At 47.1% G+C, this 72,089-nt stretch overlaps 1 protein-coding gene and 1 pseudogene across 2 annotated transcripts; both read right to left on the reverse strand.

The window, feature by feature from the left end:
• Positions 1-16,892: 16,892 nt before the first annotated feature.
• Positions 16,893-21,046, reverse strand: RPL11 (ribosomal protein L11). 2 transcript variants are annotated; one of them, XM_007459177.1, is made up of 6 exons: positions 21,002-21,046; positions 20,125-20,275; positions 19,018-19,124; positions 18,580-18,711; positions 17,405-17,515; positions 16,893-16,971 (listed from the first exon to the last, which is right to left on the reverse strand). In XM_007459177.1, exons 1-6 carry the CDS (start codon positions 21,005-21,007, stop codon positions 16,942-16,944), a joined length of 537 nt encoding a protein of 178 aa, XP_007459239.1. In that variant the 5' UTR covers positions 21,008-21,046; the 3' UTR covers positions 16,893-16,941. The 2 variants fall into 2 exon arrangements, with proteins under 2 accessions (XP_007459239.1, XP_007459240.1); XM_007459178.1 differs by having other exon boundaries at positions 16,894-16,971; positions 20,125-20,272.
• A 2,729-nt stretch (positions 21,047-23,775) lies between these two features.
• On the reverse strand, positions 23,776-34,835 carry LOC103070297 (elongation factor 1-alpha, somatic form-like; annotated as a pseudogene).
• Between the last annotated feature and the right edge of the window lie 37,254 nt (positions 34,836-72,089).

A 72,089-nucleotide genomic window follows, 5' to 3' on the forward strand; every position in this document is an offset into this window, starting at 1 on the left:
AAGAGTAGTCCCTGCTCACCACAACCAGAGAAAGCCCGCGTGCAGCAACGAAGACCCAACACAGCCAAAAATAAAATAAATAAATTTATTTAAAAATGTATATATATATATATATATATATATATATATTGCTTTTCTCCATTCTTTAATACTCTCCCTGCCTCCTTCCTTCAACACAGTCTTTAGCGCCATGAAGATAGGAACCATGTCTGTCTTACTCCTAGGACCAGCATAAGCTGGTGTTTCAATCAATGTTTGTTAAATGAATGAACGAATGGCAATTTAGCTGACTTGAGTGAAGGGTGGAAACCTGAAGGAGATAGAAACAGAAGAAAAGTGGCAGCAGTTCCTGACAGGGATTTTTACTCCCAGAAGTCCCAAGGAGGGTGCCCACACGTTTGTCTTGTTTTCCCGTTTTTTTTTTTTTTTAAGGTTTCATGCCTTTCTATGGGGCTCATCCTGTCTACGGCCTTACACTTGAAGCTCTTAGGTAGAAGTATATAAAACTACATTCAAGTATCTATGGTTCACTCTCATGAGGCAACAGGAGCACACTGTGAATTGCTGCTTTGAGTCAGAAGGAAAAGGGTTAGAAATCAAGCTCCACCACCTCCTGGTAGTGACTCTGAGCCTCTCTCTCTCCTTATCTGTAAAATGGGAATATTATATAATTCACAGGGCAACTACAAAGATTATCTCAAATATGTAAAGAGCCTGGAACCAAGGGGATGTTGTCAGTAAATGTTCCCCTCTTCACCTCCTCTAATCCCCTCCCCCCGCCCCCTCCCACACACAGATTATGTGTGCTCAACTGATAGGCATGATCATCTGTTTTGGAAAGCCTTAATGGTTTTGATTACCATGGGGGCAATTTGTAAAACAAAGACCAAAGGAACGTATTCTGGGGCACAGAGGAATTCATTATACACCACACATTCTCTCCACAGAGGCTCAATCCACAATTAGAGGCTCAATCCACAATTAGAGCTGAGAGAGTCCTTACTACTCCCAGATCAGAAATGTTAGGCACATTGACAAACACTTGACCACATCTGAAATGATGATGATGGAAATGCCTCACAAGGAGAGACAAACTATGTTGGACTTTGCATGACACTTTCACATATATTATCTTTTTTGAGCCAGGCAGGAAACAGATGGAGAGCTGAAAGACTGGTCTAAGGTTACACAGCATGCATACCGCAGCAGTAGGGCATAATGCAAACCATTCAGGAGATTTGGGTTCAAATTCTGACTCTGCCATTCACTCATGCTGTGATTTTAGGCATGATAAACTGAATGAGACTCAGGCAATCTGTTTAAATAAATAATAATGATTACTTGAGGCATATGACTTTTAGACACTTGTCCTCCAGAGTATGATATTTTGCCTTCTTAGAGAGAGGAAGGAAAAAATCAAATACATAGGGGAAAGGCCAGCATCAAGTTCTACTCAAAGTGTGCTTGGAAGACCGGCAGCCTCAGCATCACCTGCTACACTGTTAGAAATGCGAATTCTCAACTTTACCGCAGATCTACTAAATCTGCATGCCTGGGAGGCCCAGGAATACGTATTTTATTTAATAAACTATCTAGGAGATTTGTAAACCCGCTAAAGTTTGAGAAGCACCTTGCTACACACAATGCATAAACTGATTCATCCTGTATCCTGCTAACTCGCAAGTTTATATCAATTTCCCCCACTTATCCAACTGCTTCTGTGACTTCTCCATTTAGATGACTAAAAGGCATTGCAGATGTAATGTGTTTAAAAACAAATTTTGGGCTTCCCTGGTGGCGCAGTGGTTGAGGGTCTGCCTGCCGATGCAGGGGACACGGGTTTGTGCCCCAGTCCGGGAAGATCCCACATGCCGCGGAGCGGCTGGGCCCGTGAGCCATGACTGCTGAGCCTGCGCGTCCGGAGCCTGTGCTCCGCAACGGGAGAGGCCACAACAGTGAGAGGCCCGCGTACCGCCAAAAAAAACAAAAACCAAACTCTTGATTTTCTCTCTCTGAACCTGCTCCATTTGCAGTCTTTGCCCACTGGGAACTAGCACAGCCATTGACCCAGCTCTTCAAGCCAAGAACCTAGGTGGCAATCTTGAATGCCATTCTCTCTCAGTCCCCGTATCCAATGCAAATCCATCAACAGATCCTGTCAAACCCATCTTCAAACATCCAGAATCGCACCCTGCTCACCATGTCTTCACCACTACCAACCTAGTCCAAGCCCTCTCATTGCAAGTGCCTCGACATCCACTCCTTGACCCTACAGCCTTCTCTCTTCACAAATAATCTTTTAAAACATACATCACGATGTCAGTACGTCTTACTACTGGTGATGTTAATCTTGATTGCTTGGTTAAGGTGGTGTTACTGAGGTGTCACTTTTTGTAGACCTTCTCAGCAGAAAGAGCTAGAAAATATGTGTTTATACTAACTCATGTACCTACACACATTTATCTCTTTCGAGTTCCAACCAATACCAGCAACTTCAATCCAGCACCACAGGGTTCATTCTAGCATTTCCCCTTTGCTTACTGGTAATTCTTCTCCTCACTTCTTTTTCAACACTGAGAAACCTGATTCTCATTATCTACAATATATTTACTTATTGTTCAATCCTAGAATAAGCATCAAGTAATTTCAGAATTGCTAACTCACATTCCTCCTCCTCTCTCTTCCCCTCCCCAGCGTGATGAACAAATTTACCAACTAGAATACAGTGTTTGCGTACAGGTCTTTTTGTCTTTAGCCTTACAGTTTCCAATCAAACACTACTTTCCAAAGTTACTTAGCTCAGATCCTTTCTTCTACCTCTTTAGTGAAATATCAATATCATATACCCGCTAAGAGCAATGCACTGAGCACGGCACATCATCTCTGCAGTATTCCTCCCCAAAATGCACCAACCTCAATCTAATCATGAGAAAACAGCAGACAGACCCAAAGTGAGGGACATTCTACAAAGTAACTGACCGGTACTCTTCAAAAGTATCAGTGTCATGAAAGACAAGGAAAGACTAAGAACTGCCACGGACTAGATGAGACTAAGGGTAGATAACAATGCAATGTGGCATCTAGATTGGATCCTGGAATAGAAAAACTGGTGAAATCCAAATAAAGTTTGTAGTATTCTCTCAATATTAACCTCTTCATTCTTTTTTTTGGCCGCACCACATGGGATCTTAGTTCCACGACCAGGGATCAAACCTGTGACCCCTGCCTTGGAAGCGCTGAGTCTTAACCACTGGACTGCCAGGGAAGTCCTTTAAGTTCCTAGTTTTGATATCATTGTGCTATGGTTATATAAGATGTCAATATCATTTTTTTAATTGAAAATTTTATTGAGATAATTGTAGATTCACATGCAGTTGTAAAAAATAATGGAGATCCTTTGTACACTTCAGCCAGTTTCTCCCAATGGTAATATTTTGCAAAATTATAGTATAATATCACAACCAGGATACTAATATTGATATAATCTACCTATCTTCTCCATTTCACTTGTACTCATTTGTGTGTATGTGACATCGATTTTTTGTAACTCTTAAATCATTCCAAAACAAAAAGATTTTTTAAAAAGGTTGATGAATTGGCACAATTGAGATTCCCCATCCCCACCTCCTCTGAGAAAGGGGAAGGGTCCACCACCATGCCAGCTTCAACCATCTCTGTTACTCCCAGCCCCTATAGGTATATAAATATGTGAAGCCTGGAGCATGTAATTTCTAGGGGCCATTCCAGCAATAAAATGCTATGAATCTCTGAAAAAAAAAAGGTTGATGAAATGTCACAGGCATGAGGGGAGGAACCTGCATCAGACCACCTCAATTTCCTTTCCAACCCCCCTCAACACCTTCCCATCACATAATAAACCCAAACTCTTTATTACCATGGACTTTGAGGCCTAAAGTGGTCTGCTCTGCACCTCTCCGGCCTCTTTTCTTTCCATTCTCCCACCCCCTTGCTGTGTTCCAGTCACACTGGCCTCCTTGCAGTTTCTCAAAGTGGCCAGGTCCTTTCTCATGTCAAGGTTCCCTCTGTCTAGAATTAGCGCCTTCCTAGATACTCACAACAGGGCTGCCTCCCTCACTTCAGGTCTGTTCAAATGTAGCCTGCCCAGAGGTCTCCCCTAACCACTCTTTTTATTTACATCCTCCATCATCTTCTACCCAGTTAACTTTCATACCACTTAATCAATTCCTGATGTTATATATATGTTTGTTTACTAAATGTAATCCCCATGAGAGTAAGTATACCCAGAGCTTAAACAGTACCTGAAATACACTAGCTTTTGATATTAGATGAGAAACTAGATAGATGTTACCTATTCTATTCTATTCTTCTAAACAAAGGCTTTTTAGAAGTTTCCTGTAAGAATGTGGAAGCCAGTGCTTGTCATGGACCTACTACTACATGGTATGCTCTCATCTATTTTTTTTTTAATTTTTAAAAAATTTTTAATTTTTTTATTATTTATTTTGGTTGTGCCAGGTCTTAGTTGCGGCAGGTGGGCTCCTTAGTTGCAACACGTGTGCTCCTTAGTTGCAGCTCGCCAGCTCTTTAGTTGCGGCCAACGGGCTTCTTAGTTGTGGCATGTGCTCCTTAGTTGTGGCTTGAGGGCTCCTTAGTTGTGGCATGCGAACTCTTAGTTGTGGCATGCATGTGGGATCTAGTTGCCTGACCAGGGATTGAACCTGCATCCCCTGCATTGGAAGGCGGATTCTTAACCACTACACTGCCAGGGAAGTCCCTGGTATGATCTCACTTCATTCTCAATAATCCTGTGTAATAGCATTATCTCTATTTTGCAAATAAGAAAACGGAAGCTCAGAGAGGTTAATGTACAAGCTCAAGTTCAACAGTACAAGGCCGGTCTGAATTTAAAGCCCTTTTGTCATCTCTAATAGCTGTTATGGCTCAATGGGAGTCAGTCTAGGCTGAACCCACCAGTCCAGACAATTATATGCTTCTAGCTTGGATGAAGGAGATGAATTTGTGCAAGAGATCTCAAACAGTCTAGACATCTTTTATACTTAACTCCTGGAGGCCCTCCTTGGACCTTACTTTGATATGTCAAAACCTCCAAACTGACCACAGCCCTCCAGATATGCTCTGGTCAGTGGCATATACTTTGAAAGACTGGACCAGGATACTGGATTAACATATCTCAAACTAAGCTCCGTGGCCTGTAATCGCTTTTCAGAACTTGCACTCACTGACTTCATTTGTTGTTGCCATCTTTGAAAACATGAGAAAAGTATAGCCTTGAAAATTATAGACCAAAGCCTATCAGTTCTACAGAGAACACTTGATATTCTGGAAGGATAGGAGACTTTTGAGACTTCCCCGAATTTATACTTCCATATAATTGCCCCAAAAATATGATATAAGGTATAACTGGGGGGGAAAAAAGACCCTTAGATACCCACTGATCACATAAATCTAGGACTATGGTGCTTTATAGAGCTATTAAATAATCTTGTCAACTTTTGCCTGACCTTTTCCTTCTCCTTGGATGATTAATTTTTACTGTGGATGACAATGATGGAAACAAATGGCATTTCCTCTTTGCTGCGGAGTATACAATATTCTGCCTATACAGGGGCCACCTACCTCACATCATGGATTCAAGGCTGCCGAATCTGACTTCCACTCTTTATACCCCATGGGTTTGTGTCTCTGAAACCATTTTCTTTAGAGCACATCATTTTCTCTTCACCTCCATCACCCTCACTAGCAAATGATTTTTTCATAACAGATACCTCTTAGGATGTCCCAGCAAAATTACAAATTAAAATTTGCTACAGACTTCCAGGTTTGCTTGCAAACAGCTGTAATTCTGACTAAAATTCACAAACACCAGATGCCACTCAGCTATCTCTACTTGCCATCCCCTCTCCAATTGCCTCATTTCAGGTCACATCATCTTACATCAGGAGTATGGCAAAATGTTCCTGGTGCTTCTGCCTCTGGCCAGTCTTGATGCCCCTGGTACCCTGCTGCTAGGAGGAGCTTTCTAAACACAAAGGAAACTGATAATCATTTGACCATTTGTGTCATAATAACTTCACTTACATTATTTTCACTCTTCATAATAACCAAGTCGCATAGGAATATCTATCCCTACTTATCAAAGAAACCGAATTCAGAGAAATTAAGAAACTCACCAAGATCGGAAGGTTATTAAGAGCCAGGACTGGGATTCCATCCCTGGTCTCTGTGGCTCCAGAGCTCGTGGCTTCCCAAAGCCTTCCTGTCCTGCCCCCAACACTGCTCTGGGCTCCAGACACAACTTAACCTCCTTCTTCCTGCTTCCATACCTTAGTGATCACTATTGCCTTGTCTGAAATGACTTTCCTCAACCCTTTTCTTGCCTGGTTCACTCACACCGATATTTAAATCAAGTGAGTTTTTTGTCATTAACTGCCACCGCCCCTGCCCCCCGCCCCCGCAACACACACACACACACACAGTAATCACAGAACAGCCTGAGCAAACCTCTGGCACACCATCCATCAGTTTTCTAACCTGCTGTATCCTAAAGTATGGGGTGGGTACATGGACACATATTAAATAATATTGAATTGCAAAGTGAGAAAGGTATCGCCTTTCCATTGCTCTTTTAATCTCTGACTACAAGGAGGAAGTTTCAGCACAGTGGTGGTGATCGGGTGGTGGTGAAGAGCACGGCCCCTGGAGCCAGACTGCCTGGGTTCACTCCCTGCTATGCTACATAATAGCCATTGACTTCTCCGTGCCCCAACTTCTACATCTGTACTACACAGATAAGAGTATAAATGGGGTCGTTCCAAGGATCAAGAGAGTTAATAACATTAACTCATTACCTGCTCAGGGTAGGTGCTCAGGAGCAGATAATTACTATAGTTCTCTTTAGCTCCTCTCTGACTACTGCTACTTATTCTTTTTTTTTTTTTGCGGTACGCAGGCCTCTCACTGTTGTGGCCTCTCCTGTTGCGGAGCACAGGCTCCGGACGCGCAGGCTCAGCAGTCATGGCTCACGGGCCCAGCTGCTCCGCGGCATGTGGGATCTTCCCGGACCGGGGCGCGAACCTCTGTCCCCTGCATCGGCAGGCGGACTCTCAACCATGGCGCCACCAGGGAAGCCCTGCTACTTATTCTTGAATAGAGCAAGCCTCAGGCCCAGAGCCTTCAGCAGGCAACAGAATCTAACCAGCTACTGATACTGATGTTCCATTTATAGTAGGATATAAGGAGATATAAATTTAACAATCGAGTCCCTTTAAAATAAACATTAGGCAATAATACAGGTGGTACCTGGATATGGCAAAAAAATAATAATAAAAGCAGTATTGGAACGAATAAAGTTAGAGAAGTATACTCAAGTGTTCTCACACACACACACACACACACACACACACAGATAACTATGTGAGGTGATAGGTGTGTTAGTTAACTTGATTGTAGTAATAATTTCACATGTATACATATATCAAATCATCACATTGTATACTTTAAATATATATAATTTTATTTGTCAATTATACCTCAATAAAGCTGAGGAAAGAAAAGCTGTGGAAGCATATTGTTGATTTATTCACTTGTCTCCCCCACTAAACTGGGAGTTCCTCGGGGACACAGACTAACTTTCATTGCTGTATCCCCCAGATCCCGATACACTGCAGGCCCACAATATGAATTTGCTGAATGAATGAGTTACAGAGAAGTATACAGCCTAGTTCAGTAGTTCTCAAAGAATGGTTCTTGAATCAGTAGCCTCAGTATCAACTGGGAACTTGTTAGAAATGCATATTCTCAGACACCACCCCAGATCTACTGAATCAGAAACTCTGAGGGTGGGGTCCCAGCAAGCTGGTTTTTACAAGTCTTACAGGAGATCCTAATGCACTCAGGTTTGATCATCACTGATCTGTAAGACAAAGATACAGAGCAGGGCTGGAAGACAGCCAAGACAGAAGCCAGAAAGCAAGAGCAGAGGTGAGAGGAAGCTGCTCACATGACAGCACTCTGTATCAGGACAGACCCGCAGGTTGAGACGCTACCAGGAAGAGCAAAGATTCTATCATGGAAAAGATTAGTTCCTTGTGGATCTACCAAGTTCCAGGCCAGGAAACCAGGCCATCTGGGTTGGGCTTGGCTCTGCCTTTAACCAGCTGTGTGATCCTGAACATGGCCCATTAGCTCTCAACCTGTTTCTTCACCCACCGATGCTCCACTGAGAGGGTCCTGCCCTTCAGGAGTGTTCCTCCATATTTGGTACGGGACTCTCCCAGATGACTCTTTCACTCCTTCTCTAAGGCCTAACACCTCTCCCCGCATCCTTACTCTCCTGCTTCACTGAGAAAATGGAAGCTCAATCAGAAGAGAATGTCCACGGATCTCCATCCCACATCCACCACCTACCAACATCTACACCCACATACTCAGCCTCTTGACTTACCAGCCACAGTTCTACCCAAACTGAACCCCTTCACTTGTGTGCTAAAAGTAACCCCTCTCGCTTATTCAAAGGTATTGCTACAGCACATCTCCCCTCTCCCACATCAATTTTTTTTTTCCTACTGGACTTTTCCAATCACCAGAAAAAGCTATTTCACCCATCTTTGCTCCCCTTGACAGCAAAACTCCTCCTAAGAGCTGTCTATACCAGCTGTCTCCAGTCACTCTGCTCAGGCTGTCACCTCTACCACCCTGCCAGCACCTCTCCAGTCAAGGTCCCTAGTGCCTCCACGGTGAGAAATCTAATGGTCAATTCTCAGTGCTCGCTTTACTTGACTCACCGGCAGCACTTCCCTGAGCTCATCACACCCTCCTCCCGCACGCGTTCTCACTTGGCTTCCAGGACACCAAACTCTTCTGTTTTTCCTTCTACTTTACTAGTCCCTCCTTCTGAGTCTCCTTTGTCAATTGCTCTTCTTTTCCCAGACCTCTTAATGCTGAAGTACCCCAAGGTTCAGTCCTGGGTCGTCTTTTCACCACATCCACTCCTTTATGATTTCATCCAGTCTCAAGACTTTAAATATGGATATCCTGATGCTGAAGGCCCCCAAACACATGTGCAGCCCAAACTCCAGACTCTGGGCTGCCTATTCCACATCTCCCCTTGGATGATTAATAGACATCTTAATCATGTTCAGAATGGAATTCCTAGTTTCCTGTCGAATCTGCTCCAAACACAGCCTTCCCTATCGAAATTAATGGCAACTGTATTTTCTGTTGCTTAGGCCAGAAATTTTAATCATTCTCGATTTCTCTTTCTCTCACATCGCTCAGCCATTCATTCAAAGAAATCCTGCTGGTTTACCTTCTAAACCTATTATCTGACCATTTCTCACCACCTCCAATACTGCCACCATGTCAGACCCAACATGATTGGATTATTGCAATACTTTCTAACAGGCCTTCCTGCTTCTACCCATTCCCCCATATTCCAGTCTCAAACAGCAGAGATAGCTTTAAAATGGAAGTCGGATCACGTGATACCTCTGCTCTAACTCTCCAGAGTGATCCGTTTTACTCACAGTGAAGGCCAGAGTCTTTATAATGGCTCATGAAGCCCTACACAAGCAACTTCCTCACCCGCTTACCTCTCTGACCTCATACCCTCCTACTCTGCCTGGCTCTGCTGGTCCCTGTGCTACATACCCCTCTGGTGGGGGGCCTTTGCTCTAGCTGCTCCCTCTCTGGAAAGCTCTACCTCACAGATCCATTTGGCCAACTCTTACCTCCTTCAAGTCCTCTCAAACCTCACTTTTTCAATGAGGTCTACCCTGACCACCTTCCCCATCCCCCTTTCCCCACCCTACTTTTTCTTTTCTCCACAGCGCACAACATTTTATGACATACTTTATAATTTACTTGTGTCTTGTTTATTATCCATCTCCTTCCACTAGAATTTAAGCTCTACGAAGGCAGAAATCTTTTGGTTTTTTTGGCCACGCCATGCGGCATGAGGGATCTTAGTTCCCCGACCAGGGATCGAACCCATGCCCCCTGCAGTGGAAACACGGAGTCCTAACCACTGGAACGCCAGGGAATTCCCAGAAATATTTGTTTGTGTTTGCTGATATAGCCTAAGAACTTTAAACAGTGCCGGGCATATAGTAGGCACTCAAAAACTTTACAGAATAAATGACTTAAGTAGGACACATGTTTTTAGATAGTTACATATCTATTTAGTATATTTACTGGAGAACAATATACTAAAAGTAGGGGAATTCCCTGGTGGTCCAGTGGTTAGGACTCAGCGCTTTCACTGCCGTGGCCCTGGGTTCAATCCCTGGTCGGGGAACTAAGATCCTGCAAGCTACATGGCATGGCCAACTAAAAATATATAAAGTAATATAATAAACATGTCAAACCTGTAAATTCAGTGACAGGTTCTTTTATGACTTTTAAAGAAAATATCTGGTAAATAACAATACTTCAGAAATAAACTAGAGGTGGTTTAGAAATTGAGAAACTCTGCCCGTTATATACAGACAGGCAAATTCAAATCCTCTGCCATTCTAGAGGGCCTTCACAGCGTAAGGGTTGCATCCTAGAACTTTCAAACCTGGCTGTGCACACAAATCATCCAGGAAGGTTGTTACCAAAAGGATTCCTACTTCTCCTCAAAGCTCCTTGGGGTTGGGGCTGGAATCTGTATTTTAAACATATGTCTCAGGTGATTCTCCTGCAACCAGTCCGGTGCTGGGCAAGGATTAGGACTTAGGGACTGCTGGGCCAGATCACCTCTGAGGGCTCTTCTAGCTCAGAAGTTCTGACTTTGTGAATGAAACACAACTGACTACCCTGGAAAGCAGGATTTTTCAAACTGCAGATTTAATGGGTTAGAACCAGCATCAGGAAAAAAAAAAATTAACGGAACAGACTATAAAATGAGAATGCATTGCCTGTGGTAAGGGTATTGTTTCATGAAATATTTTTCAGAGGCGAGTATATATGTATTTAATAAAGTGGTGATATAAAATTTGTGTGTGTGGCAGGGTGCTATTGTCAAAAAACTCTGAAAGCTATTGTTGTTGAGAGAACAACGAATCTCAACTTTCAGTGCTGTAAAATGCAAACTGCTAAGCCCCACAAAGTTCAAGTCTCTGAGTGGAGTTCAGGAATCTGCATTTTTAACAGCTGACTGAAGCAGGTGGCCCTAGACCACACTTAACTGAGCTCTGTGAACTCAAACCCGTCCCCAGGACCCAACTCATACAGTGCTTTTCAACACTGGGGGAGGGGGAAGAAGGGGGTTGGAATGCCCTGGGAAGGAGCAAATCCCAACCCTCCATTTTTTGGGTGGTGCTAAGGGATGATCTGGAAAAGCATAGTTAATATCACTGTACTGTAATATTGGGGACGAGCCCTATTTTGTTCTTTATAACATTAAAAAGGACAATGGATTTTTTTTCCTACCTGAGAAGTGGGGGAAGGAGGAATATGTACTTTTTGTCCACTTTAGCAGCAAGGACTATATCTGTCTGGTTCAATGCCATGCTTCAGGGAGGTAAGCACTCAAGTATTTGCTGAATGAGTAAGGAGAGAAATGCTGAACTGAGAGAACAGGAAGCTGTGCCTGGTTCCTCTCCAAGTTACTGGTCATTCTCAAGGCCCAGTTTTCTGAAAACAACCCCCTGAATCTGAGCTTACTCAGCACCTTTACAGTGAATAATCCTCATCCTCATCTTTCCTTTCCCAGGACAGAGAAGCACTCAAATCTCAGAATAAAACCTCTTACGTTTAAGCCTACCACAGACCACAAAGAATATATATTCAATAAATATGTAATATTTACATACTGATAACAGCTCCTACTACATGATTTACATACACTACCTTTAATTCTTGAAAATAACCCTGAAAGGTAGGTGTTGACCTATTTTACACAAGACCTTAGGCCCAGAGAGGTTGGCTGACTTGCCTGAAGTCTCACCCAGGTAGTAAGTGGCAGTGTTGCTGGCCGTGCCCTATCTGAGCAACAAGCTGGTCTTGGAGGTCAGACACTGGGAGCGCATAGTGAGACACAGCCTTGTGCCTGAGGTTACAGAACATGAGTTACAAAATGCACACATCTCCCATTCTCAAGAACTTACTTCCTATAACTCAGTAGTTACTTGGGTGTTTGTCCCTGTAGACCCAGTCTTTGAAAAGTAAACACCAACTCCATTTCTATGACTGTCAGCCCTCTTGGGGACTTGGAGAATGTAGGCTAGCATTTTGTGGGCCTGTCAACCTAATTTCAAGGAAAATTTAATGGAAGTATATTTCAAGGGGCAGATGTGTGGTTTAACCTTATTACAACAGAAGCTATAAAAAGGTTTAACCTTATTACAACAAGAGCTATATAAAACTGTACAAAAAGACAGCCGGTCTCTATGTCCTCATCATCCTAACACCTCATAGTTATGAAAACTAAATGAGATAATATGCATGTCAGGAAAGAATCCCAACCAACATCTGGGAAAGCATACCCCTCTCCCCCAGGTGACTGCCTGGACTACCACCCTCAGAGTAACAACTATTGCACAGCTATTTCCTAAAATTAGAGATAGAAAAGGGGTAAACTGGCAGCTAGTGGGACCTTTCATAGAAAGCAAGCCTACACTATCTGCCAGGGACCTGCAAGGGATTTGAGATGCTTAAATTCCAAATTCTGTGCTCTTACCCACTGTGATATACCGTGTATTGATTAAGCAGAAGCAGAAGCAGGTTTTTTTCTTTTAATAGGTGCTTTTTAATTAACTGATTGTTTTCAGTTATTTTGGAGTACAATAAGAAATTTGGAATTTTGAAAATAGAGATGTATAAACCATATTTCATTTCCTCATAGAATTATACCCCGTTTTTTACATATAGATCCATAAGAAATTGCACACATAGAAAACAATACAGGAAGCAGAACCAATCTTTAAAAGCCAAAAACAGAAATACACTACAGGAAAACATTTCCAGAGGCAGTCACCACAATATTAAAAGGATTAGAAGTCACGTTATCAAAGCAATGTGTTTAGCAGGGTAACCGGAGGAGTCTAGAACATCACTTCTGCTTAGGTTGTCGAATGCCTTTGCCTTTCAAGCTACTTTCAGATTCCAGGTAACTGTTGATATATTTATTACATAACAAATTAAACCAATAGTGATAAATATAATCCTAAATAATGTTATACAAGGTCCTTAATTGGTACAATCACACATTATTTTTGTTCAGATATGTAAAAACACAAACCATCTGCCTTTGTTTCCTAAGCTTTCCTGCACCTGCACCCTGAACAGTCAAGTTCAGTCTTCCTGGTGCCCCCAGGTACCTCAGGCTGGATTCCCCTATGACAACCACAACCTTGGTTGTCAATAACAAGCTGCTCTTAAAGTGGTACTGTACCCCCAGGCACCAGCTAGGTCCCCAGTGGCAGGCAGTTTACACTATTTGTGGGTGGTTTCTGGGCCCTGGCCTCACCACTCACCTAGGCGGCCTGGGCCTTAAGACTTTAAGACTCAGGCCCCTCTGGCAGCCTACTCATTGTAGTCTTTACTCACCAGTCGGCTAGAGCACCTCTGTGTACACATGGAGTTTAACAGGCTGGGACTAGCGGGTGGTTAAGCTGGAGGAAAAGGCAAAAGCACAAAACCCACTAGGCTTTGCTATAGAGGGCAAGAGAGGCTGAAATTTGCTGTTACTTGCCTATGGTCACGACGCTGGCAGAAGCAGAGCAGAAATTATATAACACCATCCAACAGCTTTAAGATACAAGAACCTTACACATACTCACTGGACAGAGGGCCAAGAAAACAGGACAACAGTGGTTCTACTGGGGCAGTTCTATGGAACTGACATTCCTGACATTTGGTGCTGGCTGCATAGATTAAGGTAGTACGGCCTATACATCTAAAGGATGGCATGTTATGAAGCCACTGTAATGACATGAGAACACTTTATGTTAAGAGGAGAAAAAAGCACACAGATTATAGCTATAATTTCCTCTCAATTTGTTTTTTTTTTTTTTTAAAAAAAGGCCAGAAGGCAACATTAGCCATGTTTGTGAATTAGCATTTCCAATGGAGAACCTGTCTTTAGTCTTGTGATTCTCATGCAATAATTTCTGATTGAAGTTATCTGGCACATTTTCTACCTAACAGCTCAAAACAGTAACATATGCACATATATGATTTCCTGTGACTACACTTCCCTGGCTGGATTTTGATCTCTCCCGTCCATTTGGCTATCCGATGTGGATGACGTGCCAGCACCCTGGAACAACAGCCCACGTGGTCCCTCCCTTTCTGCCCTAGTTCCCCTTCCTAAAGTCTGTCTTGCCAAAACAGCTGGAGCCTCCGATGGCAGGCTCTGCGATCTGGCTCTGCACAGGCCTAACCTGACTATTCCCTCGCTCCCTCTGGCTGTGGTCTCCCTGCTGCTTCTCAACCAGACTGGGACCTGCTAGCGTTTGCACAGCTGGCTAGCTAGCCCATCATGTAGCTAAAGTCATCAGTAACCACCCTGTACCTACCCCCATAGCACTTCACAAATTTGTGATCATCCCGAATGGCGGAATATTTGACACCCTTGACCTCCAGTAGCCAATAGCAGCCCTAGTTACTGTGATCACCAAAAGCCCACCCCCACAAATATCCAAATACCCCAGGACAGAGAGGGGCAACACTGCCCGTTTGAGAACTCTGCCCCAAAGGGTAGTTGCAGGACTACAACATTCATTCAGCCAAGCAGCATCTAGTGTTCCCGGGCCTGAAACTGGGATATAGACAGATGCCCGCCAGGGACACTACCTTATTCTGGACAACCACATGTAGCATGGGTCCAGAGTCACCTAACATCTACCTAAGTTTTCATGGGTGGTAGCTGAGGAAATAAGAAAAACCACACAGCAGGAACTTCATAAAACTAAAATTAAAGAAGTCTCCCTCTTAAGCCTTCCCTCTCTGTTTTGACCTTAGGATGCGGTCAGCGCTTCTGCTGTTTAGTATGCATACATATCACCTACAGATCTTGTTAAAGGAATTCGGGTCTGAGGTGGGGCCTATAGGAGTTCTAACAACCCCCCAAGTGATCCAAGCAAGCTCAACCCAAACATCAATGCTTCAGACCCTGTGTGACATTTGTCTGGAAGCCAAGCTTCTAATCAGAGAGCGGGTAAGCTTTCCTGGCACTGCTGCTCTAAACTGGTTAAGGAAGCGTCCTCACCTGTTCCAGTTCCCAACATGTTTCATCACTCACCTAAAATACCACTGCTAGAACTATGAGTAAAATCCAGCTATTCTCCAAACGCCCTAGGGCCTTTTTCCCTCTGGGCCAGAAGCCCAGGCAGTTTAATTTTTAAATGGGAAGTGAACTCAACTGAGTACACAATACAGCAGGAACAAATGGAGGGTGGGCAGGTGTACACTGTTAAACTAAATAGTACCACAAACTTAAAAACACAGCTACACGGCAAATGGCTAACAGTAAAGAGCACAAGGACGGCAACACTATTAGGACTTCCACTTTCTACATTTCATTTTTCTGCAGTGCTTTATTTAGATGAAGCTAGCATACACTCCCACCTCTGGAAAATATACTGACTTCCCAGAGCAGCTAAAACCCAGTCCTAATTAGCTAATATATTCACCAAGAGTTACTTTGTTCTCAAAGATGTTTATTCCAGTTGTAGTTGTTAGTGTAATTACAGATGTTAAACAATGAGGTGCACCCACCTATAGAAGTGAAGCTGAATCACAAGAATTGGGCTCGTTCACAAGTCTTTACTCCATTTACAAAGTGGTGGCCCACAGTAAAAGACTGAGAAGTGAATGCACATCGATGTTTTAAGTGAAACAAAAAGTTTATGCTAACACATTTCATGATTCTCCCCTTTAAGCATCTGGATCTGATGCCTAAGACTTTATCAGGAAGACTAAGTAGTAGCTTCATAAAAAGTTGGGCATAAAAATAACTTCAAGGTTTAAAAATACCTACGAGGGCAGCTATTAAATTAGAGAACCAATTAACAGCAATGAAAAGGTGGCCCAGGGACAACTGAACTCATTAGTCACAAGTGAGTAAATTATTGAGTTAACTTGTGCTCAAAATTTAAACTGTGAACCACGGGCCAAGTATTGTGTCCAATAGAGAAATGGTGGCTTTTGAATGTCACTGCTTCAGTGACCTGGTAAAGTACAGGCAAGACACGTTCCACTTTCACACCAAAGGGGGAGCAAACTGGTTAAGAGTAACATTTCTCACAGATGATAACACAAAATTAATCCCTTTTGAGCACTATGTGCCTGGTACAAGTTTAAGCATTCTACAAGTATCAACCCGTTTAATCCTGAGGGATATAACCATTATTGCCTTCACGATACATACGGGGAAGCTGAGGCAGATTTAAACACAGCTAATAAAATGCAGGGCGAGGAATCACATCCATGCAATGTGTCTCAAAGACCACTCCCTTTCTCTACTTATAGTCTCATCAACTCTAGATTTTCATTTTAAAGGAAAACTGAGTCCAATATTTAACCCCAAACACCACATCAAAGCCTCTGATCCTTTCAGACATCATTGCTGGTAAAACCTCTAATGAAGAGCAGAATCGCTGAACAGAGGGGAGCCCTGCACCCCACTTTAATCAAGGCTCTAAATTCAAACCCAGCCCCAACCATTCCCTCCCCTCTACAGTCAGTTTCCACAGGGTCACTGCACCACAGCCTGTCAACAAGGGTGTGGTGAGCACAGACAGTGCTGCGGAAGTTCTCAGGTTTGGATCTGCCAGGAAACACTGGCATCCAATCAGGGGATGACAGGGTTGTTACCAGCTATTCCCATCGAAGCTTTAAGTGGCTTGAGGTCCAAGGACTTGAATATGGCCAGGCTCCTTTCACAGAACACACAACAGTAATTGTACATTTCACTGAAAACTTTTTATTAGCCTTTTGGATAGAAACAGGAATTTACTTGCCAGGAAGGATGATCCCATCATACTGAAAGAGAACAGATTTTATTTTTTTCAGAACAGGCGGTTAGCAGTAAAGATTGCAGCAATGGCTAACGTTCAAGAATTCAAATCAGGTACATGAACTTCGGCTTTGAATCTCATATCCCTAAACAGGAAGCTGGCCATCTTTAACAACTGCTACGCTATGCTCAACTGTACTATACCCTGAGAAAAGGGGCTCCTGTTAAAGCCATATTCCTCCCCTTCCAGCTATCTGCATTCACGGGGCTGGGGAGAAAGCCTGGTTCTGGGTGTTCTTTTAAACCACCAACCCTGGAAGCCCATTTTCCAAGTTGCCCAAATGTTCCACCTTTAAAAGAGCCACCCACCAAAGGGTGCTAGACTTTGCATCCCCGTATCCCAACTCCATTCACCAACACCACATTCCACCACTTCACCTGAGACAGATCAAGCTTTACCTTCTGCTGGAACCAGCGCATGGCCTCCTCTTTGCTGATTCTGTGTTTGGCCCCAATGCAGCCTGTCCTGCGCTTCTTGTCTGCGATGCTGAAACCTGGCCTACCCAGCACCTGTCCCAGGAATAACCAACAGTCACCTACAGCCGGCTCAGAGTCAAGAGCAGATGGACAAGACGCACACATTGCAGTGACTGTTCTTCAACAGTTACCTGGTGGCCCAAGAGACCCATGATCTCAGTGTCTGATGGAACCTGCATCCTATAGATGACACATCGCCTTCCTATACACTATAGGTCTGCTCTGGAGGCTGGACGTGCAGCTCCTCCCCACTCCCCTACCTAACTTCCAATGGTAGCTAAGGATTCACCACTGCTCCCATACCCCAAAGCACTTTTATTTAAAAAAAAAAAAAAAAAAAAAAAAAAAAAAAAAAAAAAATTTTATAAATTTTACTTCAACATGTGCATTGTAGAAATCTTAAGCTTTCAAGAAGCACAAAGAAATAACTATTTCTCTCCTCTGCTTCAGCTCAAAAGTGCTTCTTAAAGGTTTGTCATCCCCCGTGAGCACCCAACTCTCACTACCATTTCTCTGGATATTCAGATCTAGTAAGAAGACTGCTGCCACCCTTCAGGTTCATACTAGTCAGGACTTCAGGGTTTTGCCATTTATTTACTTGGATGGTTGGACCAAAACATTACAGTGACACAAATGGTCACGTCTACATTAAAATCCCCATCCTGAGCAAACAGCCCCATCGTCAAACCTGCTTCCATGTCCTCTGGATGGAAGCTACCCCATTCCCAGAGTCTAAGGGAAGAAGCAGGGAAAGGGCAGCCTCAGTGCAGCCAACCCAAACGCCAAATGCAAACCCAATACCGTCTCTCAAATTTTCAATTCAGTGGCTGGATGGAACTGTTTCCTTCGCCCACCTCTGAGCAACATCAGTGCTTGCTAGATCCTAGACCATAAACGTCACGGATCTTGTCCATCTAGTTCACAGTGCTATATCCCCACACCTGCCACAAACGAGGTGTATCTTCCCAAGGGAGAGAAGACAGACAACACTCAGAGTCCCAACCCAACATGTCACCATCAAGATAGCACATACGAAATAAAGGAGGAACAGATTCCACTCTCACAGACCAGGAGTAGAAAAGATTAAGTATTCATACCACATAGAAGTCCAGGCCGTAGATACCAATGCTTGGGTCATATTTGATCCCCAGATCGATGTGTTCTTGGATCCCAAAGCCAAAGTTTCCAGTGTCTGAGAAGTTATTTTTTCTTAACTCATACTCTCGCACCTGAGGGAAAAAAACGCAGCAATCACTCCCTGTCAACTCTACCCCGCAATAACTAGCTCAGCTTGCAACACTCAGGAACCCCCAAACACAATTCAATGTAATTTGGCCAGCAACAAAATCTGATTTTCCCACTACACCAAATCACAGCTATGGATTTCATATAACGACTAACTTTCAAAGGGAAGGGAAAAACCCTTTAGAAGTTCAAAAAAGTCACAAGGCAGGACATTAAGTGTAACCACTACCGCTGTAACTATGTGCTAACTGGTGCTCTTCAGTATTATCCCACGGAGGGGTCAGCCTCACCTTCAGACCTTTCTCCAGGATTTCTTCTGCCTTGGCCCCACGGACTGTGCAGTGGACAGCAATTTTTTCATTTCTTCTGATGCCAAAGGATCTGACGGTGTATCTAGCTGCAGGCAGGGGTAACAAGGAGTCAGCTGTTATCATACTCCCACTGCACTCCCCTCTTCCCCAGAAAATCATCTCTATGACTCCAAAGCGACATCAAGTATCCATCCACATTCTAAAGTGGTGTTCTAATCAGTGTCAACTTGTATCAGTTAATCAGGTTCATTTCTAACAAAGAAACACATTTTCCAACACTCAGCCATACTTGAGCAATTAAGATCTCAGAGCCATAATGTCAAAGTCTCAGGAAGGGCAAGTTCATAACCAGTATAAGCTAAAGGAAAATGACCAAACATTCTACTAATAATGTTTATTAATAATAGCTAATATTTGCTAAGACCTTATTGTATCCCCATTTCACAGAAGCCGTGAAAGGTTAACTTGCACAAGATCAGTTGGTAGTAAGAGGCAGGTTGTGATTCCAAGGACTTGCCATATTCCATTACCCCAAAGCAATGAAACTCTAAAAACAAAAAATGTAACAACAGTAATGCCTGCACTGTGCTTGGTATGCAGCAGGCATTTCATATAACCTATCCTGTCCCCCGCGATCTTGTAATACAAGTACTACCATCCCCTGTATGCAAATAAGGAAGCTGAGGCCCAGAGAAGCCGAAGTCACAGACTAGCAAGTGATGGAGCCGGGATGTGAACCAGGTTAGTCTAGGGACACAGCCCTGTTCTAGCTGTAGCCTATGTAACCCTAACTGCTAATCAAGCCAAATACCATTTTCTGCATTCCCAACATTTCCACGCTACCTTGTACTCTCGTTACTTGCAAAAATCTCTACTTGGGCTAGTCTTAGCTTAATCTCGGCTCATACAAAATCTGGTATTCCAATACCACTTTTATGTTGGAAGGGAGATACTTCTTGGGAAGCTCAGGAAAGCAATGCTTTAAAGAGATATCGCCTTCAAAATGGGTACAAAACAGGCTTGACAGCAGGCGAGGTAAGAAACATCCCGACATCCCCAGCCCTCTCCCTGCCGGCCACGACTCACCTTTGGAGAACACAGGGGTCTGGCCTGTGAGCTGCTCCAGCACCTTGGCTGCCCGGGTCAGCCTGTCTCCGCTCTCCCCCACGCAGATGTTGAGGCAGAGCTTGCGGATGCGAAGTTCCCGCATGGGGTTCTCCTTCTCCCCTTGATCCTGCTGCAACAGGGAAGCACAGCCGTCAAAACACACAATCCCGCCAGGGCTGCCAGCCTAATATTTATACTTAGCGCATTTCCGCTCATCCCAAATAGTCCCGAAAGCCCTAAAGGTTCAAGAATTATCACCATGTTTGTGTGGGAAGCACCGAGGAAGACATCTCGGGGTCTTGTTTTCTCCTTCCCCCACGCACGGAACGGGTGAACAGAAACAGGACAGGTACCGAGTGGAAAAGTTACAGACAATGCGGGTGAACCCCAAGGGGCTCAAAGTGTAAGGTGACGGAGGGCGCCCCGTTACACGGCCGGTGAGGGGTGAGAAAACAGCACGTGGCTGGGCAGCGTCCCCCGAAGCCTGGCCTCTGCCCCGAGGAGGAACCGGCTGAGGCTCCCCAGCACCAGGCAAGTTTCAAGTCCCGGGGCCCAGCAACAGGTCCGAACCCCGCGTCCCAGACACCCCTCCGATCGCTCCACTGGCCCTCGCTGCAGCCTGCGGGCCGTGCTTCTGGGCCTCCCGCGGCTGCCCCGAGCCTGCTCCTGGGAGGATGGGAGGAAGGTGACAGGGTCCAGCTCCGCGCCCTCGGCTCGTATGGCTTTGCCAGTTTCGGCACGGCCGGCATCGCGGGCTCCGTTCTCCTCGGGCGGCGGGAGAGGTAACCCCCGCAGGCTCCGCCGGCCGTGGATGGAAGCGGATGAAGGGAAGCAAACCCACACCTCGGTTACTCACCGCCATGACGGGAAACAGGAAGAGAAAGTGAGACTTCTGAGCCAGGGCCTTATGGGCCAGAAGGCGGACCCTTTTCCCAGGCTAACCAGCGAGATGAGGGAGAGGAAGAGAGACGCGTCTGGAGCCACGTAGACTCGGCTTCCCCCTCGTGGACACAGATGTCAACTGCAGGTGACGCTAGCTGACCACTGGGGCGTGGGCTTATCCAAAAGCCGGTTTTTAAAGCTCCCTGAACTGGCATTTCCTTGAATTTCCGGTCCCCAGGGACGCTGTTCCCGCCCACAGTCTCAGGTACGGTTGGTCCTTGCGTGTTGAGACTGCCAGAATACACTAAGTCAGTTATGCAAATTATGAAGTAACAGTTTTACTCTGTAACAGTGTAAACAAATGGCATTTAAATATTTAAACCGTAGTTAGAACAGAGCTTTGGCTCTGTCCTGAGCTGTGAAGAGTCCTGAGCTGTGAAGACAGGCAGCTGTGGTCCTGTCTTGGCTAGCTCAGTAGCTATGAGATCTTGGGCAGGTTACTAATTATATCTCCTTCAGCCTCAGTTTCCCTCAGCTTTCAAATTGGTACTAATTGGGCTTCCCTGGTGGCGCAGTGGTCGAGAGTCCGCCTGCCGATGCAGGGGACACGGGTTCGTGCCCCGGTCCGGGAGGATCCCACATGCCGCGGAGCGGCTGGGCCCGTGAGCCATGGCCGCTGAGCCTGCGCGTCCGGAGCCTGTGCTCCGCAACGGGAGAGGCCACAACAGCGAGAGGCCCGCATACCACAAAAAACAAAAAAAAACAAAAATAAAATTGGTACTTATATCACTTGAGGTTGTTGTGAAAATTAAATGAGGTAATAATAATAATAACAATAATAATATAGTGGGTTATTCTTATTAATGTAAACCCACTATATTCAAGCAACCCCCAACCCCCAAAAAGTGTTAGACATGGTACATAATGAAGAGAGGGTCATCCTGCAGGCACAAAGATGGCTTACAGATTAGTCTGACAGGCAAGTACTCCAACCTCAGACAGTAACAGACCTCCCTGGTTTGCACTAAATCCTCATCAGCAGGACCCAAGGGGGTGCTGTGCCAAGATCCACACCCCAGACAGAAGCTGGCTGTGAGTCAGGGGGTTTCTTTGACATAAGCAAATGGAGAAAGGAGAGCATACAGGGCCTTGGTGGAAAAGGAGGGAAGGGGCTTTCTTCTACAGCCATAATTCCTTCTCTCATCCCCGTGGGGGAGGTAGAAGCCCCCAGGTTCTCCTTGTATCATCCTTAGGGACGAAAGGACACTTCTGGGAAGCTGGGCTGATGGAGGAAAGCAAAGAGAAAAGGCCCATCCTCTGAGCCTTCTCTACCAAGCAACCAGCACTAGTCCAGAGCAGGGGCCTCAGGCAGACCCCTAGGATGGGCAGAGCCAAGGGAGGGACTGCTCCAAAACTCCAGAGATGTGACAGCTGGATGTAGCACATGATCCTGCATTTTCTGTTCCTATAAAGCGCATTATTGGACCCACTGGCAAAATCTGTAGACTTCAGAAATGTATGCATGGTAATTTAATGTTGACCTGATTATGTGGGCTTGGTTACATAAGAGAATGTCCTTAGGTTTAAGAAACATATATTCAGGGACTTCCCTGGTGGCGCACTGGATAAGACTCCGTGCTCCCAATGCAGGGGGCCCAGGTTGGATCCCTGGTCAGGGAAATAGATCCCACAAGCATGCCGCACCTAAGAGTTCGCATGCCACAACTAAGGAGCCTGCCTGCCTCAACTAAGGAGCTGGTGAGCCACGACTAAGACCTGGTGCAACTAAATAAATAATAATAATTTTAAAAACCTCAGTAAACTTTCAAACTACTTGCTATTAAAAAAAGAAAAAAGAAATACACATTCGGTATTTGGAGGAAAGGGGCAGCATATCTGCAGTTTATTATCAAACGGTTCAGAAAAAATGTATATTTAGAGGGGAAAGGATAAAGCAAATGTGGTAAATTTAAGATTTGGAGAATCTGGATGAAGGATATGTGGGACTTCTTGCAACTTCTCTGTAACTCTGAAATCATCAAAGTAGAGAAAATAATTTCAGGGAAACATGTACCTAGGAAGATACATAAAAGCTTATCCTCAAGAACTCCCATCTCATTCCCTCCCACTACAATTTTTCTCCAGCCGAGTCCCTTGACAGCAGTACCCACCGGTGGTAATGAGGAATAGCTAATTGATACTGATATGCCGTGCCCAGTAGGCACCAACTCACTCAAACTTCAACATCCCTGTGGAGGCAAATACTATTGTTTTCCCATTTTATAGATGGGCACACAAGGCACACCGAGGTTCAGTAACGTTTATAGACACTATTTAAGTCAGGGGGTCTAACACCAGAGTCCAGTCCTGTTCCAGGAACTGATGATCTAAGCCAGGGCCAAAAGCTGTCCCCGGCTTCCCCCTTTACACCTTTTCCTCCCTGTGACCCCAGCTTTCGGGTTCTTGCACCAGTCAGGACCCCAGGAGGAAGCCAGAGGGGCAGAATGAGACCCAGCACCCCTCTGCTTCCTCCTTGCTTGACACATCCAGGTCAGTAGAAGCAGAGGCAAAATGACTCGTTGTGCTTTATCCCCATGCCTGAGACTCATCAGCAAAAAGAAAACCCAGTTAGCAGGGGCAGGTTTAGGACAGACCAGGCAAGAGAAGAGCAAGTCCACGTCTTCTCCTTGAGCCACTCTTTCCCCAGGTGTGGCTCTGCCTGGGCTGCCCCTGGCCTGGAGTCACCACTCACTTTTTGGCGGCTTTTATGGTTGCCTTGGTGACTCTGCCTCAAGTAGCTGCTTTTTTCTCCATGGCTTTGGTGACCCTGACAGCCTAACATTGAGCACAGAGTAGGAAGTGCCATTCCCTGTGTATTGAGTTCAGAAAGTTCTTGTGCTTCAAGCCCAGTCATGCCTAAGATAACTGGGGAGTCTAAGAGGTTGGGGAATCTGAGCCTTTGGGTTTAATAGGCTCCATCAGTAGTTCTGGTAATCCACTAGGTTTGAAAACCACTGCACCAGAGAGTAGTGGAAGGAAAAAAAGTCCCTACTCATCTCTTTACTGTTCACATTCTCTAGGTCAGTGCTTCTCAGACTTTGATGTGCACCTCAGTTACCTGGAGATCTTGTTAAAATGAAGATTTGAATTCAGCAGGCCTGGATGGAGCCTGAGATTCTGCATTTCTAACCAATTCCCAGGGGATTCCCATGCTGCTGGTGCATGGACCACACTTTGAGTTAGCAAGGCTCTAAAGTGGCCCCTGCCTTCCCGTTGTGACACTAGGCAAGCTGCTTTCCCTTTCTGGGCCCTTCTAACCTGGCACTCAGATCCTCTGACCAGGTTCTGCTTCCTAGCTCAGGTGTGACACATTGGCCAACTGGCTCCCTGGAGCTGGGAGGAGGAGGTAGCAGCCCCGGTAGCCAGTTGCTCTTGGGCCTTACCAAGGGGTGGGTACTCAGGGAAGCTTTCCATGCACATGGGATTGCTCAGAATCATCTGGGTGATGCCTGCCTCCCAGGACTTCAGGGCTTTAGGGTTGTCTTCCAGCTTCTTGCCTGAGTGCCGGTCAAGCTTCTTTCTCAGCTCTGCAAACTTGCAGGTGATGGGTGCTGTGGCAGTCCAGAACTGGTGAGTAGCCAGCTGCAATGCTGCCAGGATGGTTGAGGATGATCACCTGGAACTGGGGGGAAGTGGGGGGGATGGGGGATGAGGAGGGTATTAGCCAAGCATCCTTCAAAGGAGGTGGCTCTAACCAGCTAAGGGGTCAGCTGCCTTGGACACATTTTAAATTATAGTGAATATTTGAATGTTTATAGGGTATACCAAGTTCCATGCAAAGCAAATGTCATTCATTTCAGTTTAATTTTCACAGCAGGGAGCCTGTGTAACCCAAAATTTCATAGTGAGGAAGTGGCAGAGCTGGGTATAAATGATGCCTATGACTGATAGATATTATTATATGTACATCCCCCCACCTTTTAGAAAAATGGATTATAATAATAGCTACTTAACTTGTTAGGTGGCCCCAGGTCAGCTGCTTTATACATCACCTCATTTAATAATCCCAAGATCACTGCAAGGTAGTCCTAGCCTCCACATGCACAAAGAAGAATGTGCCAGGGTCTTCCCTGGTGGCGCAGTGGTTAAGAATCCGCCTGCCGATGCAGGGGACACAGGTTCGATCCATGGTCCGGGAAGATCCCACATGCCTCGGAGCAGCTAAGCCCACGTGCCACAACTACTGAGCCCAAGCGCCTAGAGCCCATGCTCCGCAACGAGAGGAGCCACCGCAATGAGAAGCCCGTGCACCGCAATGAAGAGTAACCCCGCTCGCCGCAACTAGAGAAAGACCACGGGCAGCGACAAAGACCCGACGCAGACAAAACTAAATTAATTAATTAATTATTTTAGAAAAAGAAGAATGTGCTAGACATTGCATTAAGAAAGGGTTTCATGGGACTTCCGTGGCAGTCCAGTGGTTAAGACTCGCGCTTCCACTGCAGGGGGCGTGGGTTTGTAGAGGGAGCTAAGATCTCACGTGGCACATGGCATGGCCAAATTGAAAAAAAAAAAAGAAAAAAGAAAGGGCTTCATATTCTGACTCTGGGTCAAGGAAACACCTGAGAGGTCCAAGCATACAGCTTCCCAGGTTCCACACAAACCTACTGAATCAGAACCACTAGGGAGAGTTCTAGGAATCTGAATTTTGTTTTGTTTGTTTTTTTTTTTTTGCGGTACGCGGATCTCTCACTGTTGCGGCCTCTCCCGTTGTGGAGCACAGGCTCCGGACGCGCAGGCCCAGTGACCATGGCTCACGGGCCCAGCCACTCCGCGGCATGTGGGATCTTCCCGGACTGGGGCACGAGCCCGTGTCCCCTGCAGGGGGACTCTCAACCACTGCGCCACCAGGGAAGCCCTACAAATCTGAATTTTTGAAACACTTCCCCAGTGATTTCTAATGCATTTGGTTTGAGAACTACTGCTTTAGGGCATCAAGATTGTACTTTGGAAATTAACCAGGTCACCAAAATGCATCATCTCGTTCAAGGGCAAACAGTAAATACACTGCAGAGTCAGGGTACTAACCCAGACTGACTGTACCTACACTGCTGACAAGAGACCAGCATGGAGCCTGTGCTCAGTGACCACTTCCTGAATGACCCAGTGACCCATCCTGCTCTCAGGACGGTATGGCCACTTCAGGAGGACACCCGTAAGTGGGCTTTCTCACCTGGGAGAGGAAGCTCCCATCTCTAAGGGCGGGTCATCCTTGCTGTCCCCTGCCACGTTGCCCTGCCTGATGTCCTGTAAGGACACGTTCTTCACATTGAAGCCCGTGTTGTCACCAGGCAGGGGCTCAGCCAGGGCCTTGCGGTGCATCTCCACAGACTTGACCTCGGTGGTGATGTTGCAGGGGGCAAAGATCACCACCATGCCCGGCTTGAGGATGCCAGTTTCTACTTGGCCCATGGGCATGGTGCCAATACCTGGAGGGACAGAGAAACCAGACCCTATTGGGCCCTCAACCTCAAGTACCCCCACCCAGCATGTGCTCACCCCCAGTCTTGTAGACATCCTGCAGGGACAGCCGCAGGGGCTTGTCTGTAGGGCAGGCAGGCGGCATGATGGAGTCCAGCACTTCTAGTAGCGTCGTGCCTACCACGTTCCCTTCCTTCCTGATAATTTTCCAGCTTCGGAACCAGGGCATCTGGAAAAGCAACCAAATGTGCACCTTACTCAGCCCTGAGAGAGCCTGTTCCAGGTACCAGCCCGCACTTAACATGGGACCTCAAGGAATTTCTTTAAGCATTCTGAGCCTGGGCTTCCTCATCTGTGAAACGGCAATATCACTGCCTACTGGCAGACCAGTGTAAAGACACAAAAGACCACACTCAGTCCACCAAGCACAATACCTGATATGTACTATGTGCCCACTAAATGGTGGCAATTACTCCAAATCTTGCAGGCATTGCCCCTGAGTTGAGCCCATACGTTTTAGGAAGCAGAGATTCCTAGAATCTGAATAGCCCTTACATCTCATTCCATCTACTCATTATACAGATGGGGAAACTGAGATCCAGAGAAGAGAAAGGACTTGTTAATGTTCAGCAAAGTTAAGTAAAGATGAGTAATAAGAATGAAAACAAGACTCAAATACTCTAACGCTCATACCTTCTAAAGACTAAGATGCTCCCCAAGGAAGCAGACTTATAAGCAAGGGCACATACTGAGTAAAAGACCTTCTGGGAAGATGACTTTCAGTATGACAGTGCATTGTATTCAGGCCTTTTAAGCAGACATTGTCTTTACTCCTCTAAAAACCCTACCCAAAGCTCATCAGAGACATCATCTTTGCCTTCAAAGATATATCAGTTAACTGGAAATCCAGGACAAAGGACATACAGAAAGAATCAAGGTGGTTGTTATTAAGGGACAGGTGGGCTGACCAAGAGCTGGTCAGCACTTGGACCTTATAGGTCAGGCAGACAATTGGAATCCTGATGAAGTGCCTCCTTTCAGCCGTAGGTCCTTGAGCAAACATCTAGGCTTCGAAACTTCAGCATCCCACCTGTATCAAAGGAAACACCGGCCCCTACCACAGCACTGTAGAGAGGGGTAGGTGCCCTGGCCCTGAGGGCACTCACAGCAAACTCTATGAACTCTCAGTTCTTAGTGAGACTCTCAGAAGGGGAAGAGGCAACAACTGCCATGGGTGAAAGGGTGGGGAAGGGGCATCAGGGAAGGTTTTGGTGGATGGGGAAGGAGGCTCCAGTCAAGGAAGCCTTCTTCCATGGAAGAGAAGCAAAGCTATGCAGTACAGAAGCCACACAGAACACATCTCGCCTCATGGACTCAAAAATTAGTGGCCCAAGGAAGAATGCTACCATTTCTATTAACACTCAACTCTTATAGAGGATGGGGGAGAGGGGAGAGGTAGGAGGCTTTGAAAAAATTTAATAAGCAATTTTGTACAAATAATTCAAACTTGTAAAAAAATAAAAGTATTCTTTCTTTTTCCAGAGGGGATAATTGAGGGTCAGAAGTAGGTTGCCAAAGGACCAATGACTGGCAGATGGCTAAACCAGGAGTTGATAATGAGGCCACCTCCTTATCAAACACCAGCCTCCTCAATGAGGATGAGCTCTTCAATTAATCTGATGAACTTGGCAACTCATTTAGCTCTGTGCCAACTCACAGACCTGCACAGCCTTTGAGGTTGGCATCATCTCCATCTTAAAGCTGGGGAAACCGAGGAGTTCAATGTCACAGGTATTTGAGAGCTGAGTCTAAACTCCAAGTCTACCATATAGTCCACTGGCTGCATGCTTTGTTCTTTTAGCATCTAGAACATGGTAGGTGCCTAATAAATGCTCAAAAGGACATGAGCATGAAACTCCCTTATCTTACTAGCTGAAACGTGTAACAAAACTCAGGGTGTGGGTGGGACTTCTTTGGTGGCACAGTGGTTAAGAATCCACCTGCCAATACAGTGGACACGGGTTTGATCCCTGGTCCGGGAAGATCCCACGTGCTGCGGAGCAACAAAGCCTGTGCGACACAACTGCTGAGCCTGCACTCTGGAGCCTGCAGGCCACAACTACTGAGCCCGCGTGCCACAACTACTGAAGCTCGCATGCCTAGAGCCCTCGTGCTGCAACTACTGAAGTCCATGCGCCTAGAGCCCGTGCTCTGCAACAAGAGAATCCACCGCAGTGAGAAGCCCGCGCACCACAATGAAGAGTAGCCCCCACTCGCCACAACTAGAGAAAAGCCCACGTGCGGCAACTAAGACCCAACGCAGCCAAAAACAAACAAACAAACAAAAAGTCGGTGTGGGGAAACAGACATCAAAAGCTTCAGATCTGTCATTTTAGATGAGTCCCCCTTTACCACTAACGCACTCTTACCTTGTCCCCTTACCTTTTAGATTTTTCTTAGCACTTGTCATCATACACGATATTATTCCCCACTCCCAACACACACACACAAGACTGTGAGTGCTGTGAGCAGAGCTGCTTCTTATTCACTGTGCTGCCCTCAGCACCAAGCACAGTGCCCTGTGTGCAGAAGTTCAAATACTGTCCAAAGGAACACATTGCCAATGGCAGTTCTAATCTTTCTCAAGGGCAATTGGGCAGGATATGTCAGAAGACTCCAAAATAATGCCTACCCTTTGTTTCATTAGAGATTATACTAATTAAGTTATTGAGGACACATGCAAAGATTTATTTACCAAAATGCTTATGGCAATTTTAAATAAAATTAGAAACAGTATTCTCAGAAGCTTGTGCCCTTGGGCTATTCCTTAACTGTGTTCCAGTTTTCTTATTTCACATGGGGATAAAATGCCTTCTTCATGGGGTTCTGTATGTGTAAAGTGCTTAGTCTGGTATCTGTCACATAGTAATTTCTTCTATCATTAATCACCATTTTCATTTAATAATGGATATGGCTAAACAAAATACTGTATTTTGAGATTCAATACAAAACACACCCATTAACTACTGAACATGTTTAAAATATTTAGTTAGTTAGTTAGTTGTGCCGGGTCTTAGTTGCAGCACGTGGGATCTTCACTGTGACATGTGGCATCTTTAGTTGCGGCATGCGGGCTCTTTTTTAGTTGCGGCATGTGGGATCTTTAGCTGTCATACAGAATCTTTTAGTTGCAGCAAGGGGGCTCTTAGCTGCAGCATGGGGGATCTAGTTCCCTGACCAGGGATCAAACCTGGGCCCCCTCATTGGGAGCGTGGAGTCTTAAGCACTGGACCACCAGGGAAGTCCCTGAACACGTTTAAGTGGCAAGGAAATTTTAAAAATTAGAAGTGTTATAGAATATTATGTTTAGTTTGAGTCCAGCTGTGAACGTCGAGAAAGAACTACATGAAAACTAGGTTATCTGTTAAGCCACGGGATTGCAGTTTATGCTTCATATCTGCATGAAATGCTCCTTGTAAAAAGTTAGACATTACTTTTATAGTCAGAAAAAGATAGCTATGTACACGGGGAGCAAAAGCTTAAGAATCCTCAAGTCAGTTATAGAAAAGGTAGGCTTTAGGCAAATGCAATAAGTAGTAGCAGTTAGCACTTGAGCGCCAGCTGTTTGTGTGAACAGATGCCCATGTGGGGTCTCCCAGGTAATTCCCACAACCCCATGAAGTGAGTCCTAAGTCCCAGAGCATTAATACCTCACTCGTCCCTTTACTGTGGGCAAGGGATGGAAATGGGGCTTGAACCCAGGTCTGATGCTAGAGCTGGACTTCCTTAGTAGGGTGACACTCATCTAGGAATGTTAAACCCTACCAGATTCTGGGATCCACGGGCACAGTGACTATATCTTAGACATTTATATTGCCCCCATAACTGCCTAACCCATCCTGAGAAGTAGGATAGCTTAGATGCAGTGAGCATGGGCTAGAATTCTAGACTCTGCTAGCACTACCCAATAGAACTTTCTGCAGCGACAGAAATATTTCATAATGACACTGTCCAATATGGTAACCACATATGGTTGTTGGGCACTTGAAGTGTAGCTAATGCAACTAAGGAACTGCGTTTATTTGATTTAATCATTTAAATAGCCACATACAATCAGTGGCTACCATATTGGACAGTGAAGCTCTATGCTTACTAGTCACGTAGTCTTGAGTTACCTCTGTTTGTTCCTCTGTAAAATGGGAATCAAATCATGTATCCCATGGCGATGGAGATCACTCACAGTGACTGGCCTAGAAGCACACTCTAAATCCTAGGTATTATATTCTAGGAAAAGCCCAAAGATTTGAGTTGGAAAGTCTCATATAATTGGCCCTGCCCCCATCCGCCCTCACCTTTGTGCTGGGTTCTGTCATGTTGTCCCCAAGCCCGCCTCAGATGGGCACAAAGACAACAGCCTTAGTGTTGTAACCGATCTTCTTGAGAGAGGCCTTCACCTCCTTGCTGATTTCCTCAAAGCGCATCCTACAGTAAGGAGGCTCTGTGATGTCCATCTTGTTGACCGCCACCATGAGCTCCTTCACGCCCAGTGTATAGGCCAGCTGTGCATAATCACGGGTCTGCCTGTTCTTGACGACGCCAGACTCAGACTCGCCTGCACCACTTGCCACGGCCAGCACAGCGCAGTCCGCCTGGCCTGAGGGACAGAGAGGAAGGTCCAACTCAGACCTGTCCTAGAACAACCACTGCCCATCCCCATAGCAGGGCCCCCATGGCAGAGCAGACAGCGCCCCCCTGGTGGTACCTGCGAGGTGCCCATGATCATGTTCTTGATGAAGTCGCTGTGACCCGGGACACTGATGTTGGTGATGCAGTGTGTCTTGGTCTCAAACTTCCACAGGGAGATGTCAGTGGTGTGCCATGCCCCGGCTCCGCCTTCAGCTTGTCCAGCACCCAGGTGTACTTGAAGGAGCCTTTGCCCATCTGGGCCAGGAGTGGGAGGGAAAACCCCAGGGTCACTCTGCCTTCCAAAGCTGCCTACCGACCAAGAAGAAAGTTCCCGAGTAAGCTGAGAGTCAGAGGAGACAGTAACAGGGCAGTGTATGGAGATGCCTTTGAATTTTTAAAATAATAGAATGTATTACTTGTACAATTAAGTTTTTCTTTCAGAGCAAGTTTTAGAGTCAGAATGACCCAGGGCCACAGTGAGCCTTGAATTAACAGCAGCAAACATGTAAGTAATGCTGACCATGTACCTGGTGCTGTTTTTAGTACTTAACATGGATTATCTCATTGAATTCTCACAGCGATTCAGTGAAGTTTTATTACCTCCATTCTACAGAGGACATAATAGAGAAATAAACTGACTAGCTCAGGATCACACAGGTAATAAGCAGCGGAGGCAGGATTGGAACCCAAGGCATCTGACGCTAAAGTTCATGCTTTTAACCATTACCCTGTGTTAAATGGTAGCTGTGACTGAGAATTACCCCTGGGATCCTGGGTAAGTTGAATTTCTTTCAGCACTCGTGAAAATGAGGCTGCTAAAAATTCTGTAGCATATACAGGTTACCATGTTAGTCTAGGGTGTACTCTGCCTCTTGCCAGCTGGGAGACCCTGAACATTTGTTCATGTCAGTTCTAAGTGCTGTGCTAGGTCCTGAGGGCAGAGTGGAGATCAGGAGAATCCAGAGACCAGGTGGATTCTTCAAGAAAATGAATTAGTTTATTAGGAGATAGGAGTAGAACCCAGGTGTCCTGACTTAGGAACTTGTATAAAGTCTCCCACAGTTTAGAATATATATTAGATAAGCAGTTCTCAAAGAGTGGTTCCAGGTCCTCTAGCTGTGTTTTTTAGAGGCTACATGATATGAAATTGCAACAGATTTAATGCAGAAGATGATAAGAGAATCCAGCTGTCTGCCATTAAGCCAGACATTAATGATACCTGCAAAAAATGTAAAACAATGCCACCGCTCTAAGATTTTTTTGTTTTGAAAAATAGTTACTTTTCAAACACAAAACTATGATATTTATTTAATATGTAAGGGGTTTATCACTTATTTTTTTAAAAAATAGATTTATTTATTTATTATTTTTGGCTGCATTGGGTCTTCGTTGCTGCACGCGGGCTTTCTCTAGTTGTGGCGAGCGGGGGCTACTCTTTGTTGAGGTACGTGGGCTTCTCATTGCGGTGGCTCCTCTTGTTGCGGAGCACGGGCTCTAGGCGCGCGGGCTTCAGTAGTTGTGGTGCAGGCTCAGTAGTTGTGGCTCGCAGGCTCAGTAGTTATGGCACACAGGCTTCATTGGTCCACGGCATGTGGGATCTTCCCGGACCAGGGCTCGAACCCGTGTCCCCTGCACTGGCAGGTGGATTCCTAACCACTGCACCACCAGGGAAGCCCTAAAAACTCAGTTTTAATTTTGAATATGGTAAATGTAGATATGTCTAATTGACATAAACAAAAACTCTTTGGGGTCCCTATAAGAGTATAAAGGGTTTCTAAGACCCGAAACCTCGAGAACCACCACATCCGGTCATTTGTTTCTCCATGAAGTTCTCGGTTATGCTCCACCATACTGGCTCTGGGCCAGCCCGTCTTTTCTCAGGGTTCTAAAGCTTTCCTGACTGGCCCCTGCCACGTAAGTGGCTCCACAGCAACTGACGGCACCTCTGGAAGCCAAGAGTGGGAAAATGGGATCTATGTAGCGGATGGCACAAATTTATGCCCTGTTAATTACCGTCTGTTTTCAATCCTCCTTATTTATGCCTCTGCAGCAGCTGGTTCTCAGACGCCTCCCGTCTTGGCGACATGCTTCTTCAACTTTCTCCAAGGTTTTCCACCCACCTTCCTGGCCCCCTCCGTTCTCATTCTCCTGCATGGGCTTCTCTTTCTCCACCCATCCCAGGGCTCTGCCCCTCACCCTTTCCCACAGCATGTGCCCTGCTTACTCCTGTGGTCTAGTCTCCAACCTGGGCTTTCCTCCCGAGCTCCAGACGTCAATATACAGCTGGCCCGTGGGCGCCTCAGGTGTCACACATCTAGGGCAGACTCGTTCGGGCCCAGACTAGCTCTGCCTCTGGTGTTCACCAACCATCCACTTTCTCAAGCCAGGAGTTCCTCTTCTTCCCTCACCCCCTTACCTGGAGCTATAACCCCTGAGTTCTGTGGATCCCCCACCTCCGTGCCCCTGGACTCCATCCATTACTCTCCATGCCACTGCTGCTGCCTGAGCCCAGGCCAGGACTCTTGCTCACCTGTTCAGCTGCAACAACCTGCTGACTGGCTTCCCAGACCACAGTGTTGGGCCCTTTGGTCTGTTGTCCCTTTGCTGCCCGCAGTGTGCTCTTCCTAAAAGACTTGTCTGACCCCGTCATTCCCGTGCTTGCAGTCCTTTAGTGGCTGTAGGGACAGTGGCTAGACTCCTTAGCAGGGCTGTCAAGGCCCATGTCCCCCTTTCGTCAACCGCACTCCACCTGAGGGGCTCTGACCTGCTGTTCTGGTCTCCTCGTGGCCCACGGATACCCTCCTCATTCCCTCAAGACTCAGAGGGGGTCCCTTCCTCTGGGAAGCCTTCAGGGCCTCCCAGGCCATGTTCATTATCCCTGCCCTGGGCTCCTACAGCACCCACACAGTTACTGAGCTGGTCGTGTGGTACAATGGTGTGTGACCAAGAGTTCCCGGGGGACAAGGCTTGTTATGTTCGTCGTTGTATCTCCAGGGGCTGCCTCAACATCCATAATAGATGCACGGCAAATGAATCCTTTCCCCCCTTTTATTATTTATTTATTTTTTGCGGTACGTGGGCCTCTCACTATTGTGGCCTCTCCCGTTGCGCGGCCATGGCTCACGGGCCCAGCCGCTCCGCGGCATGTGGGATCTTCCCGGACCGGGACACGAACCCGTGTCCCCTGCATCGACAGGCGAACTCTCAACCACTGCACCACCAGGGAAGCCCCTTTTCCCCCTTTTAAATGGGGATGCAGCTTTACCTCCTGAGATACAGTGTGGCACACTTGAATTTAAACCTTGGCGCCACCTCCAGGCGAGCTGTTTAACCCTCCCGAGCCTCATTTCCTCACCTGGAAAATGGCAGCCCCACCACCTGCCTGGAATGATTAAGAAAAGCACCTACCAGGCCAGCAGGTGCTCAGCGGGAGCGGGCTGTGCCCTCCCCCAGCATAAGGGCTCCCTCCCAGGGAAACCAAGGCTGGAAAGGGGGCGGGTGGCACTCAGTCACAGCAGCCTCAGCTGGGAGGCCTCCTTCTCAAACCTTTCGATGGTCCTCTTGTTGACACCCCCGCATTTGTAGGTAAGACGCTCATTTGTGGTGGACTTGCCCGAGTTCACGTGGCCGATGACCACGATGTTGATCTCTTGCCCATGCTGGGAGCTGCTGGGAGAGGGAAGGACAGGTGTGCTCAGGGCCGCTGCCCCTAGCTCACCTTCCCTGGGAATGGGCCAGCAGAGGTCGAGACAGGAGAAGAAAACAGTTGGCCAGGAAGGAAGTGGAAGGGGGCCTCCCCAACACCTCGCACCTGGGGAGGCTGCTCTGGTCTCTCCCCCAGCTCCAAGGGGGTCATGTCTACCTCCTGAGTCAGGAGGAGCCCCCGGTGCTTCTTGGCATCTAGAGCTGACCCACCAGGTGCCCGGCCCCACACCCTTTTAGAGCCCACATCCCACGCCTGCCCCTTGCATCCCCACATCCCCACTGGCTCCCACTGGTCCTCTGGACCACTTGGGAAAAACCCAGGGCCCAGCTCTCAGGGGGTGGGCTGTCATGTTTCAGGTGGGGAGGGGATGAGCCCGCTGCCCACCAAAAGGAGGCACCTGTGGGCTTTGAGATGCTGAACGATACCCTCTCCCCACCACTCTCAATGCCAGGTTGGGCACTAAGAGATGGCCCAAGGGTCAAAGGCAGGCCTGAGGATGGGAGGTGAAGGAAGGAACCTGGGGTCCGGAGGCGGTCCCGTACTCGCTGTCCCTGGGCGTTCAGGCATGTGTATGGGAAAGGGTGGGAGCTCTAGCTTTTTACATATCTGCCTCCTGGGTCGTCCTGGGCCTCAAGAAGCAAATGGATTCATTCCTGTCTCCAGCCAGCACAGAGCCCGACCCATTGCAAACCCTGAGTTTGTTGAGTAAATGCCGAATTGCCGACTACTGCCTTCCAGGCCCTGCACCCAGAGCCCTGTGTGCACCATCCCCTTTATGCTGCTGCTACTAACTCTCTCTGAAGAGCGAGGATGCTGAGGCTCAGGGGCAGGACCACCGGTGCGAAAGTAGCAGAACGAGGGGTGGAACACAGGTTGTCTGACCCCAGCATCTTAGCCAGAGCATGGCTCTGCCTCTCAGCGAATTAACGTCTGAAGGAATGAAGGGAGGAAGGGACGTGACTGCAGCCACAGCCTTGTTCATCTCTGGGGTCCCAGCCTCCGGGAGTGGGTCACTAAGTGAATATCGAGGGTGGGACCTGGAGGGGAAGATGAGCTGGAGGGGTCTCTCTCCCCTGAGGGAAGAGCTGCCCCCAGGCTTGAGGGTCAGAGCTACTGGACTGGAGTGTGAGGCCAGCACAATACCAGCGTTTGGAACCATCCACACATCAGTTCCTGAGGACCAGGCTCTGTGCCCGGAGACCAGTGTGATGCAGGGAGAGGTGGCAGAAGGAACACGCTGGCCTAATTGCATTAAAGCCCTGGCTTTACCACTCTCCTGTGGTCCTCCAGCCCCTCTGAGCCCAGGTTTCCAACTACCTCTCAGTGTTGTGCTGATTCTAGGAGATATGGCACCCCTCCCCCCACTATAAATCCACAGGATGCTGGCAATACAGTAGGTCCTTTAAAACAGCGGTCCCCAACATTTTTGGCACCAGAGACCGGTTTCATGGCAGACAATTTTTCCACTGACTCTGGGGGTGGGGGGGTTCAGGCGGTAATGTGAGCGATGGAGAGCGGCAGATGCCCGCCGCTCACCTCCTGCTGTGCAGCCCTGTTCCTAACAGGCTGTGGACTGGTACCGGTCCGTGGCCGGGGGCGGGGGTAGGTTGGGGACCCCTGCTTTAAAAGACTTAAGGCAAAGTAGAAACACACGGGGGCGCTCTAACCACAAACCACAGAGAAAAATATTCTTACAACCAGGGCGATTGGGAGCTGGGGACAGCTGAGGGGCTGTTACTAAACCCTTTGCTGATGACATGACCAATTCTGGTCCTTCCTCTTGGATACAGGTGGTGGTAGAGAGATGATTTGTGAGTGGGTGGTTGGATGATGTAGTTAATTTCAACTTCATCTAAGCTTTGCTGTTTACTAATTATTTTGCATCTTCTTATGTGAACAGAAATTTTTGGCTGTTAACTCCCTCAAGTTCATAAAAGGTAAAGTGAGGCCCTAGTGTTACCCGAAAACTGGGTTCACCTCTTGGTGGATGTTGAGCCAAACAAAGCCAAGGAACGGGAGATGGATTTATCACTCGCAGCAAGTAAGGAGAACACCGGAGATCTTTCCCAAGGCGGTGTCTCCTGGAGCAGCAAAACTGGGGAATTTTTAAGCTGAGGGTACATGCATATTCATGAGGGGGCTTGAGCAGACGAGAACTCAGCATAGAATTGGGGGAAAGGTTGACAGAGTCCAAGCTTTAGTTGGTTGAAGTCCTGAGGGCCAGCAAAGGTCAGCATCATCATTCCTTAGGTACCAGTTGATCTCATGGTTGAGGGGGTTTAAATTCTGCCGAACAGCTCAAGACAGTGCTTCAGGCTAATCTTTACCATTGAAACAGAACTGGGGGCCTTTACAACTGATTCATTTTCTTTGCTCTTGTTACTTCTCTTGTCTGTTCCCTTAAGATCATTATTACTGAGACCTGTTCAAGGGCAAGCATTGTGGCCAAGCTTAGATCACAAAATGGGTTAGGCCTGGGACTTTCCTGGTGGTCCAGTGGTTAAGACTCCACGCTCCCAACGTGGGGGGGGCCTGGGTTCGATCCCTGGTCAGGGAACTAGATCCCGTACGCCGCAACTAAGAGCCCACAGGCCATAACTAAAAGACCCCTCACGCCGCAATGAAGATCCCACATGTGGCAATGAAGATCCCGTGTGCCTCAACTAAGATCCGGCGCAGCCAAATAATAAATAAATTTTTTTTTTTTGGTATTTATTTATTTATTTATGGCTGTGTTGGGTCTTCATTTCTGTGCATGGGCTTTCTCTAGTTGTGGCAAGTGGGGGTCACTCTTCATCGCGGTGCGCAGGCCTCTCAGTATCGCGGCCTCTGTTGTTGCGGAGCACAGGCTCCAGACGCGCAGGCTCAGTAATTGTGGCTCACGGGCCCAGTTGCTCCATGGCATGTGGGATTTTCCCAGACCAGGGCTCGAACCTGTGTTGTCTGCATTGGCAGGCAGATTCTCAACCACTGCGCCACCAGGGAAGCCCATAAATAAATATTAAAAGAAAAAAAGGGTTAGGCCTAAAGTGGCTTCTCTATATCTGGTTCTTTTCTTCCGGCGACCTCCTACCCTCTCTACTAGGGACAGTTATATTTCTCACCCATCTCTGGCCTTTCAGCTCATGTTTCTGAGACTCTCTGTGGAGTGCTGGGAAGGAAACTGGCTTTAGGATCCAAAGACCAGGCCCCAAGTCGCAGCTCTACCACCTCATGGCTGTGTGAACTTGGGCAGGTCACTTGACCTCTCTGAGCCCCATTATCTCATCGGTAAGGGAAGGATGGTGATAGCCATCCTCAGAGGATTATTGTGAACATCGTGTGAGCTGTAAAATGATTTTGCTGCAGAAATGCCTGTTTGTTGTATGGCATTAGCCTGTAGAAATATGTCAATAAGTGCCTAGTCAATGGTTTTAACATGCTGATTATTTGCTGACCACCTCCCCAAATGGGTCAGAAATTTCATTTTGCCTCCTAAGGGGTTTTCCAGTATCTGGGTTTTTAAAAGCACTGGACTGGGCTTTTTGCCAAAGGGAGGTTGGTAGTGACTTAATTGTCCCTGAGGGTCCTTCTCTGCACCAGCCTATCATCACCCCAGAAACTCCACCATCGGCAGTGTTTTAGTTCAGGCTGCTATAACAAAACACTACAGACTGCATGGCTTAAAAACAATAGGAATTTATTTCTCACAGTTCTGGAGGCTGGAAGTCTGAGGTTAGGATGCCAGCATGGTTGGGGGAGGACCCTCTTCTGGGGGGCTGACTTCTTGTTGTGTCCTCACATGGTGGAGGGGGCAAGGGAGCTCTCTCAGGCCTCTTTTATAAGGGCACAGTTCCCAAAGGCCAGATCTCCTAATACCATCACATCACGCATTCAGATTTCAACAACGGAAGCATTCAGACCAGAGCAAGCAATTTGCTGCTTCGGGTTCCTCGTTTTTAAAAAAATTTATTTATTTATTTATTTACATTTTATTCTTGGCTGCATTGGGTCTTCATTGAGGCGAGCGGGGGCTACTCTTCACTGCAGTGCGCGGGTTTCTCATTGCGGTGGCTTCTCTTGTTGCAGAGCACAGGCTCTAGGCGTGCAGGCTTCAGTAGCTGTGGCGCACAGGCTCAGTAGTTGTGGCTCGCTGGCTGTAGAATGCAGGCTTAGTAGTTGGGGCACATGGGCTTAGTTGCTCCGCGGCATGTGGGATCTTCCCGGACCAAGACTCGAATCCGTGTCCCCTGCATTGGCATGTGGATTCTTAACCACTGCGCCACCAGGGAGGTCTGGGGTTCCTCTTTTAAAACATCACCAACTACCCCCGCTTTTTTCTCCCTTTCCTTCTCCCAAAGGGCTTTTCCCACTGACTTGCTGATTCTTTTAATGCCACCTTTGGACACTTTGATTTGGTCTAAGGCTTCAGCCTCCAGATAAAACTGCTTCTAGCTCTAAGAAAAGCCAATACTGGAGACTCCATTATGAGGTCTTCCAGGGCAAGGACCATGGCTCAGTCATCTCTGTATCCCCCAGGACCTAGCAAAGGGCTTGGCACACCATAGGTCTGCAGTGAATGCTCGTGGAATTGGCAAGTTTTATCCAGAATCAAACTAAAGTGTCTTTCCATCATCCCTGCATCTAGGAAGGAAGGTACAGAAAAGGATTTAAAACAGGGAGGCCAAGCTCAGTCTTTCACACATTTTCACAGTCTGTCTTTTTTTCCCTCAACACTAAAGTTTGGGTTTGAAAAAATTAATTACTGAATTAATTAATTATTAAAGCAGTACACAAGTGAGAGAAACTAAAATAGTATATGATATCACTTATATGTGGAATTTAACAAATAATACAAATGAATCTGTATACAAAACAGAAACAGACTCATAGACATGGAAATCAAACTTGTGGTTACCAAAGAGAAAACAGAAGGGAGGGAGGAAGGGATAATTAAGAGTATGGGATCAACAGATATAAGCTACTATGCATAAACTAGATAAGCAATAAGGATTTGCTGTATAACAGGGAAACAATATTCAATATCTTCTAATAACCTGTAATGGAAAATAATTTGAAAAAATATGTATAGCTGAATCACTTTTCTGTACACCTGAAACTAACACAATATTGTAAACCAACTATACTTCAATAAAAAAGCAATATATAGGGCTTCCCTGGTGGCACAGTGGTTGAGAACATGCCTGCCAATGCAGGGGACACGGGTTCAAGCCCTGGTCTGGGAAGATCCCACATGCCGCGGAGCAACTGGGCCCGTGAGCCACAACTACTGAGCCTGCGTGTCTGGAGCCTGTGCTCCGCAACAAGAGAGGCCACGATAGTGAGAGGCCCACGCACCGCGATGAAGAGTGGCCCCCGCTCGCCGCAACTAGAGAAAGCCCTCGCACAGAAACGAAGACCCAACACAGCCAAAACTAAATAATTAATTTTTAAAAAAGAATAAGAAGTAGTGGCTTTACAAAAAAAAGAAGCAATATATAGTCAATATAGCGGTTATAGAAATACAGAAAGAAAACCAAATTATTCATAATCCTACAACCACCCAGACACTATCATCGTTAAATTGTCATATTTCCTTCATGTTTTACCTTTCTTTAAAAAAATCCTATGGCAGATTGGGAGTGGTCTGGAACTCTGACAGGTGTGCTGGGAACATCACAGCCTGCATCCCAGCCCTCACCAGGCACCTGCTCCGGCCCCTCTTGCTCCAGCGCTGCTCCCCTCTAGGGAGAAGGTGCTGGTGCTGGAGAGGGAACAGAACCTGCTAGAACCTGACCCTCAGGGCTTCTGCTCCAGCAATTTGGGATTTGACCGCACCCTGATGTGGTGGTGGTGTCTACTGAGCAGATAGCAGCCCCTGTTCACACCCGGCTCTGTCTCTCTCCTCTCCACCTCCAGCCCCACCTCCTACCAAGGTGATAGCTGCCAAGGTACTCTGGGGAGAGATGTGACTCATGCTCACATCAGATCCAGCTCTCCTACCAAAGCCACTGGACTGTAGAGGGACATTCCCACACAAGGACAACCCTTCAGGATCAGGATAGGTCATTGTTCCACCTACCTTCATAGAGACAGAAGAATTTGTTTCAAATGAAAGAACAAGAAAAAACCCTGCAAAAACAACTAATGAAACAGAGATAAATAATTTGCCAGATAAAGGGCTCAGAGCTACTCTGAACTAGGGAAAAGAATAGATGAACACAGTGAGAATTTTAACAACAAACTAGAAAATATAAAAAAGAACCAGTCAGGGACTTCCCTGGTGGTCCAGTGGCTAAGGCTCCATGCTCCCAATGCAGGGAGCTCAGGTTCAATCCCTGGTCAGGGAACTAGATCCCACATGCCATAGCTAAGAGTTTGCATGCTGCAACTAAAAGATCCAGCATGCTGCAATGAAGATCCTGTGTGCTGCAACTTAGATCAAGAGCAGCCAAATAAATAAATAAATATTTTTAAAAAAAGAACCAGTAAGAACTGAAGAATACAAAAACTGAAGTGAAAAACACACTAGAAGGAATTAACAGCCGACTAACAGGTCATATAACAGGTCATACAGAAGAAGGCATAAGTGATCTGGAACATAGAATAATGGAAATCACCCAATCAGAACAGCAAAAAGAAAAACAAATTTTAAAAAATGAGAACAGTTTAAGGGACATCTGGGACAACATCAAGTGTACTAACCTTCACATTATAGGGGTCCCAGATGGAGAAGAGAGAAAGGTGTCGAAAATGTATTTAATGCAATCATTGCTGAAAACTGTGGAGCATTCATGACATGGAATATGACTCAGCGACACCAGGGAATGAACTATTGAAACATGCAACCACTTGGATGGACCTCAAGGGCATTATGCTTAGTGAAAAAAAGTCAATTCCAAAAGATTACGTACTGTGTGATTCCATTTGTAGAACATTCTTTTTCTTTTTCTTTTTCTTTTTTTTTTTTTTTTTTTTTTGTGGTATGCAGGCCTCTCACTGTTGTGGCCTCTCCTGTTGCAGAGCACAGGCTCTGGACGCGCAGGCTCAGCGGCCATGGCTCACGGGCCTAGCGGCTCCATGGCATGTGGGATCTTCCCGGACCAAGGCACGAACCCGTGTCCCCTGCATCGGCAGGTGGACTCTCAACCACTGCGCCACCAGGGAAGCCCTGTAGAACATTCTTAACATGACACAACTATGGAGATGAAGACCAGATCAGTGGTTGCCAGGGGGACAGGGACAGGGGTGAGGAGGTGGGATAGGGTGGGAGTGTTTAGGAATACAAGACATAGGACAAAGCAGCTGTGTTGATGGGACTGTTCTGCATCTTGATTGTAATGGTGATTACTGGAACCTATACAGGGCATAAAATAGAACTACACACACATACACACGAACGAGTGCAATTTTTAGAAGATGGTGAAAACTGAATAAGATCTGTAGACCAGTTAGTAGTAATGCAGCAGGAGTAATGTGAATTTCCCAGTTTAGGTACTGTACTACAGGGAATTCCCTGGCGGTCCAGTGGTTAGGACTCCATGCTTCCACTGCAGGGGTCATGGGTTCAATCTCTGGTCAGGGAACTAAGATACTGTACTACAGCTATGTAAGACGTCACCACAGGGGGATTCTGAGTGAGGATACACAAGTCTCCATGCGCTATTTTTACACTTTCCTTTGAGTTTATAATTATTTCAAAATAAAAGTTTAAGTTTTCTTTTGAGGGGGTGTGGGGCGCAGTGGCTATGAGAGGCCGCTCCATCTCCCAATGTATTTAATATTTAGTGCAAAGATTCTTACCCTTCCCAGGGTGGGATGTCAAAGTTCCATTATCCTGTTCCCTGTGGCTCTGGGGAGGAGGTTGATGTAGGCGTAACCACACAGGTGCCTACCAAGGAGGGTGGAGGGAGAGTAATGATGCCACCATTTGTAGACAGATGGGTCAGGTATGAGAGCAAGGACCAGTTTGAATTCCCCTGAAAGCCAGCCTGCATGCTGTCTTGAACAGGAGGGACTCTGGCCTCTGACTCCTAATACAAAAAAGTGACCTCTATACCAAAGGGGAAAGGGGGAGGGGAGGGATGAATTAGGAGTTTGGGATTAACAGATACACACTACTATATATAGAATACATAAGCAATAAGAACCTACTGTACAGCACAGGGAAGTATATTCAATATCTTGTAATAACCTATAATGGAAAAGAATCTGAAAAAGTATATATATATATTCTATATGACTATAGAATATGACTACTCTATAGTCACATATATATATGACTGAATCACTTTGTCGCACACCTGAAACTAACACAACATTGTAAATCAGCTATACTTCAGTTAAAAAGCAAACAAACAAACAAAACAGACCCCTCTGCTTTTCATGAATTGTGTAGTTCTCCAAGCTTTTCTGTGATTATCCTTAGAGACTATTTTAAAGGCTGCTTTGTCCAAGGACGCTTCTCCTTAGGAGATCCTAAAAATAAGCTCTAAACTAGTCCATTAAAAATCTACTAACACTTCAGCTGTGGACCAAGATGGAGTAACAGGTACCAGATAAACTCCCTCACCTAAAACAACTAAAAAAACTGGCCAAAAAAATATATGAGGGCTTCCCTGGTGGCGCAGTGGTTGAAGAGTCCGGCTGCCGATGCAGGGGACACGGGTTTGTGCCCCGGTCCGGGAAGATCCCACATGCCGCGGAGCAGCTGGGCCCGTGAGCCATGGCCGCTGAGCCTGCGCGTCCGGAGCCTGTGCTCCGCAGCGGGAGAGGCCACAACAGTGAGAGGCCCACGTACCGCAAAAAAACAAAACCAAAGACAAACAAACAAACAAATATATATGAAACAATGGTTTTCTAACATGGACCACGAGCAATGGAGGCCACAAAGTGAGAGGCCCACGTACCGCAAAAAAACAAAACCAAAGACAAACAAACAAACAAATATATATGAAACAATGGTTTTCTAACATGGACCACGAGCAATGGAGGACAGTGATTCTTGAGGAAGGGAAATCAATAAGGTGAGTTTACGATGGCTCCAGCTTATTGCCTGGAGACAGTTTCTGAGCTGCAGCAGAGGGAGGGGAGCCCGGGGAGGGCCTGGCAGACTCCTGGGGTAGAGATGGAACCAAGGAAGGAAGTTAGCAGGGCCAAGCACCAGAGAGGAGAGAGCTGCAGACGGAGATCTGCAGAGGGTTCCCTCTTCAGCTGAGGAACTGAATTAGCTCATGTGTAAAGAAACTTAACTACCTGAGGCCGGGGAAAGAACCATCACCAGAATTCACTAGTGTTGGGAATACTTTGTATTCCCACCAGCCAGAGTGGAAAACCTCACAGTTCAAGAGCGATTGGGTAAAGTACTCAGAAGTGTACTGTCTCAGTAGTGGCACAAAATGAGCCCTAGAATAAAGGCTGCTTTAATCTCACCTTACAAAGCCTCAAAACAGGCCTTGAAAGAATAAATCTATTTCCGAGTAACTTGTGGCCCAGAAAAAATTTCAAGAAAATGTATAGGAATACAAAAATATCCAGCACCAAAAAAGGTAAAATTTATGATGTCTGGCATCCAATAAAAAATTGTCAGACATGCAAATAAGCAAGTAAATAAGACCCAAAATGAGCAGAAAGAAACCCCAATCAATAGAAACAGACTCCCAAATGACACAGATGATAGAATTAGTAGAAAAGGGAATTAAGAGTTACTGTAACTACATTCTAGGTGTTCAGGCAGGTAGAAGAAAGGTTAAACATGATAAGTAGAGACATGGAAGATTTTTAACGTCTTTTAAAAATTTTGGTTAAAAAATACATAAAATTTAACATCTTAACCGTTTTTAAGCATACAATTGAGTGGTATTAAATACATTTACATTGTTGTGCCACCATCACCACCATCCACTCCCGTAAGTCTTTTCATCTTACAAAACGGAAACTCTGTATCCATTAAACAATAACTTTTCATCTACCCCTCCTCCCAGCCCCTGGCAACCACACAATTTCTGTCTTTATGATTTTGGCTGCTCTAAGATTCTCATATAAGTGGAATCAAACAGTGTATGTCTTTTTGTGACTGGCTTATTTTACTTATCATAATGTCCTTAAGGTTCATCTGTGTTATAGCCTACGTCAGAATTTCCTTCCTTTTTAAGGCTGAATAATATTCCATTGTATGTATACACCACATTTTACTTATCCGTTAATCCAGTGATGGACATTTGAGCTGCTTCTGTGTTTTAGCAATTGTGACTAATGCTGTTTTGAACATGGGTGTACAAATATCTCTTCCAGATCCTGCTTTCAATTCTTTTGAGTATTTTATTTTTAATAGTTTTTATTTACTTATTTATTTATTTGTTTGTACTGGGTCTTAGTTGTGGCTGGCAGGCTCCCCAGCTGCAACAGACAGGCTCCTCAGTTGCAGCTCATGGCCTCCTTAGTTGCAGCACGTGGGCTCCTTAGTTGTGGCATGCAACTTCCAGCCATGGCACGCGTGCAGGATTCAGCTGGCCGAGCAGGGATTGAACCCGGGCCCCCCGCATTGGGAGTGCGGAGTCCCAACCACTGTGCCATCAGGGAAGTCCCTTTTTGGGTATTTTAAAAGACCCAGATCAAACTTGTAGAGATTAATACCACAACATCTAAAGTGAAAAATACCCTGGATAGGACTAACAACAGACTAGATACAGCCAATAAAAAGGTTAGTGAACTTAAAGACATAGCAATAGAGAGTATTCAAAATGAGACAGATTTAAGAGAAAAAGACTTAAAAATAATTACAAAGCATCAGTGAGCTTGGAACAACTTCAAGCTACCTTAGGAATAAGGTGTAAATGGAATCCCCAAAGGAAGCAGGGGACAGCACAGGTGTGGAGTCATGGATTCTATTTATGACCACAGTAAGCAGTCTGGGTTTAGGATCAGGTGTGGGGTGAGGATGGGGGTTTGAGCTGAAAGAACTCCAGGTGGGATTGAGGAATCCACAAACTGCTCCTGAATTTTTACCCAGCTACTCCTGGGCTCTCAGTAATCTCCATGGCCACCACTACACCCTGCCTCCCCCTCTAAAATGCTGTCCAAATCCCTAGCCTCATTCTTCTTAGCACAAGTTGGCTAAGGGCATAGAGTTACACAGACCTGAGTTTAAATTCCAGCTTTGTCATTCACTAGCTCTGTGGTCTTTGACAAGTGTCTTAACCTCTTTGAGCCTCTGTTTCCTCCTCCATAAAATGGAGATACTAATATATATCTCACGAGGATAAACCCAGATCATGTGTGTGAACATGCCTGGCAGGTACTGGACGTTCAATAAATGATAGTCCTCTCCCTCTGAACTTCTGTTTCCTCATTTGTAAAAAAGAGGGAGGTGGATAAAATTTTAGGGCTTCTCAACTCTTCTACTTAAGAACACCCATGGGCATCTCACTAGATTGGTTTAAAAGTTTGGTTCATCTGTACAGTAGAGTACTATTACAGCTGTGAAAGAAAGAAAGAAAGAAAGAACAAAAGAAAGGAAGGAAGGAAGAAAGAAAGAAAGAGAAGAAAGAAAGGAAGGAAGGAAGGAAATGCTTTTCAAGATTAATTAAGTAAAAAAGTAAGGTCAGGAACTGTGTATCTTATACATTAGAATCCATGTAAAAATGGGGGGAAGAACCATACATATATGCACCATTTCCGTTTTTTTCCCTTGCACTCAGCCCACTTCACAGTTTACAAGAGTTTGTGGGGATTTTCCTGGTGGTCCAGTGGTTGAGAGTCCTCCTTCCAATACAGGGGACATGGGTTCGATCCATGGTCAGGGAACTAAGGTCAGGGAACTTAGTTGCTGCAGGGCAACTAAACCTGTGCACCACAACTACTGAGCCCTCGCACCACGACGAAAGATCCCACATGCTGCAACTAAAACCCGATGCTGCCATAAATAAATAAATATTTAAGGGGAAAAAAAAAGAGTCTATGACCCCTGCTCTTAAGAAGCCCCATGTCCACACATGAACCAGGGCCATGTTCCCCAGGGTAGGGATTTGAGGCTCTCAGGACTAGAAGCACTTTCAATGCCTTTGGTCTGATATTCTGGGATTCTCTCAGTCCAACAGCAGCAGAAATGCCAGAAGCTGGCATAATCTGTGGGGGAACAGGAAGTTCTGCCTGGGGGTGGGGTGGGGTGGGGGAATGCATGTCCATCTCAGGCCAGGTTTGCAAAAGGGAGAAAGAGAGAATACTACTAGCTCTCTGTCTGACAAGCTGATTTTGGTGGTCCCAGGGAATGGGGACAGAATCCCTGGTGCAGTGGGAAAAACTGATATCCCTGGCCCCCTGAACTAGGTCCTTCCCCTGGGGGGTTAAGAACCCCACAGCTATGGGAGACAAGATCCCCCATATGGTTGCTATGGTGTTTGTGATGCCAAATAAACCTCTGTACCTGGAGGAAGAGGCAAGACCGGAAATACCTTTTAATGACTTCTGCCGGGAGTCAGCTTCCCACGGCAGCCCTCTCGCCCTTGGGCCTGGTCACCATGAGCTGGGGGCAGAGGTGGGACTTACTTGTGGCCGACTCTCTAACTCCTAGCTGGAGTTTGGCACAGAATGTACACTCACTACTTGTTCAGTGAGTGACTTACTGAGGACCTGAAGTCATTCTCGATTTCTTCCTCTCCATCGTCATTCAATCCCTCATTCCTGTCAATTCTTCCCTGAATGCCCCGGACCGAGCTTGCTATTTATTGCATGGGAAGCAGTCTGGGTAGTTGAAGTTGAGTTTTGTGGACTTGAATCTTGGCTCCTCCACCTAACTAAGCTGCAAGGAGACTCAGGAAAGTCTTCTCTCCAAGCCTCCAGGCTTTTGCTAACGTTTCCCTTTGCCAAGAATGCCCTCTCCTACCACTCCCTGCCAGGTGTGTGGAAACCATTCTCATCCTCCGAGGTCCAGCCCACTGGTCAGTCTTTCTGAAGGCTGCCCTGAGTCCCTGGGCAGAAAACATCTCTCTCCTGCTCTAAAAGCTGTTGTTCAGACGCTCTAAACTAGCAGTTGTGATATGGTAATAACCTATGTCACATTCATCAGTGTATTCACTCATTTTCTAAAGCAAGTATTATTAAACACCTACTATGTGGCAGGCACTGTTCTACGCACTGGGGAACGAGAGCAACAAAACCTCTGCCCCCAGGGGATGGCATTCTGCTTCCCCCATGGTCTGAGAGGCAGCCGTGTTGCAGTACTGCTGGGCTGCCCCCTGCAGGATGCAAGCCCTGTGCTTTCCCAGCCTCACGAGAGAAGAAAGAGCCTGGAGTCGGTGACAGAGATATCAATGGTTTAATGGATGGGGATGGGGGTCTTACATGTCTGAAGCAAGGTTCTGGTCTGCCATGTGAGGCAGACCTGGCAGCAATCTTTGCTATGGGAGGGTGGGGGGAGGTTACCAGTTATAGAGGGAGTTGAGATCAGGTTGGCTCATCAGTTACCAGGAAAACCAGCAGAGGGGCAACACCCCTTTAACAAACCATCATAGTGGAGATAGTTCTGATCTAAATATTAGAACAATCACTAGCCTGGATGGGGGGCAAGTACATAGGAAATTACTGATGAGGCTCTATGATTAAGAGAGCAGGTCAGGCATGTGAACAGGGTGTAGGTGAAGCAGAGACTGGTGGAGCAAGGGATGTACAGAGAGCAAGAGAACAGCCATCTTGGGTGGCCTGATCATACAAGTACAAAAGAGCTGGTCTTGGAGTCAGGAGGGCTGGGTTCTATTGGTCCTGGTCTTCCGTAGCTGTGAGATCCTGGGCACGTTTGCTACCCTCTCGGAGCCTCAGCACTTTTACCTCTAAAATGGGCTTCATGATACTGATTTCAGTTGGATGTTGTAAGGATTAGTTGTATGAATATGAAGTGCCTAGATGGTGCTGGCACACAGTAGGTCCTCAGTGAAGGACTGACCAGAACGGGCCAAGAGCTTGCTGAGCACCAACCTGTGCCAGGCCCAGGCCGGTGGTGCAATGGCTACCCAGATGCTGGCCCAGCCCCCAGGAAGCTTCTGGGTCGAAACCTATGCCAAGGACCCTCTAAGAGGTTTGGGAGGCACTACTGATATTCTCTAGGGATTGGGGGTAGGCAGGGATGCTGAACGTCTTCAATGCATGGATTTTCCCACCCAGTAGAGAGAGCGTTGCCCAATAAAATGCCCCATCTTTGAGAAACACTTGCTAGAACCATTCAAAGCAGAGGTTGCAAACTCAGTGCCTCCTGGGACCAGGCAGGTGAAATGCATCATTTGTCTTCCTGCAGACAGTTTGTTTAAAATTAAACATATAGAAATAAGCTCTCGTTCACAAAGATGCTTCCATTTTTCTTGAAACATCCATCTCTCATTGGCTTTTGTTTTCTTACATTTGATAGAAATTGGGGCATAGAGAAATATTTACTTCCCTGTGAAGACAACGTCGAGAACAGGGTGAAAGGATAACAAGCCACAAGACCACGTACAGGGTCTACTCCAGGTGTCACACCTGGTTCTTTAAGGTGTTTCAAATTTCTCAAGATTGTTATCTGGGCCAAACCCAGACCTTCTGAGTGTTGAATTTAGCCCATGGGTCCCAGTTTTTGTCCTCTATTTGGGTTTTCTACTTCTGACCTTTTATTTCCCATCAGAGCCCAGCCTTCACCCAGGTGGGAAAGATGGACATGGCAGGGAGGGGAAGGGAGGGAAAGGAAAGGCCTCACCTGGGGGTAATATCCATCAGGTTCACCAAGAAGACGGAAAGAGGAAGGTCATGGAGAGAAAGAACAAGATGCAGTACTGAGGTGACGGACTCACAGCCGTGACCAGCACGGAGGGGCCTAGAATTCCTGGGGGACAAACCCGTTCAGGGTGATCCTGGCCAGGGTGAGGCGCTCTCCTCTCCCCTGCCTTTCAGTTCCCCTCCCCCATCCTTCTCCCTGCCCTCCCCCCTTTTCCATCTTCCTTTCCGGTTCTCCCTCTCACCTTCCCTCTTCCGCAGGGGTTCATGGGAAGAACTGGACCCAGGCTCAGATGGTGCCACAGCTGGGGGAGCTTGGGCACGCCACCTGACTGCTCTGGGCCTCAGCTTGCTCCCTGAGAGACTGGGGAGTGTCACAGCCCCTCCCTCACTGAGAACTTGACCCTGAGCCACGGTGCCAGGAGACCTGAGTTCTCGTTCCAGCTCTGTCTCTGACTGGCTGCGGGGCCTCGGACAAACCACATACCTCTGGGCTTCATTCTTTCTTTATTAAAAGAATTTTTTTTTAACGTGGGCAGAAGTTAGACTAGGTAATATAGAAATCTCTTTCAAGCTCTGACCTTCTGACGTCAATTCTGTGAGCTCTGAATTCAATTTCTAGTCACTTCCACCCAGTCTCTGGGAGAACTCAAGCTCCTAGCTGGCCCGGTCTTTCCCTGCCTATAAAAAGCAGTTCTGATGAACTCATTTGCCCTCCAGCAGTGAATGACTGTGTTATTTCTCAAGAGACAACATCTGACTGGGATCTGGAATTTGAGTCAGAACCTGGTTTGGGGATTTAGGGTCAGTTACTGAATCTCTGTATGCAGTTGAGACTTTAACTGGGAGAAGCAGGTGTTGGTGGCCATGGTGGCAGAGAAAGCCAGTCTTGAGGGAGAGAGAGACAGAAACAGAAAGAGGAACACAGCAGACCTACAGGGAGGAGCAGAGAGAAGAATCCCCATTTCAAGCTCTTGAAATCTGAGACACCCCTGAGTCTTTGTAATGGATTCTCCCCACTTTTTTCTTTTCTATTAAACTCCAGTTAATTTCTATTCCTTGTCACCAAAGGTTTCTAACCTACATAGGTTAAAGCACAGAGGTTTGGTTTATTACATTTCTGAAAAGCTGAGTTTGTTTTTAGTAGAAAAAAAGAGAAAGCTAAACAAGGATGGACACCGCCCCCCCACAACAAGAACAAACTGAAAGGAAAACAACCATCAGTTATTAATTTGACAGATGTTTCTTGAGCACCTACACTGTGCCAAGCATTGTGTCCAGTGCCTCATTCACACACATTACTTTAATGTGTGGGTAATGCTTTTCTCATTTCAGAAGGCATTGAGGCACAGAGAGGTTAAGGGGCTCCCGCAATGACACACAGCTGGTGAGCAGCAGAGACACTGTGAGTCAGGGCTTGGTGAGATGACAAGAAGCTGGGTCTTACCTGTGTCAGCACAGCTCAAAAGTGAAGAGATCTCCTGGGTGGGGACCCATTTGGCCCAGAGAGTGTAGCAAGCCTGAAAGATCACACCCCGTCATGACTCAGTTATTCTGGCTACAAAAGAACACAACAATCTTTCCAGTTCAAAGCAGGGAGGGATAGATTGGAGAGGAAAATCTTCCAAAATACGAAACCCTTGGAATCCCTCAGTGCCTCTCATTTTCCATCTTCTCAAGATTTCTCCTGTAAAAAGCCTTACTGGGTTCAGTAAAAATGATTCCTCTCCTAGATCCATGGAGGAGGTTAGAGGGGGTAGGAGAGGAAGACGCAGTACCCAAATCAGGTCGGAAACAAGAGTTTACTTTGCAGTTGCATCATCTTTTTTTTGGCTGCACCGCATAATTGCAGGATCTTAGTTCCCCGACCAGGGATGGAACCCGGGCCTGTGACTAAAATTGCCGAGTCCTAACCACTGGACCGCCAGGGAATTCCCTGCCTCATCTTGATATAAAAAATTCTTTGAAATCAATAAAAAGAGGCCCTGTCAATAGGCAATAAACCAAGAAAGAATAGTCAACATTTCTAAGAATCAACATTTCTAAGCAATAAACCAAGAAAGAATAGTCAACATTTTTAAGAATCAAAGAAATGCAAATGAAAGCAACATACTATTTTTTACCTTCTGGGTTTTCAAGCATTAGAAAAAGTATAAAGACCATCACTGGGGAAAGACGTAGGGAGATGGGTACTCTCATACTTGCTTGGTGGGCATTTCAATTGATGGAAACATTCTGCAGGGCATTTGCGGAATATGACTCTAAAGCCTTAAAATGTGTATCCTTTTGACTCAGTAATTCAATTCTAGGTATTTATTGAAATGAAATATAATCACAGGGGTATTCTTTCTAGAATTATTTACAATAGTGGGAGGGTCTCTGGGGTGGGCTGAGGCTGCCAGGGTGCTCAGGGCACCCATGGGGTTTGGGGTAGCTGCTATTCACCCACCAGGGGAGAAATATCTCCATAGCTCTCCAACTGGTTCTGCCATATTGCCCATCTGTAATGTCAGTTTTAAAAACTAATTTTTTTTTTAAGGTTTGCCTCTGCTTCTCGTAAAGTTGGACCTGGGGGCTGGGGCTTTGGTTCTGGCTCTTCCGCTTGAGCACAGGTCCTGGGGCATGACTGTGCCATTGCTCTGATGGGAAAAGGAGTGTGTGTTTGTGTATTCCTGTGTTTTAAGCATTACTCAATTTTAATTTTCAATATGGCAAATACTGAAAAGAAATAACCCACATAAACAAAATGTCTGCAGTGTCCTTAATAATGCTCCTGAGACCAAGGAGTTTGAGAATCACTACTCCAAACAGATGGATGTCAGGGCCACTTTCAAGATATAAAAGGTGGGGTGCACGGATTGCCCAGTGTCACCAGCTAATGAGGAACAAAGCCTGCATTCGCATCTAGGCTCGTCTGACCTCTGAATCCTCTCTTTCCCACTATTCACCTGGCAGATCAATGTAATGACTCGTGTCTGGGTGTTTCCTGGTGGGGACCCAGGTGCCTTCCCTGCAGCATCCTAGCTCCTGGCCCAGGGCCCAGCCCTAATTGGGAGATAAATGAATGTTTGTTGACTGAATAAATGAACGACCCATTCCAAGCATATCTAATTGAAATTCTCCCTGGGAGTGAAAGGTTAACCAAACTCTCTCCCTACACCCTCAGCCCTGCTTCTCCGGCCCCATTCTTTGGCCTCAAACTTCCTGTAGTAGCCACCAGGATTAAAAGGCCCTGGGACCAGCAGTTGCTTCAGACAGAAGGTTGAACAGAATAAGTCCCAGTACTCAGGGAGATCCTGAACTAGCAAGTAAGAGAGGCCCCAAATATGTAGTGACATGAGTGACAAATCTTACTGACAAGCGAGGGAGTGTGGAAAGTCTGTAGGGGCAGGGAGGAAGGGTCCCAACCTGGCGGTTCACGGGTGGGGGAGGTCAGGGTTGCTTCATTTCTAAGCTGGACTGAAAGTAGAGCAGGGTTTGGCCAGATGAAGAGGTGGAGAAGACTGTTTCAAGCGGAGAAAGAGCATGTTGGAAGACCCAGAGGAGAGAGAGCTTGTGGATCCCCAGAGACAGGAAAGAAGATGGTCTGGAGAGGTGGGTCCTGACCACACAGGGCCACAAAGACCATGACCAGAGCTTAGGCAGAGGGGAGCTGTGTTAGCTCGGACTGCCATAACAAAATACTGCAGACTCAGTAACTTAAACAATAGAAATGTATTTTCTTACAGCTCTGGAGGCCAGAGGTCCAAGATCAAGGTGGCAGCAGATCTGATTTCTGGTGAGACTCTCCTCTTGGCTTGCAGACGGCCACCTTCTCCCTGGGGCCTCACATGGCCTTTTCTCTTGTGCTGGGGACAGGGTGGAGGCAAGCTCTCTGGTGTCTCTTCTTATAAGGACACCAATCCTATCGGATCGGGGAACCCATCCTTATGATGTCATTTAACCTTAGTTACCTCCTAAAGGTCCTATTTCCAAATAAGTCACATTGGGGGTTAGAGCTTTAACATATGAATTTGCGGCTGGGGGGACACAATTCAGTTCATAGCAGATGCCATAGAAGGTTTTAGGGAGGGAGGTGCTAGGGTGAGACTAGCCTTAGGAGAGATTTCTGTGGCTTTCCTTCGGGGAGGATGGGCCAGAGCAGGCGAGACTGGAAGCTATTTGAACAGATGCTCTTGTCCAGAGGTGAGAAGTGCTGCCTGGATCAGAGGAATGGCATTTAGGATGGAGAAGGGGCAGCTGTTTGGTGAACTTGAATCTACAGGACTTGAAGTGGGGGGTGAGGGAGGGGGAGAAGCCAAGGATGACAGTCAGGTTTCCAGCCTGGGTGACAGGTGGCTGCAGGGCCAGCTTTACGGGCATGTGACCTGCACATGCCTTCTGTACTCAGAAGGGCCCAGTGCTGGTTTAATGCCCTGCTGCCGCAGTCCTGGAGTTATTAATACTTTTTAAACAAGGGGCCTTGCATTTTTATTTTGCACTGGGCCCTGCCAATTAGGTAGCCAGTCTTTGTGGGTGGGGATTTGTGGACCAAGATGAGGAGTTTGGAGAAGGAGGAGTTTGGGGAAGAGGATGCAGAGTTCAGAGTGAGCCCTTTCTCCTACCAATGTTCAGAAGATTTCCAGTCTTTTCTGCGGGAATCTTTTCCCTGGGCAGCAGGAAAAGCGGGACAGTGTCCTCTGGGGGCTTTCTCCTGTAGAGACCTTTCTCCTGAGGGGTTGCCTGACCAGGGGGAAGCCCCTCTTTTCAACCTCCTTCTTTGAGGTCTTGTCCGTGTCCTCCAAAGGCATCCTCTGGGCTCTCCCTTCCTTCTCACGAGGCACCTCTTCCCACGGATCACTGGATGGGAGCAGGAAGGGAGCTGGCCTTGTAGTCCCAGGAGGACGCCCGTCCATGCTGTGACCTCTCTCTTGAGTTGATTGGATGACACCAGCTTATCTCTGCCAAGCAACCTCTCCTAATCCACACCCCACATGGGTTCGAGCCCTGGTCCAAAAAGATCCTACACACCGCGGAGCAACTAAGCCCGTGCGCCATAACTACTGAGCCTGCGCTCTAGAGCCTGCGAGCCACAACTACCGAGCCCGTGTGCCACAACTATTGAAGCCTGCGCACCTAGAGCCCGTGCTCTGCAACAAGAGAAGCCACCATAATGAGAAGCCTGTGCACCCCAACGAAGAGTAGCCCCCGCTTGCGGCAACTAGAGAAAGCCTGCGCACAGCAATGAAGACCCAATGCAGCCAAAAATAAATAAATAAAATAAATTTATATAAAAAAATAATAATTCAACTTCATTTATTCAACATGTGCTATCTGATCTGTTAAATTCCTCCCTCACTTCTGGGAGTCCATCTGAAAAAAGGAGATTTGCTTGTTGATTTTTTTTTTTTTAAGTAAGTGTTTTACATATATTCATAATAATTGTAACCATAACAACAATTCACATTTACTGAGCACTTTGTTTTAGACACCTAACAGATATTATCTCATTTCACTCCCACTACAGTCCTATGAGGAAGTTTTTATTGTATCCCAATTTACAGAAAAGAAAGTAGAGGCTCAGAGAAGTAAAGGCCCAAGTCCACACAGCTGGCTTTTACAACATTGCCCTATAATGCTGCCATTAGCTGTAGAGTGAAAAACCCTGATTCCTGGCAACATCCACACACCATCCCCCTCCTCTTTATGCTCCGGTTCTACTAAAATGATTGCTGCTCTGAACCTACCGTGGTGTTTCATGCTGCCCTTACACATGCTCTTCTCTCTATCTGAAGTGTTCTTTTCACTTCTTTGCCTGGCAAACTCTTATTCATCCTTCAAGACCCTGCTCAGGTTACAAACATTCTGCTTTCAGTAAATCTGTCCTAAGGTATATCATTCCCTCCTCTGTGCCTTGTAGAAACACTATCACTGAACCCACCACTTGCTAGTGTGGGTATTTGTGTAAGTGTCTGTCTCCAACCCAACCGGGAGCTCTCTGTGGCCTCCTTTTCTATCCCAGCATGGGGCCTGGCACCAATAAGTGATCAGAAAATGCTGAGCTGAACCAACTGCAGCGAGGCTAAGATGATTATCACCCCTAATGACACAGCAATGTGAAAAATGCTCCTGACCAGACAACACAAGTGTGTGGCAAAGTGGTTAGGGACACCCGCTCTGGAGCCAGACTGTCTGGGTTCAAATCCCAGCTCCACTCCTTACTAGCTGTGTGCCCTGCTGTGCCTTAGACTCCTTGTCTTTATTACAAAATAGGCACAACCTTGTATGAGGATTAAATGATGAACGCAGGTAAAGCGCTAAGAATGTACCTGGCACATAGGAAGAGCTTGATAAAGATGAGGTATTAATGTTAGTGAGGGGACGACTCTGAGAGGATGACTCCTCACTGTTTAATATTGGCAGTGGGGTCACCTACCGAGCTATGCTCTAGAAAATCTGTAATCCTCACAGCAAACTCTGAAATAGTGGCTATTATTATCCCCCTTTCCAGATGAGGGGGCTGAGGCTCACGTGCCTCTTACAGATGAACAATGGCATCGGTCTGACTCCATCGCTTTCTCCCCACTGTCGCTATCCCTAAGTCCTACTTCCAGATGAGGCGTGGGAATGGGGGCTGGGGGGGGGAGTTTCCTATTTCCGTTACCACTGTTCCCAGGGAGGCTGCAGGTAACAGCCTCAAGGGCAGTACCTGGCCAGGTGCTGGTGGGGTGGCCTGGCCTGCTGTCCCGGGATGGGCTGCTTAGCCTCCTCCGTTTCCCCAGGAGGGGTTGGGCAAAGAGGGGACCAGCCATCTGGGTTGGGGGTTGGGGAGGAAGGGGGACACATCGCTTGCCTTCTCCAGGCTTTCTCTCCCAGTTGCCTTTCAGGGAAGCCAGCCCAGCACAGAGGTGCTGTCTCAGGGCCCCCGGATGCAGCCCCCACTGTGCAGCTCCAGGAGAGGTCATCACAGAGGGGACAACAAGTGGCCTGGTGGCCCCATGCCACCACCCTGTGTGAGTCCTTCCTGGGTCCCTTCCCCTCACACCCTCACAACAAACCTGGCCTCCCCAGCGGGTGCCCAGACTCATGGGCCTCATTCATTCATTCACTCATTTGTTCAACATGTGTTTACCTAATGCCAGGACCACATGTGAGGTTTTGTGTTAAGTGCTGAGGATACAGCAGGGATCAAGACAGTTATCTGGACCTTCACAGGCTGGCAAATAGGGTGGAAAGATGGATATTAAGCCGACCCAGTGGAAGCTGGTTTGATATAACTCCAGTTAACCCACGGGAAGATTAGCCATCGCTCTCCATTCTCTCAGTAAAACTCAGAGCCTGGAGCTCAGGAGACACTGAGTATTCAAGGCCAGTGGGCCTCTCTGCAATCTGCCCCACATGTCTATTTTTTATCTAGAGTCTTTTGGTACCTGCCCACTACCAATCCCCATTAGGTCAGAGGCAAATTTGCATTTACTGAGTAAATACAAAGAGTTAACCACTAACACACAGGATGAGTGCTTGTCAGGAGAAGCATTGCATGTGTGTAACATGGGGATCTGACCCTGTTTTAGCAATGTGGGAGGGCTTCCCAGAGGAGGTGACCTTTAAGCTGAGTTGGGAAGGGTGACTAGGAGTCGGCCCAGGGATATGGGGGACAAGAAGCCTTTCAGGCTCCTCACCAATCTCAGCTTGCTCAGCCACAGTCAGACAACTCATGCCCCAGGGCTGTCACCAAGGTGTGAAAACAGACTCTCAGATACTCTCCCTCCCTGCCACATATACATTCATATGCACAACAGCAAGATCCCCCAGCAGCTTTGCTCCCAGCTCCTAGCCTGATTTCTGGGTAGCCCATCTGCTTTCCATCAATCCCTTTCTCCTGGAGTCACATTTCCTGTTTTCAGATTCCAGCTAAAATACTCACTTGCTTGTAACCTTGGGCACGTTACTCCAATCCCGATACTGCTCCTCAGCTGTAAATGAAGGTAAAAATCCTTCCTGCCTCTCAGGGTCATTGAGAGGGTTAAGGGTGATATCCCCAAAAAGCACCTACCTCGTGCAGGTCCCTTAATAGTGGTAGCTCAGCCTAGGGTCCTTGCCGTCATCACCTCTCACCTTGGCCTTGCTCTGGGCCCCTGCCTCTGCCTCTCCTCCTAGCTCACTGCTCTCCGACCACCACTTGTACTGAGCGTCCCTTCTTTTTCTCCCTTTCCTACTTCCTGAAGCTGAGACCCAGGATACCTGAGGGGCTGGGGAAGGAGAAAGGGCAGCCATTTCCCAAAGAGAAATGCCGCCTGGCTTAGATTCCCAAGCAGGGATGGGGAGGGACTTCTGCCCAGACAGAGAACCTAGAAAACCCCACACAGATCCTGAGGTAGCCTCTGCAAGGCATAATCCCGCAGAGACAAAGCTGGGTCGGTCAAGTCACTACCTGACCTGTTTTCCATCTGTGAGCCAGAAAGAGAGGGGATTGACCTAGATGCCCCTAGATGCCCTCAGGGGACACGTTGGGCGCTGAATCCACACTGGGGGCAGGTGGAATGTGGAGTGCGTCTCACTGACATGCACTTGAATCTTGGGTCTTCCTTTACTTCTCTGAGTCATCTTGGAGAAGTCATTTCTCCTCTCTGAGCCCTGGTCTCCTTATTGGTAAATTGAAGCCAGACAACAATCCCTGCCCACTAGCCCCCCAGGGCTGTTGGGAGGAAACCGCGTTCAGAAGAGGGGCAGAAGAGAATTGTGTTAGGAATGAACGCCTTCCCCTTGCGGCCTAGCTCCACATCTTAGCCAGCAGATGGAGGCATCGTAGCACCAGTGTCTAGGACGCTAGCCTCCCTACAGTGGGCTCCCAGGTCCCATCTGCACTGCTTGCCTCTGCTTGGATGGGGATGTTTGCTGTACGCGCCAAAACTTGGTCTAGAATGTTCGTTAGGAGCCAAACTTTGGAGCTGACAGAGCCGGACTGGAATGATTCTACTCCTTTAATAAAGGCAATGTGACTTTGGGTAACTGGCTTAACTTCTCTGAACCTCAGTTTCCCCATCTGTAAGATGAGGATGGCATCTTTCTTTCTGGGGTTGTCTGGAGGATTGATTCCATCTAGGATGAAAGGCTCATGTTGCAGCACCCCCAGGGGGTGAGTGCTCAGTGATGTGACTAGTACAGCTGGCTTCAGAGAGAGGCACCAACTCCTGTTCCCTCCCAAGCTGCCCGAATTCAGCCACACGGAGTTACCCATGTCCAGTCACGTCACCAGGCTTTCACTCCTGCCCTCTGTGGGGAATGTTCTCCTCATCTGTGTTTCGTGATTTCCTAGAAAATTCAAGACTCAGTTTTTTCCTAATTGCGTGTTTAAACCTTATTGAGCTATAATTTATACGTTATAAATTTACTCATTTTAAGTGTACAGTTCAATAACTTTCAGGAAGTTTTTTTTTTCCCAAAAAACTTTGATTTTGTTATTAAACCTTGTAGTACAAACCTGAAAAGTAAACAAAAAACTGGCAATAACCAACATCAAGTCTTCCCTTCGGGGTGGGTGTGCAGGGCAGCGCTCAAGATTTGATTTTTAAAATAGTGTATCTCAAATTCGACCTCTCTCCCGAGTCCCAGACCCTCTCTCCAGAGTCCCCCGGACATTGCCACATGGCTACCCCCGGCCCCTCTAACGCAGAGCACCCCCAACCAAACTCATCATTGCCTCCCCTTCCCTTCCTCTCTTCCAGTGTTTCCCACTTCCTTTCTTGGCTTCTCCAGTCCAGCAATCCCATCTTTTTTCTCTGTGCTCTCTGTGCGTTGCTCAGGACCTGGTACGTAGTAGGTGCTCAGTAAAAGTCTGCTCTCTGCATGAATAAAATAATCAGCACCATCCAGTTACTCAAGTTTGATTGCTCTCCCCTCACATCCCACCTGCCAGCCACCCTGTTGAATGGAACCTGGAATTGTCTGGCTGGGGTCCACCCCTGTCCAAGCCTTGCAGCTGCAGCCTTGCCCTCCCACCCTCTGCTCCACTGTTGCAGTGATCTCTCCCCTGCCTGCCTCCCCACCCGCTCCGGCTTTTCTCTGCCTGTCTGGTCCTACAGTGACTTCTCAAAAAAGCACATCTGATCTCATCATCCTCACCCTAAGAACGTGCTACCTATTCTGCTACAATAAAGTCCAGATCCCCCAGCCGCACACATGCAGCCCTTCAGGGTTTAGTCCCAGCCCATCTCTCCGGCCTCGGCCTCATCCCTCTCGCTTCTCCAACTCCTCCAGGTCTAGTCACCCCAAACTACATGAGCAGTTTGACCCCATGGCCCAAAGGCAGGTCTGGAGTCAGCCTGGTTAGAGTTCATGCCCCAGTGGCAGAGTCTCTTTCAGCCTCAGTGTCCTCATCTGTAAAATGGGAATGATAATAGCACCGACCTTGTAGGGTTGTTGTGGGGATTAAATGAGATGGTGAAGGTAAAGCATTTGGAATAGGGCCTGGCCAAACGGCCAGTAGTCAATTAATGTTAGTTTCATTTCACCCCCAGATCCCCAAGCACACAAGTTTTGCTCCATGGGTTCATCTGCAGAGACTGCCTTTCCCCTGTCTCTCCACCAGGGGTGCTGCAACCCATTCCACAGCCCAGGAGACCCACTCCACCTGGGAGGCCTGCCCCAGGCCCCTCCAGTCCACTTTAATCAGAACTTTCTTGCTCACAGAGCTTCTCACGCTAGGATCCCTCTTGCCACCTCCTCCAGGGCGAATCCAACACCAAGTTATTTACCTCCCATACAGCTCTCACATCTCTCCCCTGGTCCACATCCCCAATGCCACCTCCCTTACACCAGCCACCCTTGTGCCCACCCTGCCTCTTCAGGGTTGTTCCCCGAATGGACAGCTACCCTCACTGCCCTCCCCTCAAACCCTTCAGTGGCTCCCAAGCATGGTCCACCAGACCCTGTGGGCTCTGCTCTGTCCCCAGCCACATAATATAGCCCATCTCTTCTGCCCACTGGGTTCCAGCCACACTGGCCTCAGGAACACTCTTCCCCCTCCCACCTCCGGCCTTTGCACATACTGTTTCTTCCACCTGGACCCTCTTTCCACACCCCTTCACCTCCTATTAAACTCCTTCAGATCCTCAGAGGCATCTCTGACCCTCCCACCACCACTAAATCAAGATCCCCCACAATATGCCTTCAGAGCACTCTGTGCTTCCTCCTCTTAACCCTTATCACAGTTTGTAATTATATATTTGGGTGGCTATTTGATGAATACCTGCCTCCCTCACTTCCTTTGAAAGCTTCCTGAGAGAGGAGGCTGCCTTGTTTCATTGCGTCCTCAGTGGCCTGGCATATACCAGTGGAATGGCCGAATGGAGTTCGTCTGTCTCCTCGTGTCCCCTCTGCCCTCTTGTCAGGTTTCCAAGGGAAGGGCCATAATCCAGGTCCGTATTTCCAGACAGAACCCCTACCCCACCTTGGCTTGGAACACGATAGGGGATCAGTAAATGTCCCATGGATGAACGGTTACATCTTTTTCTGGCCTTCCTAAGGTTGATATTTTAACTATGCTTAAAGAAACTATGGTGTGTTGTGATCAAATATTAACAATAATAATATCGGGGCTTCCCTGGTGGCGCAGTGGTTGAGAGTCCGCCTGCCGATGCAGGGGACACGGGTTCGTGCCCTGGTCTGGGAAGATCCCACATGCCGCGGAGCGGCTGGGCCCGTGAGCCATGGCCGCTGAGCCTGCGCGTCCGGAGCCTGTGCTCCGCAACGGGAGAGGCCACAACAGTGAGAGGCCCAAGTACCAAAAATAATAATAATAATAATAATAACTACAGTGGGCATTGAATTGGCTGTCACTGCTCACTTATTCCCCAGGAGAGAATGTTCTTTGACCATGAACATCTCTGTAGGCCTTTGCAATTCACTTTCCGAGCCCTGATCAACCCCGTGGGATCAGCAGGACAGTGTCACTATTTTCCCACTTTTACACAAGAAAAAAATGGAGGTTTAGGGAGGTGAAATGGCCTCTGCCCAGAGGAGGCCGAGCTGGGGCCCGAATTCAGGCCTTCTGTGTCCATGCCCTGTGACTCTCCACTCCATGCCTCCCAAGCCTGACTTTAATCTCCATGTGGGCAGATTCCACATGCCGTGGCCCCTCTATACCTGGGTCCTAGTGCAGGGCCTGGGCAGCAGCGGGAAGGCGTGCAATGGCTATTGAATGAATGCATGAGCGAATGAATTCCTCCTTAGTTGCAGAGGCCAGATCTCAGGACACCCTTCCCCACTTCCAGGAGCCACTCAGAGATGCTCTCTGTCATTGGGGCTCCATATCAGAGCCCAGAGGTGGGGAGGAAAAAGGGCCTGGGATTGAACTCAGGTCACGTCAGTGAAAGTGCTGAGTCCTAACCACTGGACCACCAGGGAACTCCCAAACTATCTTTTATTTTGAAATCACTTTATTATTTTTGTAAAAGTAGTAGATGCTCATTACAGAAAATTCAATGAAATACATAAACTACAAAGAAGAAAAAAAAATCTCCCCAAATCATTCTACTCCAAAATAACCACATTTTCTTTCAACTTTTTCTTGTAAGATTTTTTTCAAACATGCAGAAAGTTTGAAAAAGTAACACAATAAACACCCACACACCCACCACCTCAATACGATAACTGAAACCACCCCATTTCAACATGTGGGAGCTGTCTTTCTAAACATCCTCCTGGGACTAAAGACATACAAATATGTGTATATAAGAATAACATACATGTTGTTTTGCAATCTGTTTTTAAAACTTTTTTTACTTTTAATAATATATTGCAAATATCGTCTCAAGTTTCACGAACTATTCCTCCACAACCGCATGTCTATGGCCACTTAGTATCCATTGTATGGATCTATCATAATTTTCATAACCAACCCCTATGGTTTGGACATTGGTGTTTCCAACTTTTCACTATAATGGAAAAAAAAAGTTCAGTGAACTTCCCTGTATCTTTTTGTCTTTGGGTGATAATCTCCTGAGGGTAAATACCTAGACTTGGAGATTCAGGAGCAAAAGGACCTGCCTTCCACAAGGTCCTGCCGATTTACATTTCCACCTGTGATGTTACCCACATCCTCACCAATATTTTTACTCTTAGGGCAATTGTGTGTTTACATTATATCATTTTCGTCTCTGCCTCTCTCTCCAGAGATGATCTTATTTTGAGCTCTCCTTTTTGTTTTGTTTGTTTGATTTTTGTGGGTTGTTTTTTTTTTTCCCCCACTCCGCACCTTGCGGGATATTTTACTTCCCCGACCAGGGATGGAACCTGGACCCACAGCAATGAAAGCACCAAGTCTTAACCACTGGACCACCAGGGAATTCCTGGACTGCTCCTTTTTGAATTTCAGACCCTGGCACAATAGTCAGCACGTGACAGATGCTCAACAAATTCATGTTGAATATATGGTTTCTGCATCTCACCGAAGGAACCTAGGGAGGGCCATGACACAGAGAACACGGTGGAAATTCGTCTTACTGGAAGTTGGGTTTTTTAAGTTGGCACATAAATAAAATACCCCACAAAATGTTTGTTGAATGAGCAAATGCTTGAAAATCCTTTAGGAAGATGCCCAGTGGATACTAAAAAATAGCTTCTGAGTTATTCACACACTTTCATTCATTTAACATATATTTATTCAGAAGCCATTAGGAGCCAGGCACTGTTCTGGATAATACAGCAGAGGATGAAACAAAGTCTTTGCTTTTGTGGAGCTGACATTCTAGGGGTCAGACATACGATAAACAAATAAACAAGAAAATGCTTAGTATGTCCGTTCAATAATGACGAGTGATGTGAAGAAAAATCAAGCAGGAGAGGGGGCTTGAAAGTGGCAGAGGTGAGAGGGGGAGGACAGGGGGCTATTTTATGTAAGGTGGCCAGGGAAGGCCTCTTTATTGATGAGCAGAAGTGAGCCCTGTGGATGGCTAAATGGGCCAGAGGGAAGGGAACAGCAAGTGCAAAGGCCCTGAGGTGCAGGTGTGCTTGGCTGCTCAAAGAACAGCAGGGATGCCAGGGTAGCTGAAGTGAGGGAGCAGAAAGCCAGAGGAGGTGAAGTGAAGAGGTGTGCACAGCTCAGGTAGGACCTTCTAGGTCTTGGTAAGGTGTTAAGATTTTCTTCAAGTGAGAAGAGAGCCACTGGAGTGAAGTGATTTGATTCATGTTTTAAAAGATGATGCTGGCTATGATATGGAAAATGGAACATGGGTTGAGGGGCAAGGAAGGAAGCACAGCCCTACCGGGAGGCTTTTACATAAAACCAGTCAGGAAAAAACAGTGCCTTGGACGCAGGTAGTAGCTGTGGAGAGGGTCAGATTCTGGACATCTTTTCTTTCTTTTTTCCTTTGGCCACGCCACGTGGCTTTCAGCATCTTAGTTCCCCGACCAGGGATTAAACCTGGGCCCTGGCAGTGAAAGCACCGAGTCCTAACCACTGGACGACCAGGGAATTCCCTCTGGACATCTTTTGAAGGTAGGGCCGGGGTATTTGTGCTGAGTCAGATGTAGGTGTGAGAGAGAGGAGTCAAGGATGACAATCATTGTGGCCTGAGCAACGGGAAGGATGGAGTTGCTACCTGCTGAGACGAGAAGACCAACAGAGGATCAGGTTTGAGGGTAAAAGTGAGGAGTTCCGTTGTGGACAGGCGGAGTCTGGGTTTCTTGCTGAATATCTGAGTAGAAATGTATGATTCTGGAGTTGAGTGGGAAGGTCTGGGCTGGAGAAACAAACCTATAGTCATCAGTATTTAAGAATGTATTTAAAGTCTCAGGAAGGATGAGGGCACCTGGAGAGTGAGCCAGAGGAGAGGAGAGGTCCAAGGGCTGAGTTCCAGGGAACTCCAGCATGTGGCTGCCGGGAAGATGAGGGAAGATGACTGGAAAGGAATCCTCTGAGTTGGGAGGGGAACCAAGATAGTGGGATCCAGGAAGATCCAGGAAGGATGTGTACAAGGATGAGGGTTTGATCACCTGGTCAGATGCTGCTGAGGAGGACACTGAAAACTGACCATTGCATTGGGCAGCAGGAGGTCATTGATAACCTTGACAAGAGCAGTTTTCATGGAGTGGTGGGGGATGGAAGGCCAACTAGAGTGAGCTCAAGAGAGCAAAGGAAAAGAGCAATACAGAGTGTCAATCTGGAAAACTCTTGGAGAATTTCTACCGTAAAGGGAAGCAAAGAAAAGTGTGTGTGTTTGCATGTGCGTATGTGTGCTTAAGAGCAGGAGAATTGCAGCATAGTTGTGTGTTGATGGGAATAACCAGCAGAAGGGGAGGAAACCCGACGCTGCAGGAGAAACAGGAGGAATTGCTGGATGTGTCCCGGAGTCAGCAAGGGGGACAGTGCAGAGCCCAAGTGGAGGGTGTAGTCTTAGAAGTGCACTCGAGGCATCCGTGCAACGGGGCAGAGGCAGAGAAAGGACACAGAGGACAGCAGGTGAGCAGAGGGTGAGGTGGGAGTCTGGGGAAGCCTCCTTCTGATGGCTTCTGTTTTTCCAGTGAAACAGGAAACAGGGTCATCCATCAGCTGACGGCGAATATGGGGGGTTCATTCTTCTGTGTTGTTACAGATAGCTGTGGCTTCCGCTGACCACCAGATGAAAAGATTGGCTTATATTTAGGGCCACACAGTATAAAAACCCTTTGAATGCCAGGATCACTCTGGGCATGGTGAGAGCTCACACTTTGCTGGATGTGGGGCAACTAGGACCAACTGGGGGACCAGGGCAGGTCACACTAGGTCATGTCCCCATGAAGGTGTGAGTGCTCATGGGATGGGATGGGGGTGTGACTCCGTAGTCGTGATTCCTGCACATTGCACTCTCTCTTCTCCCCTTCTACGTGCGTGTTTAAATGTAAGTTAAAGGCAGTGTGGTGAGGACTCTGGGATAATGGCACAGCTGGAATCTCAGGCCTCCTGACTCCAGGCTAGTTTTCTCTCTGCCAAGCTGCTCCACCTCTCATCACATCAGTAGGGAACAGCAAAATTGCAGGGATGAGAGTAACCAGGCTGAAAGGAGGAAGAGAGGGTCTAAATCAGGGAATCCTGGGACATCAGGGCAGGGTGGGTCCCCGCAGACCATCTGGTCCAGCACCCTTATTTTACAGCACCTTGATTTTATCTTATTTCTCAGCTCAGGCTGGAGAGGTTCAGTGAACTCACCCCAGATCATGCAGCAGGATCCCCACCATCCCCATCACTCCTCTCATCATCATCATTGCCATCAGCACCATTATCATCTTCATGGCAGCTAGCCTGCATCGATCAATCCCTGTGGCCAAGCTGCATCTCATTTCATCCTCACAGCCTCTCTGAGGTGACCACTCTCATCATTTCCATTTCACAGGTGGGGAAACATCACAGAGCAGGTAAGGAGCAAGCTGGGAGACCTTCCTCTCAACCATGCTAAAAATCTTGACCGGAGATCCCACATGGGGCCCAATAACCCTCAGATACGAGGCAGAAGGGGGCTCCCCTTGAAACCTGAAAGCGGTAAATTTAAGACCAATAAAGGGAAGTTTTGCTTTGCACAGAGGGGGTAGGGGCTAAAAATACTAGTGGCTACAAGAAGTATTTAGATGAATTCATAGATAGTTGATCTTCACGCAGCAGTCAGAGTCCTCTTTTAAAGACGTAAACAACACTTTACTGTCCAAAACCTCCCACTGCACTTGTAGTAAAATTTAGACTCTTCTTGCCGGTGGCTTCCCCACCCTCCTCTCCTGCCCACCTCCTTTCTCACTTGGCTCCAACCGTGCTGCTTTCCCGTCTTTAGGACATGCCCTGCCCCTCCCGTCTTGGAGACTTTGCATGTACCCTTCCCTCTGCTGGGCTGCTCCCCTCTCTGCTCTTTGCCTGGGTGGCTTTTTCTCAGCCTCCACACCTCAGTCTAAATATCATCTCTTTCAGGGGGCTTTCCCTGCACGAGCACACAGCTGAGTCAGTGCCTGGTCACTCTGTCTTGTCACCCGTGCTTTTGTTCCTTGCCCTTATTATAAGCCATAATAATTAATTGATTGATTGATTGATTAATTAATTCGCTTGTTTTGTGTCTGTCTCCTTCTGCTGGACAGTGAGCTCCATGAGGTCAGAGTGTCCCCGAATGTCTTTTCATCCCCGTGTCCCCAGAACAATTACCCTGCCAGCTTAGTGCCTGGCATGTGCTAATTATGTATTCAGCACTGACTGTGCTGGATATAGTCCTAAACGCTTTTGTATGGATTTACCCATTCGGTCCCCACACATCAACCCTGTAAAAGAGGTACCGTTAGTATCATCCTTATTTTATAGTTAAGGAAACTAAGGTACAGATTGGTTAGAAATTTACCCAAGGTTATAGCTAGTGAGTGGTAGAGAAGAGATTACAACTCAGGCAGGTGGGCTCCAGAGTCTATACTCTTAACCACGACTCTCTCCTCCTTTTCCAATATTTATTGAGAAGGTCATCAGTAGACAGTTGAAGAGTGAATGAATGAATGAGAGGCACAGGGATTGGTACAAAGGGTCCCGGAATCAGATGGCTGTGGGATTGGGACCCAGCTCTGTCTTCTCTGAACTTGGGTCTCAGATTCTAACTCTATTAAGGAACAAAACCAGGGGGCTTCCCTGGTGGCACAGTGGTTAAGAACCTGCCTGCCAATTCAGGGGACACGGGTTTGAGCCCTGCTCTGGGAAGATCCCACATGCCGCGGAGCAACTAAACCCATGCGCCACAACTACCGAGCCCACGTGCCACAACTGCTGAAGCCCGTGAGCCTGGAGCCCGTGCTCTACAACAAGAGAAGCCACCACAATGAGAAGCCTGCACACCACAACAAAGAGTAGCCCCTGCTCGCCGCAACTAGAGAAAGCCCGCGTGTATCAACGAAGACACAACGCAGCCAAAAATAAATAAATAAATTTTAAAAAAGAAAAAAAAGGAACAAAACCAAGAAACCTCCCTGAGAATGCCTCAAAGCAATAAGAAAAATGACCTAAACAACCTAATAGAAAAGTGGGCAAAAGGCTTGAACATGCAGTTCACCGAAAAAGAAACCAGGATGGAAAATAAACAAATGAAAAGATGCTACATCTTATTAGGGAAATGCAAATGATGACTGACATATTGGGCACCGTGAAGATGTCTGGTGTTGGCTGGTGTTGGCGAGGACCTGTTAGTAAGTGTTGGTGAAGATGTGGAGCAACTGGAACTCTCATCCACTGTGGCAGCGGGAGGGGAGAGTGTTCATGGGTATAAGCACTTTGGAAAACAGCTTGGCACCACTTGTAAAGTTAAACATGGACGTACCTGGATGACCCACAATTTCAATCTCAGATATGTAGCTCAGAGAAACTCCCACATGTGTGCACCAAGAGACAGGTATAAGAATGATCACGGCAGCCCTAGTAGTTATAGCAAAAAACTAGGAACAACCTACATGGTCATTGACTGGAGAATGGATAAAGAAGCCGAGGTCTAATTTAGACGATGGAGTACAAGACTGCTGAGAAAATGAATGAATGTCAGCTAAAATGCAAAATCATGTACGTATTTTAGAAACCTAGTGATGTGTGAAAAAAATCAAGCCAAAGAGGAATATCTATGCATCATATTATTTATATAAAAGTCAAAAAGCAAACAAACCAATATGTTGTGTAGGATCCATTCCCACAGGGTGACAGTATTTTATTTTCCAAAGCAAGTGAATGGTGATCACAAAATTCAGGATTGTGCTGAACTCTGGAGAAAGGCAAGGAAGAGAATTGGGGAAACACGTAGCTGGCTTCAACGGTGCTGGTAAAGTTCTAGTGCCCAAGCTGGGGCAGTAGGTTCATAGTTGTTTCTCTTCATAAACCAGACGTTCATCACACATTTTTTTGTATTCACCAAATATTACGTAATAAAGGCTTTTTAACTTGTGCAGTTTTCAGGGCTGTTGGAAGAATCAAATCGGAGTGTGGATAGAGTGGTTTCATTCATTCAACAAGCATCCACCACATACCAGTCATCCTCTTAGAAGACACAAAAATTGAGAACACGACCCAGTTGGGAGGAAGTAACCTCAAGATGAGGGAAGTGAAGAGCACCAGCGTTGGTGCTATAGGGAGACTTGGGTGCAAATCCCAACTTTGCTATTTACTAGCTGTATGACCTTGGGTAGCATACCCAGCCTCCCTCCTCCTCGGTTTTCTCATCAATGTCAGGAATAACAGTCATGGGATGCTATAAGGCTTAGATAAAGCTTTAAAGATAACTGGCTCGCCATGATAAAAGCATTTAGTAAGAGCTCAGTCAGTGTTGCTGTTTGTGCAACATGCTGAGGAGGTGGGGTGGAGAGTGTCAGCTTGCCCACGTGAGCGCTGAATGGGAGGAAAAGGAGTTTGAACACGTAAGGCTCAGAGGGATCACTGAAGTTTTGAGGCAAGGCAGGGACAAGATTTGTGTCTCAAAAAGATCCCCCTGGCTAAAGCGAGGGGTAAGACCTGAGCCAGGAAGCCTGCTTAAGAGGCTGTTAAGGGCTTCCCTGGTGGCGCAGTGGTTGAGAGTCCGCCTGCCGATGCAGGGGACACGGGTTCGTGCCCCGGTCCGGGAAGATCCCACGTGCCGCGGAGCGGGTGGGCCCGTGAGCCGTGGCCGCTGAGCCTGCGCGTCTGGAGCCTGTGCTCTGCAATGGGAGAGGCCACAACAGTGGGAGGCCTGCGTACCGCAAGGAAAAAAAAAAGAGTCTGTTAAAATAATCCAGGTGAGAGATTATACAGTTCTGAGCTAGGGGCTGTGGAGTGCACAGGGACAGGAGGGATGGAAAGAAAAGGATGGATTCTAGAGCTATTGGGGAGATAAAATTGATGGGACTGAAGACTGTATCTGGGGGCAAAGGAGCAGAAATCACATGGAACAATATCTAGGTGTGATGCCCTGAGACAGGGAACCGAGAAGGAGAAGCAGGTTGGAAGGGAGAACAGGAGGATGAGTTCAGGGTTGGTTTAGTTGAGTTGGGGTGCTTGGGAGTCACTAAGTGGAGATGTCTAGGAGGTGCTGTATTTACACCTTGGGAGCTCAGGGCAGAGGTCAGCTTGGAGAAGGTAACTAGGAGTGAGTGATGGCGTCTATCTAGAAAGGTAATGGAGGGTGTGCAGCAGGCTGCATTGCCCACATTCCCAGTGGCAGGAGGAGGAGGAAAATAGGACTGTGAGGTCTCCTTGAAGCTGAAGGAGGTTCTCACCTTGAAGGACGAGGGGTGGCCTGCCCCAGAGTCACAGATAGACTGAGAAGAGGCCACCAGATCTGGCCATAACGAGTTGTCAATGCTCTGGGCAGGAACATTTTTTCACATTGTGGGGACTGAACTTGGAGAAGCTTTTCTCAATGTTCCCAGAGTGAATTATGGCCCCTTTAATGCTCCTCCTACAACTCCTGTCCACCCTGCTCACCCCTTAGGTCTTACTCATCATATTTGTTCAATGTCTCTTCCTGGTTGGTTGTAAACTCAGGAGCAACCACCAGGAATTGTGCTAAACATGATGTTTCATTTGAGCCTCGTTTCAGTTTCAAGAAATCTGTATTATTTTCATCCCCACTTAGCAAACTGAGGCTCATCTGAAGGCCCTGAAAGTGGGCTGGACTTATTTGGCTAAGATCGGGGCCAGGTTCCATCCCTAACTTATGGGTGGCAGACAGGAAAATAAACTCATAGCATCTGAACCTCCAATACCTGAACTCGGTGGTTCTCAAACTTTAGCCTGCATGCAAAACACCAGACTGGTGTGAATTCGCAGATTCTTAGGCCCCAGACTGCAGAGATTCTGATTCAGCAGATGCGAAGCAGTGTCTGGGGACCTATTTTATTAACCAGCACCCCAGGTGATTCCCATGCAGGTGATGGAGGGTCACCCTTGAGGAAACATTAACCCAATGGTATGCTGCGCACACGGTCCAATTTCAGGCAGCAGAGTGGTCCTGGATCCCGAAGCTACTGGTTTCTGGCAATCGGTTAGGGCTCTGGGCTGCAGCTGGGAGCGGGCTGGGGCTGGGGGAGGCAGTGGGTGGTAATAAAGAAACAACAGGAAGCTCAGCTTTTATTAGCCCTGGGTAGTCGCAGCTGCAGGTGAGTAATCTGATTTCTGCGGCGTCCTGTTTTCTCTGCTGCCTGGCGGTTCCTCGACACCCACTCACCTGCCACCAGCCTCGGGAGAAAGGGCGGGTGGGAGGGAGGATGGGCGTGGGGCTCCGCCTGCTTGCGTCCCTCGCCCGCGCCCACACGGGCACACCCGCTGCGCCGTGCCCACCGGCCACGCACCTGGCGCGCAGTGCTGCGGGGCAGGGCAGGGGGAACACCCACTCGCGGCCCTGCCGCCCTCCCCACCAATCCCGGTTGCGCCCCCTGACTCCGGGCGCGCTCCCCCATCAGAAGGCCTGGTGCCATCTCCCAGCTCCGCCGCTGACTTCTGAGCCTCAATTGCCGCCTCTGTAAAATGGGAGAATGCGCACCTCCCAGTGTTAGGCTGGTGAGATGGGGAAGAGACGTGAACGTTATAAACTCTAAAGCGCGGTACGATGCCGAGGCGTCAGGAAGAACCTAAGAGAGGCAAATCTAACTGCTCTGGGCCTCGGTGTCCTCATTTGTGAAATAGGAACGATTAACTCTTCTTCATGAGCAGACAATGCTCACGAAGTGCCTAGACCACGGTACACAGTGAGGGCAGCAGCTATCATTGTGGTTATCATCACTTACTGCCCAATCCAGAGGCAGGCATTCCCTCCTCTCACTCAGATACTCTGGGCTTCCTTGGTTCTCAGCTCCTACCTGGGAAATGGGGAGGATGGGGGAGGTCGGATGGGAAGTCTGAGGGTCTGAGAGAGTCAGGCGCTTGCCCAGGCCTGGGGATTGGTTCCATCCCAAACTCTCTGAATCAAATTTTCCATCTGTAAAATGGGGTTGATAACGTCCTCCCTGACAGTCTACCGAGATGTAAAGACCAAATGAGAAAATAAACCTGGAAACACTTGTAAATTGTGAAGTGCTGTCCATATGCAAAAAAAAATTTTTATAATTTTGTCCTACAGGGTCAAGGATTGGTCAAGAACCAAACTAGATTTAGCCAGTGAGTTACCGAGGGTCCCCTCGAGAAAGGCCACTGGACTTTACCTTCGCTCATGGAGCCCACCTTGTCATGCCACACTGGCACGAAAGTGGGGAGGGAGATCCTACCATCAGGGGGTTCAGGGTCCAGTTAGCCAGAGGTAAAAGTGTTGTGGAAGCACAGAGGAGGGAGGAACGGGTGAGGCAGGGAAGGGGTGACAAGGAGGAGGACTTCCCGGAGGAGTCAGCTTTGAGAGGACTCTTTGAGGGATGGTTGTAGTTCCCATGAGGAGAAGGGGAGGTATATTCCAGGCAGAGACAAATTCCAGCAGAGAAATCCAGGGATGAGAAAGTGTGTAGTGTGTTCAGGGAAAGGGCATGAAATGTGGCTGAAGTGCAGGGCGGG

Source organism: Lipotes vexillifer, unplaced genomic scaffold, assembly GCF_000442215.2.
Source record: "Lipotes vexillifer unplaced genomic scaffold, Lipotes_vexillifer_v1.1 scaffold496, whole genome shotgun sequence".
Classification (NCBI taxonomy): Eukaryota; Metazoa; Chordata; class Mammalia; order Artiodactyla; family Lipotidae; genus Lipotes; species Lipotes vexillifer.

Coding starts and splice junctions, on each gene's coding strand:
- RPL11 (XM_007459177.1), bottom strand. Junction 19,125..20,124: donor GACCCCTGTGTTCTCCAAAG/GTGAGTCGTGGC, acceptor CCCTGCCTGCAG/CTAGATACACCGTCAGATCC. Junction 17,516..18,579: donor ACGGCCTGGACTTCTATGTG/GTATGAATACTT, acceptor TTCCTGGGACAG/GTGCTGGGTAGGCCAGGTTT.